This window comes from Ovis canadensis, chromosome 5, assembly GCF_042477335.2.
Source record: "Ovis canadensis isolate MfBH-ARS-UI-01 breed Bighorn chromosome 5, ARS-UI_OviCan_v2, whole genome shotgun sequence".
Classification (NCBI taxonomy): Eukaryota; Metazoa; Chordata; class Mammalia; order Artiodactyla; family Bovidae; genus Ovis; species Ovis canadensis.
In genome coordinates, this window is record NC_091249.1 from 116,865,009 (window position 1) to 116,937,097 (window position 72,089).

Below are 72,089 nucleotides of genomic sequence, written 5' to 3' on the forward strand. Positions count from 1 at the left end.
TTTGGCCATAGTGCATTTGGATGTACCAAAGTAGAATCTGCAGAGCAATGGACAGCTGTCCTTGTTTTCTTCCTGCTTCACTAACGATTTACAATTACTTGTATCTTTGATACATGATAAAGTTATTTACTTTGAGTCTGATTTCAAAATTTAATTATTTGTGTTTTCTCACTTACATATATGGCATCCTTTCCACTTGGCTGTAGTATATGTTATTAAACAAAACGATAGTTTATTATACTATGGTGGAAACATTTATCAGTTTAAATATCTACAATCATATTTATCAGTATTTTTATTTGTCCATCTATATTTACTTTTGTCTATATCTAAACTGCATATATCTATTGAGCCTGGGTCTCCTTCATTGCAGGCAGATTCTTTACCATCTAAGCCAGCAGGCTTAGAGAATATATTCTCTATACTGATAGAGAAATATGTTTTTATGTATATATAATATATACTTGGTCTTCCCTAGTGTCTCAGATGGTAAACAACCTGCCTGCTAATGTAGGAGATGTGGGTTCAATCCCTGGGTTGGGAAGACCCCCTGGAGGAAGGAGTGACAACCCACCCCAGCATTCTTGCCAGGACAATTCCACAGGCAGAGGAGCTTTGCAGACTGCTGACCATGGGGTTGCAAAGAGCTGGACATGACTGAGCGATTAACACTACCACTACTAATACATGCTTACACTTTCTGTCATGAGTATGTGTGTTTTTTCAGTGAAAATAAAACATAATTGATAATGTGTTTTCAGACACAGATAATTCAGAGTTTTGAATGTTTTGCATATTTGCAATCTAATAACAAACTGTGGCAGGGTCATTTTTGGAGTCTAACTAATGGTAAATCACCAGTATTCACCTCTTGCTACTGCTGCTGCTGCTGCTAAGTTGCGTCAGTCTTGTCTGACTCTGTGTTACCCCATAGATGGCAGCCCACCAGGCTCCCCCATCCCTGGCATTCTCCAGGCAAGAACACTGGAGTGGGTTGCCATTTCCTCCTCCAATGCATGAAAGTGAAAAGTGAAAGTGAAGTCGCTCAGTCGTGTCCGACTCTTAGCGACCCCATGGACTGCAGCCCACCAGGCTCCTCCATCCATGGGATTTTCCAGGCAAGAGTTCTGGAGTAGGGTGCCATTGCCTTCTCCCTCACCTTTTGCTAATGGGATGTAATTGAATGGAACTGCAAGAAAGGAAGTACCAGACAAAAAGTATATACTTCATCTTGAAAAGCTACTGGGGTGAACATTTATTTCTTTCAGAGATTAAGGAATAAGATTTCATTAGGATAGGCATTTTAAATAAAAGATGTGTGCTTATCTTGTGTAACTGACAGAATCTAGTGTGCTTCACGTCTATCAATTTCCTGAGATTCTTGCAACCAGCATTAACAAAATAGATGTCCACGAATCCTCATTTCTTCTCAACTATCCTACTTATCTTCATATAAAAGGGAACTCAGACATGGTAAAGTCAGAGACAGTTCTTTTGATGCCCATTGTTTGATGTATTACTTTTAATTAACATAAAGTTAATAACATTAATTGGTTTCTTTCTTAGTCCCTGTCCTCGCTCTTGCTGAAGAGGGAAGATAAAGATTAAGAGACAAATAATAACACCGTTCTATTATGATGCATTTTTACTCTAGTACATGGAATTAGTAAACTCAGATATACTTAGAGTAGTGTCTTGTGTGAATAGCACTGGTGTGAATTTGACAAGCAATAAATTAACACGCAAGCTCATTGTTTTAAATATCCACATAAAAGGGGTATATATCAACTGATTTTGTTGAGGCATTGTAAGGCCATATGAACCTCTCTGTATTGATCACAGAAGAGGGATATTACTTTAAAACGTGATTTCCCTGAAGTTTATACAAATCCTTTAAGAGCTATTGCTCCCTAGAACAGTGCTATACAAAGCGTCCTTCAGGATTGCTCCTGCTGCTGCTGCTGCTAAGTCACTTCAGTCGTGTCCAACTCTGTGCGACACCATAGATGACAGCCCACCATGCACCTCCGTCCCTGGGATTCTCCAGGCAAGAATACTGGAGTGGGTTGCCATTTCCTTCTTCAGGATTGCTCCTAGTGATCATGAATTGTTTGGTTTTGGTCCATAACGACTTAAGTACAGAAATGGAAAGTAAGTATTTAGACACTTATACAGCAATTTGACATTGGTGCAACAACCTAAAATGGGATCAGTGAGCTTGTCTTATTGAACAAGGTATAGACCAGTTAGTGTGCTGTCAAAATCACAAGTGGTGGACGTTATGTGCTCGGATCATTTTACAATACTGAAGCTTTAAGGTAAGTTGGCCATTTATTTAAAAATAAATAAATAAATAACAGAAAGAAACAAAGGAAAGAAAAAATAATAGTGTTAAAATTATTTCATTAAAAGATCATTTAATTTTAATGACTGTGGAAAGATTGAAGATAGTCATGAAAAGTGTAACATCACTGGGTTATTTTTGAACAAAAACTGAAGCAATTATTCTGTTCATTCTTAAATTACCTTAAATATCTCCTTTCAGTTTCCAATGGATTGGAAATTTAAAAAAATAAAATATAAACCAGTCATTCAACACATATTGAGAAGCTCTGGTTTATGGTGTAGCTTCCGGCCACCTAAATCAAAGCACCAAAAGCTCCCTGGGGGTTAGCTTCAATCCTATGCCTAAGAAAATCCCAGCGGCTCAGTGGTAAAGAATCCGCCTGCCAGTACAGGAGACGTAGGTGGGTTTGCTGTCAGGAAGATCTGGTTCAGGAAGATCCCCAGGAGAAGGAAATGGCAACACACTCCGGTATTCTTGACTGGTATATTCATGGACAGAGGAGCCTGGTCGTAAAGTGTTGGATGCAACTGAGGGACTAAGCACCAATTTTAGAAAAATAAGGACCAGGAGTAATGACAAAATGGGTGAAGCAATGATCAGACCACCTGACCTGCCTCTTGAGAAATCTGTATGCAGGTCAGGAAGCAACAGTTAGAAGTGGACATGGAACAACAGACTGGTTCCAAATAGGAAAAGGAGTACGTCAAGGCTGTATATTGTCACCCTGCTTATTTAACTTCTATGCAGAGTACATCATGAGAAACGCTGGACTGGAAGAAACACAAGCTGGAATCAAGATTGCTGGGAGAAATATCAATCACCTCAGATATGCAGATGATCCCACCCTTATGGCAGAAAGTGAAGTGGAGCTAAAAAGCCTCTTGATGAAAGTGAAAGAGGAGAGTGAAAAATTTGGCTTAAAGCTCAACATTCAGAAAACAAAGATCATGGCATCTGGTCCCATCACTTCATGGGAAATAGATGGCGAAACAGTGGAAACAGTGTCAGACTTTATTTTGGGGGGCTCCAAAATCACTGCGGATGGTGAGTGCAGCCATGAAATTAAAAGACACTTACTCCTTGGAAGAAAAGTTATGACCAACCTAGCTAGCATATTCAAAAGCAGAGACATTACTTTGCTGACTAAGGTCCGTCTAGTCAAAGCTATGGTTTTTTCCTGTGGTCACGTATGGATGTGAGAGTTGGACTGTGAAGAAGGCTGAGCGCCGAAGAATTGATGCTTCTGAACTGCGGTGTTGGAGAAGACTCTTGAGCGTCCCTTGGACTGCAAGGAGATCCAACCAGTCCATACTGAAGGAGATCAGCCCTGGGATTTCTTTGGAAGGACTGATGCTGAAGCTGAAACTCCAGTACTTTGGCCACCTCATGCGAAGAGCTGACTCATTGGAAAAGACTCTGATGCTGGGAGGGATTAGGGGCAGGAGGAGAAGAGGATGACCAAGGATGAGATGGCTGGATGGCATCATGGACTCGATGGACGTGAGTCTGAGTGAACCCCGGGAGATGGTGATGGACAGGGAGGCCTGGCGTGCTGTGGTTCATAAGGTCGCAAAGAGTCAGACATGACTGAGTGACTGAACTAAACTGAATGATTAGATCAAAGTTAACTTATCTCCAATATATGTATGATGGGTATTAACCTCTTCATGGCTTATTTTCATAAATAAATCACCTATCACTATTTTAATCCATTACTTCACTAATTAAGAAAATAAGTAATGCTGATCATCAGCAGTACAATTGATGGCTATATGTTCTAAATGCAGGCAGATACTGTAACCTTCAAGAATTTAAATTTTCAGCAGAAAAAATTTAGATATTAAACTTTAGAGGATCTCCTTATCAATAAAATGAAAAACTTTTGAAATATTTCAACAAACTTGTTCAAGAGGAAAATTTTACCTAATTCCCAAAATATGTAAAATAATTGGATGGAAATTACTATCAAGTCTAAGTATTGTTTCTAATATAAAAATACCAAAGTAACCAATGTTATAGACACATTTCTGACTCATCTTTTTCAGTATGCTGGTAATGAAGCTACCAGGGTCACCAAGGACTGTGATCTGTATCAATTCTTTTATATTCACACCAATTTCTAATTTTTGCTTCCTCAGAGACAATCCGTGTTTCTAATTCAGCTGCTTAAGGCATAGAAATAGGATTTATAAATTGGTATACACTTAGAAGATAAATAATCCATCATATTGTGATAGATAACACAAACTTTAATTACTCAGATAAAACCACTTTCATTAAAAAACATGTTATATATTATACAACCAATTCCCTTCATTAAATTCTATTAACAAAATTGATAAGCAATTCACTCAATGTATTGCTCTCTTTATCACTGATTTTCTTTGAATTATTAAATAAACCTCAGAGTACAGGACCCCATATGCATTTCAAATACCACATATTTATTTAAACAATAAATACCGCACATACCTTTTGTAGGAATGTGAAAAATTCCAGTATTTGTTTATCTATTCAGGACAATAGAATCACCTAGATCTAAATTCAACTAATAAGTTGTGCTAAAGAATAGAAGGGGAAATGATAAATTCAGATGTCAACTAAACAATGACCTTCACCTTCTCCGGAGACCCCTGGAGAAAAAGATACTGAAACTTTCTATTTTTCTGTTACAGCATTGCTTTGCTATTTACTAAGCATCCCCAAATCAGGGTCTGCACAAATTAAATTTTATCCTTTGCTCTCTGTAGTTTTGTATTCTTTAAAGATGTGAGCAAAAGAATAGGGTTGTAAGAACAATGCTTTGAAACTGTAGATGAGATCCAACCTTAAGAATTTCTAGTATATTTCATCCCATCCCTTGAGGTTTCCTCATTTAAAATGTCAGTGTCTCTTGTACAAACCAAACCAAACTGTTACAAAATGCCTTGTTATCACACATAGATGGTTTGAGTAGTCCAGAGTAGTTTTCAATATACAGCTTATTTCATCAACTGGTAGTTAGAAGTTCAGAGAAGACAAAAAGTTAATTGTTTTCCAACCAAAAGCATACCGAAATAACTTAAAAGAAGGGAACAAACTAATACTTGCCATATTGGCATTTTCCCCAATTACAAAACAGAGAAAAACAATTTTTTATTAACTTTGGTGCATTGTTTTTTTTTTTAAGTTTTGCCCCATCTTTACTTTTGCCAGGATGAAATAGTTTTTAACAAGATGTTTTATTTTAGTGACACAGTCTTAAAGTTTTTATGACAGAGTTATAAGTTGCATAACACATCATTAAGACCCAATCAAAGAATTAGACAACGCAGTTTTAGCTTTTTAAAAAAATCATTCAAGTCCTATCAATTTCATACTTAAGATTGATTTCAAACTTGAACTTCACATAAAGCTTAAGTCAATCTTATGTTCATGTAAATACACCTGTACCATAGGTATATATAAAGAAAAATGCTATGATTATGTAATAAGGGTATCTTTTAAATTCACAACAAAATATATTCTACAAAATTTAATATTAATTTTAATATAGAAAATTCCTATAAATGCAAATTAAATAATTAACAAAAGTATCAAACTTGAGAACGTGAAAAAGTTCTGAGTTTTTAAGCCACAGGGGAAAGAAACATGAACACAGATTACTAGAATTTGGCTCTGAGATCCTGCTATTTTTCCTACTGAGATCAAAGTTTTGCCATAGACTTTCCCAGATGTAGCTTCATAAACCCCAAAATGCCTTTCTAGAAAGTTTCAATCTCTAGGCTCAAAGAGCAGAGTGAGGAACAAAATTAGGTTGAAATTTCTTCAGAACCTACCATATTTAAGAGAGAACACCTAAAATGATGGAAGGGCTTTAAAACGATCAAGTTCATTAAAAGATAAGAAAATGGAAAGGCCTCTGAAATATATTTTATCAATTTATCTTCGCTTAATTTTTCTACCCCTTGAACAATGGACACTGTGATTAGCTGTCAGTTTTTATTAATTTGATAAAGAAAATTCCTCTAACTTCAAAGTCAAAAAATGAAAGAGGATACCAAGGAACGTTGTACTTTTTTAAAAAGTAAAGGACGAATGAGAGCCATTCTTTTCATTGAGATTGCAAAGTTAATTCTATTGCCGACTCCACGATGAGTTATATGCATTATGTTATATCAATTTTTCAAGTTACATATATAACAGTTTCATGCAAATAAATTCCTACAAATATTTAGTATCAGGAAATAAATGTCTTATATGAACTTGACTTTATTTAAATAAATGCATTTTGCTCTTTGCTTTACTTATCAATAAAACCAAAGTTGAATATAATGTTTAAAGTAAAAACATAAGGAAGTTCTCAAGCACCTTGTATTTATACTGACACACCCACAACGTGTGAAATTATTTTTAAGTGTTTTGTTACATAATGTGTTTTTCCCTACAGTAATAATTACATTTATAACAAAAGGTGTGCATATACAACTCAAGCTATTTTAAGATCTATTTTCTTTCTCTTATTGTTTCCATTTCTGGAATATTTTCTGTGTGTTTCAGGATTAAGATGATCTTCCTCTGTTGAAAGTAGCTGGACTTCAAGGTGAACCCTCAGTGTTAACATGAGCCCCACTATCCTTCACCCTAAGTCCTTAAATATTTTACTACTTCAATTATCTTTCTTCTTAGCATATTCACTTGTAAAGTGTTTGTAACTCCTATTTTGTATAGGAGTCTATTTCGGCATTCATAGTATTTTGGATCACATGCTTATTTTTTATTTGAGAATACAAACTCAGAGAAATCTTATGATTTGCAAAGAGTCCAGGCCAAAAATAAAAATGTCTCACACATGTTTACCATGCCAGAGTTCTGGGTTTCTTTTCTGATATATGAGTGACATCAGGCTTCATAGAAAAAGAGTTCCAAGTAATTGCAGTTTATGGGCCAAAATTTTACTTCTCATAACACTCTACAAAGTTTTGAGAAGAAAATCATAAAGTTAGTAATTTTGTATAAAAGGACTGTGACTCAACCCAAATGAAGGCTTGCAATACAATATTTTTGCAGCTTTCTGAAACACTCTAATATCAATGTGTCAATATTTCAATATGTTTTACCAAAGAGGAATGTTTTTAATAATTATTACTTTTATAACCAAATCAGATTCTCAGTAATAGGCTGAAGACTATTGCTTCTAGCCAAAATTCAGGAAATGGCCCAGGATTCATCTACCCATTGTAAACAACCAAAAAATTAAGACAAAAAAGGAGACTGACCATTGAGATGTGAGAAGGAAATGATACTATGATCTCTCCAGTATATTGCCCTGAATTTCCAGGTAAGGAAACAGGAAACTGTCTCTGAGATGGAAGAGCTGAAGATTCTACTGAAAGGCAAAGAGTTTGCAGAAAAATGTAGAGGAGAATAAAATTCTATGCAGATAGAGAAAGCTAGATAAATATGCAGGACTTCTCTCGATTGTTTGACAGAGTACTAATTGAATTGAGTACATGAGAGAAAATTACCCCCAATAGGTAAATAAATGAGAGGGTTAAAGTTAAGCTTGTCCAGTGCTTACCTAGGCCTGAGAATATAGTCTGTCCCCATTTGATAAGCCAGAAAACCTCATAATCCATGAGCCAGTGAATGAAGTACACAAAAGGAGCCATGAATGGAGAATAATTAGTGCTAGGCTAAACACCATTCTCAGAGAAGGAAATGGCACCTCACTCCAGTACTCCTGCCTGGAAAATCCCATGGACGGAGGAGCCTGGTGGGCTGCCATCTACGGGGTCATACAGAGTCGGACATGATTGAAGTGACTTAGCAGCAGCAGCAGCAGCAACCACCACTCTGGTGCTATATCCCAAACCAAGAATCAAACAAAGTTTTCAGGAAATTTACATCTCAGATCAAAATTCATAAAAATCTATACAGAAAAAAAGCCAGGAAATAAAAGGGTAAATTCACAAAATATATTATAAAAGATTAGGATACAAAGAACAAGATCATGGAGAAGTAGATGAAGGGGAGCACATCTCTCTCCACGGATACATTAGGAATACACCTTCTGACACAGAACTGCATGCAGAGCAGCTGAGAGCAGAAAGGAGTATCTGGCCAGTGAAAAAGAATATATTCAGTTCAGTCACTCAGTTGTGTCCGACTCTTTGCAGCCCCATGAAGTCCAGCGTGCCAAGCCTCCCTGTCCATCACCAGCTTCCAGAGTTCACCCAAACTCTTGTCCATCGAGTCGGTGATGCCATCCAGCCATCTCATCCTCTGTCATCCCCTTCTCCTTCTGCCCCCAATCCCTTCCAGCATCAGTCTTTTCCAATAAGTCAACTCTTTGCATCAGGTGGCCAAAGTATTAGAGTTTCAGCTTTAGCATCAGTCCTTTCAAAGAATACCCAGGGCTGATCTCCTTCAGAATGGACTGGTTGGATCTCCTTGCAGGCCAAGGGACGCTCAAGAGTCTTCTCCAACACCACAGTTCAAAAGCATCAATTCTTTGGCGCTCAGCTTTCTTCACAGTCCAACTCTCACATCCATACGTGACCAGTAGAAAAACCATAGCCTTGACTAGACGGACCTTTGTTGGCAAAGTAATGTCTTTGTTTTTCAATATGCTATCTAGTTTGGTCATAACTTTCCTTCCAAGGAGTAAGTGTCTTTTAATTTCATGGCTGCAATCACCATCCACAGTGATTTTGGAGCCCCCCAAAATAAAGTCTGACACTGTTTCCACTATTTCCCCATCTATTTCCCATGAAGTGATGGGACCAGATGCCATGATCTTCATTTTCTGAATGTTGAGCTTTAAGCCAAATTTTTCACTCTCCTCTTTCACTTTCATCAAGAGGCTTTTTAGTTCTTCTTCACTTTCTGCCATAAGGGTGGTGTCATCTGCATATCTGAGGTTATTGATATTTCTCCTGGCAATCTGGATTCCAGCTTGTGCTCTTCCAGCCCAGCGTTTCTCATGATGTACTCTGTACATAAGTTAAATAAGCAGGGTGACAATATCCAGCCTTGACATACTCCTTTTCCTATCTGGAACCAGTCTGTTGTTCCATGTCCAGTTCTAACTGTTGCTTTCTGACCTGCATATAGGTTTCTCAAGAGGCAGGTCAGGTGGTCTGGTATTCCCATCTCTTTCAGAACCATGCAAAGCTCAGTGAATGAAGGAACTAGGGGGAAAGAGAGGTGTTTCGGTAGGACTGCACTTGCCATTGGCTGGTGTGGGAACTGCAGCCCGGGTTCCATCCCCACATCAGGGCAATTGTCTGAGTCAGAGAAGAAACGCTTAAGGCTCAGAGTGAGACAGCTGCTCTGTGGCAGCCTGAATGGAATGAGAATCAGACAGTCCTTGCCATAGCCATACATACCCCAGACAGGAGTGCAGGTCCCTTAGAAGGCACAGCAGCTGGGAGCCGGAGTATAGGGATTGTGGAGTGATCCCAGGGAGAGGGCTGCTGTTGATTGCAGAGAGACTGATCTAGAGGAGGTGAGGGAGGAGATTGTGGTGGGAAATGCCCCTGGAGGAAAGCCAAGCCGCCATGGAAGCAAGGCGATACTGCTGAGTCAGGTGTAGGGGGTGGAGCCATCACCAGAGCCTCTCTCTCCCTACACCCCAGCATCTGCAGCTGAACAATAGAGAGGCTGGCCCATCAAGCACCTGACGCTCTGAACTACAGAGTAGGGCCGCACCCAGGGTGCCCCTTTAAGTGACTGATGTGCCTATCTACAGAGTAGGACACCAGCTAAGGGCCCCCTTTATGTGCCTGACATGCCGAACAACAGAGAAGGACCCCAGGCAAGGGAATCCTCTAAGTGCCTGAATGGGCAGAGATATGGAGAGAGATTAGCCAAAGAGGACTTCTGGTCACCAGCTACTGTAAGTGTGAAAAGAGACTCTGAAAGAGCCATGACTCCTGCAGCTGAGGCAATCTGTGTCCCTGCACATTTGGAGCCACCAGGGGCCACATGACCCAAGCAGCTGTGCCACTTGCACGCTCAACCCTCATAGGGCAGAGCTGCCACAGGCCAAAAAAAAAAAAAAAAAAAAAAAAAGAAGTCTTGCATCTATACATGTGGGATCGTTTTGGCTTGTCCAACTCTTTGCAACCCTGTGGGTTGTGGCCTGCTAGGCTTCCCTGTCAGGGGGGTTCTCCAGGCAAGAATCCTGGAGTGTATTGGCCAATACTGTATACCCTTTTAGTAGTAGTAAGGTTGTGTTACTCACTGAGTTGTGTCTGAATCTTTGTGACCCCATAAACTGTGGCCTGCCAGGCTCCTCTGTATGTGGGATTCTCCAGGAAAGGATACTGGAGTGAGTTGCCATTCCCTTCTCCAGAGGATCTTCCCAATCCAGGGATCAAACCCACGTCTCCTGCATTGCAGGCAGATTTTTTACTGTGTGAGCTACAGGGAAGATCCAACCGGGAAAATACCCTTCTAGATCACTATATTTGCTGGTGCCCTAGCCGCCAATTCCCCTGAGTACCTGGTGCTGCCAGAACCCCTGCGATCCAAGCAGCTGCACCACCTCCACACCTGGCCATCTCCAGGCAGACCCAAGTCTTCCAGGGCAGCCTCAGGAGCAAACCCCACTGCAGAGGTGTACATAAAACCACAATTGAAACCCAGGGGCAGTGTGGCTAAGGAAGAAGACCCCAAACCTTCCCGCAAGCTGCAGATTAAACACACAGGATCAACTAGGCAGACTCTGTGTTTACGGAATATATAAAAGGACACTGAGAGCCCCCAGAAAAGAAAACAACCTAGTTCTGATAGCTGTGGACATTGGAGGCAAGAACACACAGGATTAGGACTAGATTAGAATCTTAGCTGCCCCCCAGCAGGTTCAGAGACCAGCACAAAATTGGGGGGCATTCTAGGGAGGTGAGGTGGACCGTGACTCACAGGGAGGGAAAGAACTCTGACAGCAGTGACTCAAGAAAAGTATTTATTATTCCTATGTTTTGACTTGTTCTGTATTTTCTTGTGGATTTTCTTTTTTTCCCCTCCTCTGTTGTAGTTGTCAGTTTTATTGGCACTATGAAACCTAATTAAGCTTTGAATTTTTTTTTTCAATCACACATTTTGGTGTTGTTATAAACTGCTGCCTCTGCACTGGGCCTTTGCAGTCTGTGGAGTTTTCCTTTTTTTTTTAATCTTCTCTTTCCTCTTCCTTTTTCTTTCTAGTAATTTTTAATTTTAATTTTTAATTTTTAACTTATTATTCTTGTACATTTATTCCTTTGCTTTCTCTTCCTATTGTTCTTGCAGTTAATTTTTGATGTATATAAATCTTCTTTATCTACCTCTATTGAACTTTGCATATCTATTCTTTCTTTCCTTTCCTCTCACCACACTTGTTAGCTTTTGTTTTCACTGCTTTATTCCCCACTTGGCACCTTGCTTTAGTTTTGTTTTCTAGTTTTTGCTTCATTTAGTTTTGTTCTTAACTGGTAGACATAATTTTTGGTTTCCTTTGTTCGCAGGGTCAATCTGCTGTACGTTATTTTTGTTGGACAGTTTGATTTTGCTTATGGACATATATGTATATGTGTACATTTCATTATTTTAGTTATTATTTGCCTGATTTTATAACTGCCATTTGCCTGTGGCTCATCTTTGGTTTCTTGTTTTGGGGTATGTGATTTAATGTCTCTTAATGCCATAACAAACCACTTCTGGAATCTTTTTTCCTGACCAGAAATCAAGCCCCAAGCCTTTGGAGTGGGAACACTGACAGCAAGATCCTAGACTACCAGAAAACTAGCCCTAGGGAGTATCAAATAGTGAGAACTCACACAAAGGAAACCACCTAAGTACAAGTCCTGGCATCACCCAACCACCAGTAACACCCTGTGCAGGAGGCCTCATCTAAACAACAAACCAAATAAAACCACAAATGCAATCATCAGCAGACAGGATTACGACCTCAGTCAGCCTTGCCCATCAAAAGAAAAGAAAAAAAAAATACAGTATAAATCTCACCCTATATGAAGCTTACACAAACCAGTTCACCAACCTTAGGGGGGCAGAAACCAAAAGCAAAAAAGAATTCAACCTTGAAGCCTGAGAAAAGGAAATCTCAAACACAGTAAGTTTAGAAAAATAAATAATGAAAAGGCAGAGAAATACTGCACAAGTGAAGGACAAACTAGAAACACAGAAGACCAAATAAATTAAAATAAAGTAGGCAAACTACCTGAAAAAGAATTCAGAATAATGATGGTAAAGATGACCAAAAACCTTGAAAACACAATGGAGAAAATGCAAGAATCATTAACAAAGATCTAGAAAAAATAAAGGATAAGCATACAGAGGCAAACAACACAATTACTGAAATAGAAAAATACTCTAAAAGGAATCAATAGCAGAATATCTGGAACAGAATAACAAATCAGTGAGCTGGAAGGTAAAATAGTGGAAGTAACTTCTGAAGGGCAGAATAGTAAAAGGAATGAAAAGAACTGAGGATAGTCCCAGATATCTCTGAAACAATATCAAATGCACCAACGTTTGAACTATAGGGGTCCCAGAAGAAGAAGAGAAAAAGAAAGGGTATGAGAAAATTTTCAAAGAGTTTGTAGTTAACAATTCCCGCAACATGAAAAAGGAAATAATCAGTCAAGTCTAAGAGGTGCAGAGTCCCATACAGGATAAACTGAAAGAGAAACACACCAAGACACATACTAATCACACTAACAAAGATTAAACACAAAGAAAGAATATTAAAAACAACAAGTAATATACAAAGGAAACCCCATCCACTTAACAGCTGATCTTTCAGCAGAAACTCTGCAGGCCAGAAGGGAATGCAGGATATATTTAAAGTGTTGAAAAGGAAAAATCTACAATCAACACTACTCTATCTGGCAAAGATCTCATTTAAAATTGATGGAGAAATAAAAAGATTTTCAGACAAGCAAAAGTTAAGAGATTCAGTGCCACCAAACTAGTTTTACAACAAATGTTAAAGGGACTTACATAATCAAGAAATAAAAAAGAATAAAGAGGTCTACAAAATCAACCCCAAACAATTAAGAAAATGGCAATAGGAACATATATATCCATAATTACTTTAAATGTAAATGGATTAAACCCTCCAACCAAAAGACATAGATTGGCTGAATGGATGCAAAAAGAAGACCCATGTATATTCTTTGCACAAGAAACCCACTTCAGACCTAAAGACATGTATAGACTGAAAGTGAGAGAATGGAAACATATATTCCATGCAAATGGGAAGCAAAAGAAAGCTGGAGTAGCAATCCTCACATCAGACAAAATAGACCTTAAAATAAAGAAGACTGAAAGAGATAGGAAAGGACACTACATAATAATCAAGGGATCAATTCAAGAGGAAGACATAACAATTATAAATATCTATGCACTCAACAGGAGCACCTCAATACACAAGATGAGCACTAACACATAAAAGGAGAAACTGACACTCACACAGTAGGAGACTTTAACACCCCACTCACACCAATGGACACATCACCACAACAGAAAATTAATAAGGAACCACAAGTCTTAAATGACGCATTAGATGAGACGGATCTCACTGATACCTTCAGGACATTGCATCCAAATGCAGAAGAATACACCTTCTTCTCAAGTGCACATGGAACATTCTCCAGGATAGACCACATCTTGCGTCACAAATCAAACCACAGTACATTTAAGAAAATTGAAATTATATCAAACATCTTTACCAACAACAATGCTTTGAGACTAGATATCAATTACAGGAAAAATGAAACTGTAAAAAACACAAACACATGGAGGTTAAACAATATGTTTCCAAATAATGAACAGGTTACTGAAGAAATCAAAAGGGAAATAAAAAAAAATTTCTAGAAACAAATGACGATGAAAACACGATGACTCAAAACATATGGGCTGCAGCAAAAGTAGTTATATGAGGGAAATTTATAGCACTATAATCCAACCTCTGTTCAGTTCAGTTCAGTCACTCAGTCATGTTTGACTCTGTGGCCCCATGGACTATAACAGCATGCCAGGCTTCCCTGTCCATCACCAACTCCCTGAGTTTACTCAAATTGAGTAAATTGATGCCCATTGAGTCGGTGATGACATCTAACCATCTCATCCTCTGTCGTCCCCTTCTCCTCCCACATTCAATATTTCCCAGCAACAGGGACTTTTCCAGTGAGTCAGTTCTTTGCATCAGGTAGCCAAAGTATTGGAGTTTCACCTTTAGCATCAGGCCTTTCAATGAATTTTCAGGACTGATTTCCTTTAGGATGGACTGGCTGGATCTCCTTGCAGTCCAAGGGGCTCTCAAGAGTCTTCTCCAACTCCACAGTTCAAAAGCATCAATTCTTTGGTGCTCAGCTTTCTTTATAGTCCAAGTCTCACATCCATACATGACTACTGGTAAAATCATAGCTCTGACTAGATGGACCTACCTCAAGAAACAAGAAAAACATCAAATAGACAATCTAATTTTACAACTAAAAGAACTGGAAAAAGAACAGAAAACCCCCAAAATTAGCAGAAGGAAATCATAAAATCAGAACAGAAATAAATGAAAATGAAATAAAAGAAACAATAGTGAAGGTTAATAAAGCTAAAAACTGGTTCTTTGAGAAGATAAACAAAATTGACAAACCTTTAGCCAGACTCATCAAGAAAAAAAGATAGAATCAAATCAACAAAATTGGAAATGAAAAAGGAGAGGTTACAACAGAAAATGCAGAGAGACAAAGGAATATAAGAGACTACTATGGACAACTATACAGCAAAAAAAAAAAAAAAAAAAAAAAAAAGATAACCAGGAAGAAACGGGCAGATTCTTAGAAAAGTTTAATCTGAACCAGGAAGAAATAGAAATCACGAACAGCCCAGTTACAAGCACTGAAATTGAAGCTGTGGTCAAAATCTCCCCCTCCCCCCAAAAATAGCCCAGGATACTGAATAATTCTATCAAACATTTAGAGAAGAGCTAATGCCTATCCTCTAAAACTCTTTCAAAAAATTGCAGAAAAGGAACATTTCCAAACTCTTTATAGAAGGCCACCATCTCCCAGATACCAAAACCAGACAAAGACAATACAAAAAAAAAAAAAAGAAGAAGAAGAAAACTATAGGCCAATATCACTGATGAACATAGATGCAAAAATTCTCAACAACATTTTTGCAAACAGAATTCAACAACATATTAAAAAGCTGATACACCATGATCAATTTGGGTTTATTCCAGGGATGCATGGATTCTTCAATATATGCAAATCAATCAATGTGATACATGACATCAACAAATTGAAAGATGAAAACCAAATGACAATCTCAATTGATGCAGAAAAAGCCTTTGACAAAATTCAATACCCACTAATGATTAAAAACACTTCAAAAAATGTGCATAGAAGGAACATACAGCAACACAGTAAAGGCCATATATGATAAGCCTACAGAAACATTATTCACACTGGTGAAAAACTGAAATCATCTCCCCCTAAGATCAGGGATTAGACGAGGGGGTCCATTCTCATCACTATTATTCAACATAATTTTCAAAGTTCTAGCTATAGCAATCAGAGAAGAAAAAGAAATAAAAGGAATCCAGATCGGAAAAGAAGTAAAGGTCTCACTGTTTGCAGATTACATGATACTGTACATAGAAAGCCCTAAAGATACTATCAGAAAATTCCTAGAACTAATCAGTGAATTTAGCAAAGTCACAGGAGGCAGAATCAACACACAGAAATCAGTTGCATTTCTACATACTAACAATGAAAAATCAGAAAGTGAAATTAAGGAATCAATTCCTTTCACCACTACAACAAAAAGAATAAAATATCTAGCAATAAACTTACCTAAGGAGAAAAAAGAACCATACACAGAAAATTATAAGACACTGATGAAAGAAATAAAAAATTACATAACAGATGGAAAGATAGTCCACGTTCCTGGGTAGGAAGGATCAATGTTGTGGAAATAACTATACTACCAAACTCAATCTACAGCTTCAATGCTATCCCCATTAGTTTACCCATGGCTTTTTTCACAGAACTAGAACAATAACTTTCACAATTCATATGGAAACACAAAAGACCCCAAACAGCCAAAGCAGTCTTCAGAAAGAAGAATGGAACTGGAGGAATCAACGTTCCTTACTTCAGATTAGACTACAAAGCTACAGTCGTCAAGACAGTATGGTACTGGCAAAAAAAAACCAAAAAAACAAAAACACACACACACAGAAATATAGACCAATGGAACAAGATAGAAGGCCCAGAAACAATCCAGGTACATATGGGTACCTTATTTTTGACAAAAGAGGCAAGACTATACAATGGGGCTAAGACGGCCTCTTCAATAAATGGTGCTGGAAAAACTGGACAACTACATATAAAAGAAGGAAATTATAACACTTCCTAACACCATGAACAAAGATAAACTCAAAATGGATTAAAGACCTAAATGTAAGACCACAAACTAAAAAACTCTTAGAAGAAAATGTAGGCAGAACACTCAAACCTAAACCAAAGCAAGATCCTCTATGAATCCCTCCTAGAGTAATGGAAATAAAAACAAAAGTAAACAAGTGGCACCTGATTAAACTTAAAAGCTTTTACACAACAAAGGAAACTATAAGCAAGGTGAAAAGACAAAAAGACACTCCTCAGAATGAGAGAAAATAATAACAAATGAAACAACTGACAAAGGATTCATTTCCAAAATATGCAAGCAGCTCATACAACTCAATACCAGAAAAACAAACAACCCAATCAAAAAGTGGGAAAAAGACCTAAACAGACATTTCTCCAAAGAAGATATACAGATGGCTAACAAACACATGGAAAGATGCTTGACATTGCTGATTATTAGAGAAATGCAAGTCAAAACTACAATGAGATATCACAGCACAGCAGTCAGAATGGCCATCATCAAAATGTCTATAAACCATAAATACTGGGACAGGTGTGGAGAAAAGGGAATGCTCTTGCACTGTTGGTGGGATTGTAAATTGATACAGCCATTATGGAACACAGTATGGAGATTCCTTAAAAAAATAGGAATAAAAACACCATATGACCCAGCAATCCCACTCAGGCATAGACCCTGAGGAAACCAAAATTGAAAAGAACACATGTATCCCATTGTGCACTGCAGCACTATTTACAATAGCTAGAACATGGAAGCAACCTAGATGCCCACTGATAGCTGCATGGATAAAGAAGTTGTGGTATGTATTTACAATGGAATATTACTCAGCCATAAAAAGGAATATATTTGAGTCAGTTCTAATGAGGTGGATGAATCTAGAGTCAATTATACAGAGTGAAGTAAGTCAGAAAGAGAAAGTTAAATACTGTATTCTAATGCATATATATATGGAATCTAGAAAAATGGTACTGAAAAATTTATTTTTGAAGGGCAACAAAGGAGAAATAGACATAGATAATAGACTTATGAACATGAGGAGAGGGTGAGATATATGGAAAGAGTAACATGGAAACTTACATTACCATATGTAAGACAGATAGCCAACAGGAATTTGCTGTATGTCTCAGGAAACTCAAACAGGGGCTCTGCATCAACCTAAAGGTGTGGAAAGGGGGATGGGAAATGGGGGGGGGGAGGCTCAAAAGGGAGAGAATATTTATACACCTATTGCTGATTCATGTTGAGATTTGACAGAAAACAACAATATTCTGTAAAGCAATTATCTTTCAATTAAAAATAATTTAATTTTAAAAAAAGATTAGAATGAATAAGCAAAGAATAAAAAAAAAAAATTGACCAGTACTGAGAAGGATAATCAACCACATGAAACTCACCCAGAATTTAACTAGATGTTTAAATTAACAGATAAGGACATTAAAAATGTTATTAAAAGTATATTCTATAAATACAAAGAATTTATATAGAGACATAGAAAATGTGTTAAAAGGTCCAAGTTAAACATCAGAAAAGGAGAGAAATTTAAAATCATTAATAGGCTAAGGGAAAACATTGAATGACATAGAGGCCTAATATACATGTAATTGGTGAGTACAAAGGAGAGAAAGAAAAAATAATAACCTTTGAAAAATAATGGCCAGAATTATTCTCAATTTGATGGAAACTATAAACCTATATATAGTTCAAAGAATTTCAGCAAACTGAGAGGGCAAGCAACATGATGAGAGCTGCAGCAACGGGCATTGTAACCAAAGCACTTAAAACATGACGAATATCACAATGCAAAAGCATCCAGAGGAAGGAAAGCACAGTACATCCCCAAAAATCCAGAGGTGAGGATCCCAGCAGAATCCTTGGAAATGATGCCAGCTGGAGGATTATTGCTAAAGAGCTGGAAACAAGAAAAACAATGTCAGTCATGAACTCTATGCCCAGTGAAATTTTCCAAAAAAAATTCATAAATAAAAACTTTTTCCGGCACAAAAGTTGAAAAATTCATTACCATCAAACTCACACTTTAATAAGTGTTGAACAAAGCATTTCAGGCGGAAAGAAAAATGAGAGCAGATAGAAATGTGGATGAACACAATAGGATGAAGAGGACCAGAACTAGCAAATATGCGAGTACATAAGTGATTTATTATCATTTAGCTATCTTTTAAAAATAAGTTCCTTAAAAGGGTAGTGTTTACTGTGGGGTTTATAACATATGAGTAAGTAAAATCCATGAAAACATTAACATAATGGTTGGAGGAAGGAAATGGAATTATAATACTGTATGAAGCTTGTACTGGAGGTGAAATGGGATAATATGACTTGTAGACAAATAGTGATGTTAAAAATATATATTGTAAATGCTAAACTAGTTATTTACAAAATGATTATAGCTCAATTTGGTCAACAAAGGAGCCAAATCAATCATAAAAATACAAAAGATGGAAGGAATAAAAGAGAACTGATGGACATTTGTTTTAAAAAAAAGCCAAGATAATAAATCTACACCTGACCATATCAATGATCACATTAACTTAAAAGGACTAAACTGGCTAATTTAGAGTCAAATATTGTCAGTTTGGATTAAAAAGCAAGACCTAATTACATGTTTTCCATAAAAAAAAAAAACACCTCAATATAAAGAAGCAAATAGGTTGAAAGTAAAATGTTGAGAAAATACATTTGAATTTAACAGTAGCCTCAAGGAAGTTGGAAAGCTGGAGTGGTTATATTATAGATTAGATAATGTTGACTTCAGAGCAAAGATGGACTATTACTAAGAAATAAAAGGAATCACAGTGGGTCATTTGTAGAGATGTGAATGGACCTAGAGTCTGTTATACAGAGTGAAGTAAGTCAGAAGGAGGAAAAAACAATCTCGCATTTTAACACATCAGTTCAGTTCAGTTCAGTTGCTCAGTTGTGTCCCACTCTCTGCGACCCCATGAATTGCAGCACGCCAGGCCTCCCTGTCCATCACCAACTCCCGGAGTTCACTCAGACTCACGTCCATAGAGTCAGCGATGCCATCCAGCCATCTCATCCTCTGTTGACAAACAATACAGATGAACCCACTCACAGGGCAGGAAAGAGATGTAGACACAGAGCACAGGTGTGTGGACAAGTGTGTGTGGGGGGAGGTGGTGAATTGGGAGGCTGGTATTGGCCTGTGTGCATCGCCAAGTGTAAGACAACTGGTGGAAGCCTGCTGCGCAGTGCAGGGAGCTCAGCTCCGTGCTCTGTGGTGACCTAGATGGGGCATGGGGGTGAGAGAGAAGTTCAAGAGGGAGGGGATATGTGTATACATATAGCTAATTCAGTTTGTTGTACAGCAGAAACGAATGCAACATTCTAATGCAAGTGTACTCCAATTTTTTAAAAAGCTTACTTTATAATGATATAAAGTCAATTCTTCAAGAGGATACATAGGCCCTAAAAGTCCTCATCCGGACTTCCCTAGTGCCTCAGCGGGTAAGGCATCTGCCTACAATGCGGGAAACCTGGGTGGGGAAGATCCCCTGGAGAAGGAAATGGCAACCCACTCCAGTACTCTTGCCTGGAAAAACCCATGGACGGAGTGTGGTAGGCTACAGTCCATGGGGTCATCAAAGAATCGGACACGGCTGAGCAACTTCACTTTCAAAAGTCCTAAAACTGATAACAGATTCAAAATAAAAAACTGATAGAATTTTTAAAAATAGATAAATACACAGTTTTGTCAATGATGTCCATATTCTTCTATCAACAAGTGGTAGGATATATAGATAGAAAATCCGCAAGAATAGAAGAATTGGAAAACACTGCAAAGAAAATTCATATGATCCACATCTTAGAGTACACCACGTACGATAGAGGGTCTTCCCTGGTGGCTCAGATGGTAAGAATCTGCCTGCAGTGCGGGAGACCTGGGTTTGATCCCTGGGTTGGGAAGATCCCCTGGAGGAGGGCATGGCAACACACTCCAGTATTCTGCCCTGGAGAATCCCCTGGATGGAGGAGCCTGGTGGGCTCCAATACATGGGGTCACAAAGTGTCAGACATGCGACTGAGCAACTAAGTACAAACAAACCAGAACAACTACAGGGGACATTCTAAGCGCACTGAAAACCTTTTCTAAGGTAGAATATATTACAGGCATGAGAATACTCAATAGTTACTTAAATGATTCAAAATACTGAAAGATGTTCAATGACTTCAGTGCAATTAAATTAGAAATTCATAACAGAATTATGCAAAAGTCACCAAACATCTAAAATCTATACAACATACTTTTAAATAAACCATGGTTCAAAACAGATAAAGGAAATTACAAAGATTTTCACTGAATGAAAATAAAACATATCAAAGTTTACAGGATGCCACTAAAGCAATATTTAACAGCATGTTTATGGCATTAAAAATGCATTCTAGTAAAGAAGATTTCAACTTAAAACCTTTGCTTCAACCTTGGAAACTAGAAAAGAGAGGGAAAATTAAGCCCAAAATAAGTGAAAGGAAATAAAATTGATAGTACAAGTCATTAAATTAGAAATGGAAAAGAGAATAAGTGAAGCCAATGTCAGTTTCCTTGAAAAGATCAATAAAGTGATATACTTCTAGAGAGACTGATGAGGAAAAAATAGATAAGAGAAACTGTTAATTACATGAATGGAAAGGATGATATCAAAGTACGAAGAAGGTAACATTAATATTAAGACAGTGTTGCATCACTAAAATTGATGATTTACAGGAGAATGACTAATTCCCTCAAAGACATGAATTACAAAATTGCTCTGGGGGGTGGGGAAGCTACAGCAAAGAGTTGAATTTTACCAAAGGAAATACTTTTTATAAACTCTCCTACAAAGAGAACTTTAAGCCCAGTATGCTACATTGGTGAATTATAGCAAACATATATGGAGAACTATTATATCCTAAAATTTGTATTACTACACAATTCTTTAAAGTCATCAGTTACCTCATAATAAGCCAGACAAATATGAAACAATAAAAGTGAAAAACAAAATATGGAGTTTGTCCCAGTAATAAAGGTGGGCTAAACATTGAAAAAATCAATTAAATCCATCATATGAACACACACACGAAAACAAATGATGATCTCAATAGACAGAAAAAACACAGGTGACAAAAACTAACATCTAAGAAAATGAACAAACAAAACTAGAAACAGGAAGGAAATTCTTCAACCTGAGTAAATCCATCTACAAAAAAGCTACAACTAACAACTTAAGAGAAACATTGAATGCTTTAGCCCTAAGTTCAAGAACAACACTACCAAAAGCAATGGATAGTAACTGGTAATACTTCTATTAAACATTGTATGGGAGATTCCAGCCAGTGCCATATGGCTAGACATAAATTAAAGGCATCAAACTACACAGGAAGTATTGATAAAACAGCCTTTGTTCCCAGATGATATCATCATCTATGTAGAAAGCGTAATGGAATATACACATGAAGTACCATCAATAAGTATGTTTACCAAAGTTGTGAGATAACAACCATACAAGTATCTACTACCTTCCTATATACTAAGAATAACCAATTGAGAGTCTAAATTAAAAACTATAGCTTATTATCAAAAATATGAATCTTTTGATAAAAAAATATATAAGATCTTTATACTAAAACCCACAAAATGCTGCTGAGATAAATTAGAAGTTGATAGAAACAAATGGAGTCATTGGCCTTGTTAAGAAGTTGGAAGTTTTAATAAAGTTGTAAATTTTCTCCTGATAAGTTTATGAATCCAATATAAATACAGCAAAAAAGAAAAAAAAAAACCCAGCTAACTGTTTATAGTAACTGTTAAGCTGATTTTGAAAGTAGTCTATAAATGAAAAGGAAATACAAGACTCACAACTTAAAAACTGTCGGAAGGCTCAAATTACCTGAATTTTACATATACATATGTATATGTACACATGCATATATATAAGTGCATTACTCAAGTCAGTGTGTTATGGGCATCAAGATAGATCAATGAAATAGGACAGAGTTCAAAGACAGACACACACATATATGGACAACTAATTTTTGGAAAATATACAGGTAATTAAATGGATAAAAAATTGTTTAATAAATCTGTACTGAAACACCTGGAAATCCATATGGATAACAATGGACTTTGATTCACACTTCACACTATACATGTACATCACAAAATATGCCATAGATCTCAACCTAATTATAGCATTTCGAGAAGAAAAGATAAGAGATCTTGGGAATTTAGGTTAGGGAAAACTTGGATATGATACCAAATGCAGAATCCTTTAAAAAGCCTATCAGATGTAATAAAGATTAAAACCTTCTGCTATTAGAAACACACTATTAGAGAATGAAAAGACTTGTTATATAGTGGGATAAAATATGTATGCTGCATATATCTCGTTAAAGGAATATCTGAAATGTGTAAAGAAATCAAAACTTCATAGTAAGAAAACAACCCAATTAAAGTGGGCCAGATATGTGAACCAACACGTCATCAAAATAAATACACAGATGGCATATAAGCCTAGGAAATAAAACTCAGCTTCATCAGTTGTGTCCGACTCTTTTGCAACCACATGCACTAAGACCCTCCCAGCTGCTCTGTCCATGGGATTTCCCAGGAAAGAATACGGTAGTGGGTTGTAGTTTCCTCCTTCAGAGGATCTTTCCAACCTAGGGTTCAAACTCCGGCAGGCAGATTCTTTACTACTAAGGCACCAGGGAAGACCAGATCATCTATCACCTCAAATAGAATATACAGCTCTTTTGGATTTTTATCTGGTAGGCCCCAACAATCTTGACTGATTAAAGCCCACGGAGTGCAGACTACTACAATATACCCAAAAATCATAGAGCTAAAAGTAAAATCTTTTAATTACTTGAACAGTATGATTTAGTAGTAATATCAAATGCAGATAAAAATACTAAAGAATTAGACTTCCATCTCTTAAAATAATTGTAGACTATTATTATAAAATTTAGCAATCCCATGGACTGCAGCCTACCATGCTCCTCTGCCCATGGGATTTTCCAGGCAAAAGTACTGGAGTGGGGTGCCATTGCCTTCTCCGTATAAAACACATACTTCAAATCAAATCTTCTGATACAGAAACTGAGGAAGTTGAGGCTAAAGAGGAAAAATCATCCCTGGGAGTTAAGGGAAAACATCTGGTTCTGCACTTCCCCTCTGCCACTAACCAGCCCTCATGCCTCAGTTTCCTCAGCACTCACACAAATGGTTTGGATAAAACAAGATGCAAATCAAAGTTCTTAATGGTGCCAACTAAAACAGTCCACCCTTCAGTCTAATTGTAGGCTTACCTGGCACCTTTCTGGACATAATTTGTTTGATAAATAGCTTTGCTTTTCAACAGGAGAAAAAGTGTCATCATTCTAAAAGCTCCTTGGAGCTATATTGATTACAAGTCAATGAACTGATATGAAAGATCATAAAAAAAAATAAAGTCAGTGATTTTAAATAGTGGAAGGAAACTGGTCTAAGTGACAGTGAAAACAGAGTGCAGTTCCCTAATTCAGAGCCCACTGATGCTCTATGTATCAGCGCCCGTCCACACCGAATCATCCATCAAGGAAGGGAAGGCCATTTGCAAACCTTTCCTGGCCAGGGCCCACATCATAGTCCTTTAAACCATTCCTCCTACAGGGAAAATATGCTAACATACTCCGAAGATGTCCACAAATAATTATAGTTTATTTTAATGCAAATAACAATTATATCTACTTGGAGAAAATGATAGCATTTGAAAGTCTGGGAACACGCAGAGGCTTTAAGAGTTTGAAAGAAACAAAAGGGGAAGCATCTGACCGATCACGCTACCTTTTAAGAAAACAGTACCTTTAATGTACTTTTAGGGCAAAACTTTCCCGGTGTTTTCTTTACTAGCTCCTTCTCTTCCTGCAGACATGCATCTGTCATGCAGGCTGTCTGTTTTCCTCTTGAATGTAGTACCCATCAAAACAGGGACTGGATCAGTTTGGTTTCTGTATCCCCATACCTAAGAATAGCACCTGGCATGCAGAAGGCACACAATGTTTGTTCAATGGAAAAATAAACTAGGAATACAGAGTGAGTTATAATAACCTCAGATATGCAGATGACAACCACTCATGGCAGAAAGTGAAGAGGAAGTAAAGCATCTCTTGGTAAAAGTGAAAGAGGAGAGTGAAAAAGCTGGATTAAAACTCAACATTCAGAAAATGAAGATCATGGCATCCAGTCATATCACTTCATAGCAAATAGATGGGAAACCATGGAAACAGTGAAAGGCTTTATTTTCTTGAGCTCCAAAAATCACTGCAGATGGAGAATGCCGCCATGAAATTAAAAGATGTTTACTCCATGAAAGAAAAGCTAAGACAAACCTACACAGCATGTTAATAAGCAGAGATATTACTTTGCCAACAAAGGTCCATCTAGTCAAAGCTATGGTTTTTCCAGTAGTCAAGTATGGATGTGAGAGTTGGACGATAAAGAAAGATGAGCACCAAAAAACTGATGCTTTTGAATTGTTCTGTTGGAGAAGACTCTTGAGAGTCCCTTGGACTGCAAGGAGGTCAAACTAGTCTATCTTGAAGGAAATCAGTCCTGAATATTCATTGGATGGACTGATGTTGAAGCTGAAGTTCCAATACTTTGGCCACCTGATGCAAAGAACTGACTCATTGGAAAAGCCCCTGATGCTGGGAAAGATTGAAGGTGGGAGAAGGGGACAACCAAGGATGAGATGGTTGGATGGCATCACCAACTCGATGGATATGAGTTTGAGCAAGCTCTGGGAGTTAGTGATGGACAGGGAAGCCTGGCGTGCTACAGTCCATGGGGTGGCAAAGAGTTGGACACAACTGAGTGATCAAACTGATCTGAGTGTTACAGTAAAAACAACCCAGCTAAATTTTTTTTTATATGTGTCCTTTACAAAAATATTTAAGTGGTCAATCCAACACATTCTTCACACTATGAAGAAAACTGCCGCCTGGTCCAACATGTAAATATGAAGTCTGTGGATGCCCTATGTCACGTATTGATGAGGTGCTGGCCATACTGTGATGGGTTTCACTCTGTGCCTGCCTTCAAAGATCGCACAATCTCCCAGGGAGGATAAAGTAAGTTTTCTGAATACAGATGAGGAAGGAACAATTAACCTGGCAGCTGAGAGGTACCCGGCAAGGAGCTAGAAGTCACTCCAAGTGTGCCACGTATCCTGTGAAGTCCGCACACCCACAGGAGAGAGGGATAAACCACTATTCCCATTCTCACCTTGCAAGGAACCACAGGACTCCATTGCTCTTCTAATTGCTGGTGTTTTCCAAGTTGGCATTCTTCCTTTGACGACTGTTTCCATATTTCTCACAAATCCAACTGGAGTCATTAAATGACATGCCTGCACACACGCTGAGGCTTTGTGAAACTTTCTGTTAGTGGTATGCAAATTAAAAGTAAAATAAAACACTATGACACAATGATAAACAAAAAATAGCCAAAATTTAAAATCTGATTGTATCACTGCAATTGGGAATGTAAAATGCCACAGTTTGAAAAAGACTGACAATTTATCTAAAAAGTTAAACTTTCGCCTATTATATGATCAGCCACTTGACTTGTAGGTATTTTCCAAAAGCACAGAAAGAAAACTTCCATGAAAAGACATGCACACAAATTTTTAAAATAGCTTTATTAATACTGACTCTAAGCTGGAAACAATCCAATCTCATCAACAGATGAACATATAGGTAGCACGTTCTGGCATATCCATACAGTGGCAAACTATTTGGGGAGACTAATAAACACAGCACGTGGATGAATCTTCAACTTATTCTATTTGAATGAAAGAAGCCAGATAAGAAGAATGTGTACCGTATTATTGCATTTATATAAAAACTAGGAACTGCAAACTATCTTAAAGAACAGAAAGCATATCAGCAGATGCTTACAGCTGAGGTATAAAATAGCAGGGCAGGAAGGATTACAAAGAGCATGAGGAAACTTCAGGTGTAAAAAGTTCATTGTCTTGATTGTGGTGATGACTTCACATTTGTAAACCTATCCGGACACGACTGAAGTGACTTAGCAGCACTAAAACCTACCAAGTTATATAGTTAAATATTTGCAATGTATGGTACATAAAGTATACTTCAACAGAACTGTTAAAAATTAATAATACGTTGAAAAATTACTGGCCATCTGCATGGCAGCAAAGAGCTGGATAATCGCAAACAAAACCAGTAGGGTGAGGCTATATTTCATTATCTGTGTGAATTAGATTCAATTTTCTAAGCAACTACCTCTAAGTAGCTGCTAGAAAAACTAGACCTTAGTCAATGCATTTGAAGAGAACCTTCTCTAGTGAGTCAATTTACCTTTATGAACACAAATCTATAATAACATGCTCACCAAAGGACACATCTAACCCTAGCATTGGAATTCCAGTTGAGTGTACCCTACAAGCTTAAACTTAAAATAGAGATAGCAGACCAAATCATTCAGATAGTGGAATTAGAAGGCATGAAGGAATTTTGCACTTAAAGAATTGTCAGATGAGAGGTAACAACACATAAATTTACTGATGAAACTTTCTAACCAAGTAAAGAAAGGGACTATTAATAGCTTTAACTATGTACCTGCACTGATTTAAATATCAGCATATGGAAGTTAGTAGAACATCGTGATTAAACAACGTTGAAGTCAGCATGAAACTACTCAGCTAAATTCATGATTTTGAGCAAGTTAACCTCTTTGAGACTTGGTTCTGTTATGAAATTACTTATAAATATGATAAATATGTTATGAGGAACAAGCGATACATATCTATAGTACTTTTAATACATAGCCTGGCACTTAGTTAACATTTAATAAAAGGTAGGTATAAATAATCGTTACTATTTTCCTGATAGTGGTTATTTTAAAGATATGTAGAAGTGACAAAGTTCTACTTCCAAAATGAGTTGTCAAAAAAAAAAGTAAAAGAATCTGAAAAAGAGTATAAATATATGTGCATAAATTTGAATCACTTTGCTGTATACCTGAAACTAACAATATTTTAAATCTACTGTGCATGCATGCCAAGTCACTTATTCATGTCCAGCTCTTTGTGACCCCATGGACTGTAGCTGGCCAGACTCCTCTGTCTGTGGGGATTCTCCAGGCAAGAATACTGGAGTGAGTTGCCATGCCTTCCTCCATAGGATCTTCCCCACCCAGGGATGGAACCCACATCTTTTATTTAATTGAAAAAGATATATGATTGTTCTAACCCTGGAGAAGGAAATGGCAATCCACTCCAGTACTATTGCCTGGAAAATCCCGTGGACAGAGGAGCCTGGTAGGCTACAGTCCATGGGGTCTCAAAGAGTCGGACACGACTGAGCGACTTCACTTCACTACACTTCATTTCACTTCATGATTGTTCTATTTTTATAGAAAGATTATAAAATATAAATCTTATTTATATGATTTTTAAATATTTAAAAATCTTCTTTTATTATTATTCCTCTAGAAACTCATGAATTTGGTTTGTTTTGGGTTAATAGGCTTTCAAAATACATGGGTTATTTTATAAAGTACATATATCCTCTTCATCTATTATCATTATTCATTTAAATACTTATTATGTATTAAGCTTGAGGTGAAAATTGTAAGGACAAGAGCTCAGTGAAAAGTAAAAACTGAAATAAAAAAGATACTGCTATGACTAGAACAGTTTGCAAGTTGGGTATTTTCTTTTTAATATTCTAATGTCCACATTTGCCTCTTGAAGTCAAAATCACCTTTATCTGTTTAAAAAAAGAACTTCCTGTAGTTATTTTGTAGACTTAGAAATATTTGTTTAAAACTCATTTTAAAAATTCTATCATTTTTTTTCTTTTTACTTTATTTTACTTTACAATACTGTATTGGTTTTGCCATACATTGACATGAATCCACCACAGGTGTACATGCGTTCCCAAACATGAACCCTCCTCCCACCTCCCTCCCACACCATCTCTCTGGGTCATCCCCATGCACCAGCCCCAAGCATCCTGTATCTTGGATCAAACATAGACTGGCGATTCGTTTCTTACCTGATAGTATACATGTTTCAATGCCATTCTCCCAAATCATCCCACCCTCTCCCTCTCCCTCTGAGTCCAAAAGTCCACTCTACACATCTGTGTCTCTTCTGCTGTCTCGCATACAGGGTCATCATTGCCATCTTTCTAAATTCCATGTATATGTGTTAGTATACTGTATTGGTGTCTTTCTTTCTGGCTTACTTCACTCTGTATAATAGGCTCCAGTTTCATCCATCTCATTAGAACTGATTCAAATGTATTCTTTTTAATGGCTGAGTAATACTCCATTGTGTATATGTACCACAGCTTTCTTATCCATTCATCTGCTGATGGACATCTAGGTTGCTTCCATGTCCTGGCTATTATAAACAGTGCTGCGATGAACATTGGGGTACATGTGTCTCTTTCTATTCTGGTTTCCTCGGTGTGTATGCCCAGCAGTGGGATTGGTGGGTCATAAGGCAGTTCAATTTGCAATTTTTTAAGGAATCTCCACACTGTTCTCCATAGTGGCTGAACTAGTTTGCATTCCCACCAACAGTGTCCGAGGGTTCCCTTTTCTCCACACCCTCTCCAGCATTTATTGCTTGCAGACTTTTGGATCACAGCCATTCTGACTGGTGTGAAGTGGTACCTCATTGTGGTCTTGATTTGCATTTCCCTGTGCTTTAAAATTTTATACTTGTTTCAGGGATTGGAATATATAATGTAGATCATTGTCAAGAAGTGTATTTTAAATATGTAAGCATGTATTTTATTTTTTACATAAGTTAAAACATGCATGGAAAATGGAACAAATAATTTTCAGTATATTTAAGAGTCAAGTCATTCTTTATGTCAGTTTTTCTTTACCAGAAATATCTTGTTATCAACTGATTTTGAAGCATATTTTTACCATATTCCTCTCAGACACATAGGCTTACAATATTTCTGAAAGGAAGCTCTGATTCTTTAATGTTATATTTACCTATTCACAATGATAGGCAAATTCTTTTGATCAATACCCTAGTCAATATTAAGAAAGTAAGAATAAAGTTGATATGATTATAGTCAAGAATACATGATTTGAAGGGAATTCCTAAATTTACATTTAGTGTGGTTAGCAGATGACAGCCTAGCTTTAACTTTAAAAATTTTGATAGGATTTTCTTGATGGCCCAGCAATTAAGAATTCACCTGCAATGCAGTGGAGATGGGTTCAATCCCTGGTACAGGAAGACTCCATATGCCAGGAAGCAACTAAGCCCATGGGCCACGACTGCTGAGCAGTAACTCCTGAACCCTCACACCACACTTACTGAGCCGGCACATCACAGCTACCCAGCCCGCACGCCACAACTGCTGAAGCCCGCGCACCATAGCGCCTGTGCTCTGCACCGAGAAGCCACCACAATGAGAAGCCGTTGCATCGCAACTAGAGAAACCCCACGTGCAGCAATGAAGACCCAGGGCAGCCAACGATAAATTAAAAATAAACAAAAAGTTTTGATAAACGTTGTGTTTATTACTTATACAGGGGATTTCAAAGTAATTATTAAAAGCTTAAACAAGCTTCTTGGAGCGTCAGTCACTACTAATATTATTTCCGTTTTATTTTGCATTCTAAAAACATAAAACCCTAACAGAGATAATTCTATACACACCGGCTTTCAGCTTCCTTATTGATTTCATAAAATAGCATAAAGGTAAGTTTACAGAAGTTGACTGTACTATTTTAGACAGCAGAAAGGGATAGGGCTCCCTTTACAAAGAAAGTGAATAATTTCATATATGTGCAGAGACACAGTGTTTCACTTCCATTGTCACGTCTCTGAACTTAAAAATACCCCTCATTCTTTACGCAGCCCAGTTTGTTGTCCAATGCCATTAAAATGCTTTATATTCTCTTCCAAGGAAAGAAGATAATGGTAGTTAAGTGTAATTTGAAATAGTAGTCACTTTCAACAGTAAAAGGAAAAAAAATAGAAATACATTTAAATGTAAATCCTCAATTCAACAGATTGTGCCAACAGTATAAATACGTGGTAATAATAAACTTCATTACCAATATCAATATTGTACTTTCCCTCTGTGTTATCCAGAAAAGGAAAAGGGATCATCTCCACTCCATTCCAGTCTCAATAATGCCTCGTCTGCTCAATACAGATGACTCAGCACCCTAGAATCTAAGGTCTGTGGAAGGCTTATGCAGCATCAAATTACCTCACAATATAGAATCCTCTGGAATAGCACTTCCTGAATAAGTCTTCCTGGCTTAACTCCAGAAGAATTTATACTCATTTTCCTCTTATTTAGACTTGAATTCTATATTATCAGGTTATTTCACTCAACATCATCATGTCAAGTTTCTTAAACACATTTTCATTGACTGGTATTTGGGACAATGGAACTATTTAATAAAAATTGTCCAATATTAGTAACTAACAATAGAAAGCTCCTTAATTCTTCATTTTATTTTTCTCCCATAGTTTACAGGTATTTCCTATTGTGAAATGATCAGCTCTTATCAATAGTAGTGGTCATCAAAATCTGATTTCACATAAAATCAACATCAGAATCTATTAAAAATGTCATTTTTTCAAGTTCTCACACCAAAGTAAATGAGTCAAAAACCTCTAAGATTAGAATATAAAAATGTGTATTTTTTTAACAGAAACTATCCTAAAACTTAATATCCCTTTAGAGGAAAATTGTTTTTATATATATCTAACTTTACACTATACTATTACACATTACTTTTATCAGACATTTTTAACCACGGACCTAGTCATGCAAAAACATACTAATTATATATGGGCAAGATTACAAAATGTGTATTTTTGAGTTCATATTGGTTATTAGAAGCTTATGCCATTTAATCTTAACAATCCTAATGTTATCATCTCTATTTAGCAGAAGAGGTAACTTAGTTTTAAAAGTATTGAAACTTCGCAAAGTCAAGGAGCTTGTCATTTGAGCAACGAGAACTCAAATTTGGGGCTCTCATATTCTGAATTCTATGCTCTTTCTGTACTGATATCTACCTTCTTCTTATAAAAGTGTTAACCACCTTTGGAATTTCCATTGAAACCTGGTACAAAATATGGACACTTTTGTGTATCTTGAAATGCTGACTAAATTAATCATTTTTCATTATTTCCTGGAGGCTGGGATAAGGGACATTTTCTTTTTCAGCCAGAATTCATTTCATGAATTACTTTTGCTTTACTCTATAAAAGTAATAAAGAACATGCCTCTCAATAGAATAAATTGTCAACTGACTTAGGACTAATTATATTATATAATAAAATTTTATAATTTCTCTTTCTATAAGTGAAAAGTGACAGATTCACACACACATATACTTAAGAACTTAATTAAAAATAGAACTTCTATGATACACATTTAATCATTTTTCAACATCATGTATATATATATATATATATACACACACACAAAGGTTTCTCACATTTAACATTTTAGATAATAAAACTCTTGGAGAAAACTGCAATAATTTGAAATTATTTGTTTCTCTTAAAGGCAGAAAGTAAACTAGTGCATTTGAAAGATTTTCAAGTGCATGGATTAAAAAAAATAAGTACATATTTTAAGAACACTGAGGCTATATTAAAAATTCGGGACTGAATAGTTTGCAGTTCACAATTAACTGGGCTAATTGTAGGGCTAATATATGTGTGTGCTATGTATATATTTAACATAATTCAAATTCATTGACATTTTGAACTGTTGGACTGAGAAAAATTACAATTCATATAAAGATGGGGTTATTCTCATTGTTTTTAAAAAAATGCCAAGGGACTTTGTATCGATATTCTCCAAGGACCATAGAATAAGACCTTGGTTTTACTTTCCTTGCAAAATGTGGCCCTTCCACAGGAAGTCATTTCTCTTAGCTATGTGTGTCAGCAAGTGACAACTCCAAATTTGGGACTGGAATATGTGAACTGAAGCACCAAAGAAAAATATGCAACCATACACATAATTTTATACAGCATTAGGGTCCTTAGAAGCTTACTTGTTTAGGGTAGCAAGATAACTCAGTTTTTCTAATTAATGATAGCAAAATTGAACATGTTTTTTCTTACAGTAAACAGTTGATCCCTGAGGAATGCAAGAATTAAAATAAATATTAAAATGTTCATTCATATCTTATAAAAATGTACTCTTAAAGAAGCTAAAGTGTTAACAACCAAAGCTAACAAAAATTCTAAGTAAATTCTTATATATTTTCAGTTCAGTTCAGTTCAATTCAGTCACTCAGTCATGTCCGACTCTTTGCAACACCATGAATTGCAGCACGCCAGGCCTCCCTGTCCATCACCAACTTCTGGAGTCCACCCAAACCCAAGTCCATTGAGTCAATCATGACATCCAAACCATCTCATCCTCTGTTGTCCCCTTCTCCTCCTGCCTTCAATCTTTCCCAGCATCAAAGTCTTTTCCAATGAGTCAGCTCTTTGCATCAGGTGGCCAAGTATTGGAGTTTCAGCTTCAACATCAATCCTTCCAATGAACACCCAGGGCTCATCTCCTTTAGAATGGACTGGTTGGATCTCCTCACAGACCAAGGGACTCTCAAGAGTCTTCTCCAACACCACAGTTCAAAAACATCAATTCTTCGGCATTCAGCTTTCTTCACAGTCCAATTCTCACACCCATACATATCTGCTGGAAAAACCATAGCCTTGACTAGATGGACCTTTGTTGGCAAAGTAATGTTTCTGCTTTTTAATATGCTGTCTAGGTTGGTCACAACTTTCCTTCCAAGGAGTAAGCGTCTTTTAATTTCATGGCTGCAATCACCATCTGCAGTGATTTTGGAGCCCAGAAAAATAAAGTCAGCCACTGTTTCCACTGTTTCCCCATCTATCTGCCATGAAGTGATGGAACCAGATGCCATGATCTTTGTTTTCTAAATGTTGAGCTTTAAGCCAACTTTTTCACTCTCCACTTTCACTTTCATCAAGAGGCTTTTTAGTTCTTTTTCACTTTCTGCCATAAGGGTGGTGTCATCCGCAAATCTAAGGTTATTGATATTTCTCCTGGCAATCTTGATTCCAGCTTGTGCTTTTTCCAGCCCAGCGTTTCTCGTGATGTACTTTGCTTATAAGTTAAATAAGCAGGGTGACAATATACAGCCTTGACGTACTCCTTTTCCTATTTGAAGCCAGTCTGTTGTTCCATGTCCAGTTCTAACTGTTGCTTCCTGACCTGCATACAGTTTTACTTTTACATTTATTATTTTATAGCATGCATAAGCATGCACACAAACTAATATATAATAAATGCATGTATCAACATTAAGTTTACCGTATATGAACCTAGGGAATTATAGTTTTCTTTCAAATTGCTAGTGCAAACCTTTTGCTATTATTTGCATTTTTTTCTATAGCTATGCAGAAGTGGAAAACTATCATCTTTGAAATTCTTTCCTCATCAAATGAATTACATTTATGCCTGCTGTATATGACAAATAATGTTTCCTCTGGTTATTCATCCAAAACATACTGAAGACTTAATGCATGTCATAAAAAACATAAAAAAACAACAACAATAATAATAACAACAATAAAAACTCTATTCTACTCCACTCAGTTCTGCATATAGAGTGAGAGTAGTGGAGAAACAGCAGTAATAACAAAGATGATGATTAGCTGAGTCTTGGAGGCTCACTTATTATGGTGATTCCTTAAAGTCACACATTTGGTAATACAGGTGAAAGTATAACAAGGAGTCAAATTGATAAACAGGCAGAAGCATAAAGTGACACTATCTGCTACCCAAGCCATATGTGATTGGAGAAGTGGTGAACTGATGAAAACAGAAAGGCAGCAATGAATGGGTAAGTGAGATTACTCAGGAAATTTGAAAATGAGACATCAAAATTACAATCAGTTTATGGAGCTTTCATTGGTCAATCATGGTAGACTGGGAGCCGGGAGAGTCATATCTGAACCGTATGCCTGTTGGTCAGAGAAATCAAGTCTTCATAAGTAGGAACAGAGATGGCAGAGAAAATAAGCAACAAAAATGAGAGGGGGAGAGAAAAATCATCATACATATTTTAAGTGCGTAAAACAGGATTGAGGCCCAGAGAGATGGCAACAGGATCAGATTTCAGCATTGCTGTTGGCTCTGAAGACGGAAAAATGGAGCGATGAACCAGACTGAGCACCTAGTGCAGGAGCTTGCAAAAACTGGTGCTGAGCAGGAAAAGTGGCCACGACGACGAGAAGACTCCGCTCACCTTCTCTCACGCGCACAACAAAATTACTATTTCTAAGCAACTATTGATGAGAAAGACCTGAGGACAAGCAGAAAAGCTAGGGCAAGCAAAAAAGCTTTTGTACAGCTAAAGAAACAATCACTACAAGGAAAAGGCCACCTCATGAACTGAAGGAGATATTTGCAAAGAATACATCCAACAAGGGGTTAATAGCTAAAATACACAAAAGAACTCATACAACTCTATATCAAAACAAACAACCCAATTAAAAAATGGGCAGATGACCCAACTAGATATTTTTTTCCAAAAGAAGACACACTAATGGCCAATAGGCATATGGAAAGATGCCCAACATCACTCATTATCAGGGAAATACAACTCAAAGCCACAATGAGATATGACATTACATCTGTCAGAATGTCTATTATCAGAAATGCAAATAATAATTATTGGCAAGGTTGTGGAGAAAAGAGAATCATCATGACTATTGGTGGGAATGTAAGTTGGCATAGTCACTAAGGAAAACATTTAGTGATGGCTCAAAAAATTAAAAATTCAACTACAAAACAATCCAGCAATTCCCATTCTGGGCATTCATTTGAAGAAAATAAAAACATTAACTGGAAAAGATATATGCATCCCTAGGTTAACTGCAGCATTATTTACAATAGCCAAGATATGGAAGCAACTTAAGTGCCCACTGATTCGATAAATGGATAAAGATGTAGCGTAAATGCACAATGAGATAATCGCCATATAAAGGAGGAAACCTAGCCATTTGCAGTAATAACATAGATGCATCTAGAGGTATTATGCCAATTGAAATAAGTCAAATAGAGAAAGACCACGACTATATAATTTTATTCATATATCAAATATAAAAACAAAGCAGATGACGTAACTAAACAAAGACAGAGACATAGAGAGAACAAACAGGCAGATGCCAGAGAGAGTGGACTGGAAGGAGGAGAGGGGTACATGAGTGAAGTTAGATGTGGAGTTACAAAATAATATCACAGGCATAAAAGGTGCAATATATGGCATATAGTTCATAGGCATATAATGTTTTCATATGGTGACAGATAACCACTAGACCTGTCATGGTGATGAGTTTGAAATGTATAGGAATCACTGTCTTGTGTACCAGGAGTTAATACAGTCTTATAGATCAATTACACTTCAAACACAGACCCAGGAAGAGAGTCAAAGAAAAAGAGATGATATTTGTGGCTACCAGAAGTTGGAGAAGGGTCAATTGGATGAAGGCCGTCAAAAAGTACAAAATTTCTGGTACGAGGTGAATAGGAAAAAATGACAGTACTTCTTATTTAAGGTTTTTACAGCTTTACTGTAGAGCAGAGATTGGCATAACCATAGTTCAAAAAAAAATTTTTTTTTGGAGTATTTCAGAGGAGTGGTGAAAAGAAGAGAAAACCAGAGATAGACATAGACAAAAAGGAAATGCAACGCACAACAAGAAATAAAGACAGAAGAACACGGCAATATATAGATAAACATGCGCTTGAGCTGTACAAGCAATTATAAAACATTATGAGCAAAAGAGAACTGTTATCTTTGACTCTAAAAATCATTGAAGCAGACAATAAATTAAAAGCAAGCTAACTATATAGAAAGTAATATAAATGAACAATTAAATATATTTACACTGTTTAAAACTTTATGATTTTTTAATATTTAAAAGTTTTATTAGTGAATTGGCTTTGGTGGTAACTAAAATAATCCAAGAGACCCCTATGTGCTAGTGTTTATAATCAACATATAATCAACATTAGTTCAGTTCAGCTCAGTCACTCAGTCGTGTCTGACTCCTTGCAACCCCATGGACTACAGCACGCCAGGCCTCCGTGTCCATCACCAACTCCTGGAGTTCACTCAAACTCATGTCCATTGAGTTGGTGATGCCATCCAGCCATCTCATCCTCGGTCGTCCCTTCTCCTCCTGCCTTCAATCTTTCCCAGCACTGGGGTCTTTTCAAACGAGTCAGCTCTTCACATCAGGTGGCCAAAGTGTTGGAGTTTCAGCTTCAATATCACTCATTCCATCGTTATAACCTCAATTATATAGTTGAGATTATCTAATAATCAATTATATAATTATATTATCTCCATTATAATCTCAATCTCATCTCCCTTTCCTCAAACGTCTTCTCTACGGCTTGATAAAGTAGCTCCAAATGCTAAGGAACATATACGAAATGTAGTCATAACTGTAAAATCAGCCTGAGTCTCCTTTGTTCTATTTGCTAAACAGTAACATAAATACTAGCCTCTAAGTGTTACTATAAGAATCAAATGGGCACTATGTAACTGTCTACCATATTTTAGTAATCCAACTAACATCATCTCCTTTTTCTCCTTCATGTTTTGCCCTCTGACAATATTGTTTTCAGGTAATTTCTAAGTACATATGATCATTAATCTTTCATATAAGTGAAAGTTATTTCAAAGCATTTCCTGGGATTGATTTTTAGATATTCTATGCAAATTTATAGGACTCAATTGAGATGGGAAGACAGGTGTCTTGGAGATTCCCTGCAGAAGTACAATTTATTTCTCACATTATTTTAGGAACAATCTATATCCAGTTTCACTAGACAAGATTCACTGAAGCCCTAGATGCAAGGTTTATCTTCACTTTGCATTGTTATAATTATGCAATCTTACCTAGGACTTTATGTAATAAAATTAGTATTTGGTACACCATCACTTGAGAGTCTGATACTCAAATAGAACACCATAATTATTATTACTGAATCGTGGTTACCTATGCACTTACCTAATGCAAATGAAATCTCATAGACTAGCTAAGGCCAGATACATGTCAAGATAATACAATTCTATATTTTGGACCACTTAATTCTTACATTGAAATATACATCTCCCAGGCTTCCCAGGTGGCACTAGTGGTAAAGAATCTACCTGCCAATGCAGGAGACACAAAACTTGTGGGTTTGATCCCTGGGTTGGGAAGATCCCCTGGAGAAGGAAATGACAATCTGCTTCAGTGTCTTTGCCTGTAAAATTCCAAGGACAGAGGAGCCTGGCAGGCTACAGTCCATGGATGCGCAGAGAGTCGGACACAACTGAGCACGCATTTAGTAGTATCTATCTCCCAGTATCATTGAAAACTCTTCAAAGTAAAAGAAGGAACTCACTGTGGTGGTGTTGTTTTAGTCTCTAAGTTGGGTCGGACTCTTTTGTGACTCCATGGGTGGCAGCCCGCAGGCTGCTCTGTCCATGGGATCTTTCAGGCAAAAGTACTGGAGTGGGTTGCTATTTCCTTCTCCAGGGGATCTTCCAAGCCAGATATCAAGACCGTATCTCCTGCATTGGCAGGTGGACTTTTTATCACTGAGCCATCGGAGAAACATATTTTTCCAATCACTGTGTTTAAAAAACAGGGTTTGGTGCAAATAATTATCCAAACTAGGTTTTTGCATAAACAGAGCGAATGTCTATTATCAAGGGTTTTTTTTTCTTTTATCTAGCATTACTTCAGTTCAGTCCAGTTGCTCAGTCGTGCCCAGCTCTTTGTGACCCCATGAATCACAGCATGATAGGCCTCCTGGTCCATCAGCAACTCCTGGAGTCCACCCAAGCTCATGTGCAACAAGTCCATAATGCCATCCAGCCATCTCATCCTCGGTCGTCCCCTTCTCTTCCTGCCCCCAGTCCCTCCCAGCATCAGGGTCTTTTCCAATGAGTCAACTCTTCACATGAGATGGCCAAAGTATTGGAGTTCCAGCTACAGCATCAGTCCTTCCAATGAACACAGGACTGGTCTCCTTTAGAATGGACTGGTTGGATCTCCTTGCAGTCCAAGGGACTCTCAAGAGTCTTCTCCAACACCACAGTTCAAAAGCATCAATTGTTCAGCACTCAGCTTTCTTCACAGTCCAAATCTCATGTCCATACATAACCACAGGAAAAACCATAGCCTTGGCTAGATGAACCTTTTTTGGCAAAATAATACCTCTGCTTTTGAAAATGCTATCTAGATTGGTCATAACTTTCCTTCCGAGGAGTAAGCATCTTTTAATTTCATGGCTGCAATCACTATCTGCAGTAATTTTGGAGCCCCCCAAAATAAAGTCTGACACTGTTTCCACTGTTTCCCATCTAATTCCCATGAAGTGATGGGACCAGATGCCATGATCTTCATTTTCTGAATGTTCAGGTTTAAGCCAACTTTTTCACTCTCCTCTTTCACTTTCATCAAGAGACATTTTAGTTCCTCTTCATCTTCTGCCATAAGGGTGGTGTCACCTGCATATCTGAGGTTATTGATATTTCTCCTGGCAAGCTTGATTCCAGCTGGTGCTTCTTCCAGCCCAGCATTTCTCATGATGTACTCTGCATAGAAGTTAAATAAGCAGGGTGACAATATACAGCCTTGACGGACTCCTTTTCCTATTTGGAACCAGTCTGTTGTTCCATGTCCAGTTCTAACTGTTGCTTCCTGACCTGCATATAGGTTTCTAAAGAGACAGGTCAGGTGGTCTGTTACTCTCATCTCTTTCAGAATTTTCCACAGTTTATTGTGATCCACAAAGTCAAATGCTTTAGCATAGTCAATTAAGCAGAAATATATGTTTTTTTCTGGAACTCTCTTGCTTTTTCAATGATCCAGTGGATGTTGGCAATTTGATCTCTGGTTCCACTGCCTTTTCTAAAACCAGCTTCAACATCTGGAAGTTCACGGTTCACGTATTGCTGAAGTCTGGCTTGGAGAATTTTGAGCCTTACTTTACTAGTGTGTGAGATGAATGCAATTGTGCAATAGTTTGAACATTCTTTGGCATTGCCTTTCTTTGGGATTGAAATGAAAACAGATCTCTTCCAGTCCTGTGGCCACTGTTGAGTTTTCCAAATTTGCTGGCATATTGAGTGCAGCACTTTCACAGCATCATCTTTCAGGATTTGAAATAGCTCAGCTAGAATTTCATCACCTCCACTAGCTTTGTTCATAGTGATGCTTTCTAAGGCCCACTTGACTTCCCATGCGAGGATGTCTGGCTCTAGGTGAGAGATCACACCATCATGATTATCTGGGTCATGAAGATCTTTTTTGTACAGTTCTTCTGTATATTCTTGCCATCTCTTCTTAACATTGTCTGCTTATGTTAGGTCCATACCATTTCTGTCCTTTATCAAGCTCATCTTTGCATGAAATGTTCCCTTGGTATCTAATTTTCTTGAAAAGATCTCTATTCATTCCTATTCTGTTGTTTTCCTCTATTTTTTTGCATTGATCACTCAGGAAGGCTTCTTACCTCACCTTGTTATTCTTTGGAACTCTGCATTCAAATGGTAATATCCTTCCTTTTCTCCTTTGCTTTTTACTCCTTTTTTCACAGCTATTTGTAAGGCTTCCTCAGACAGCCATTGTGCTTTTTTGCATTTCTTTTCTGTGTGGATGGTCTTGATCCCTGTCTCCTGTACATTGTCCCAAACCTCCATCCATAGTTCTTCAGACACTCTATCAGATCTAGTCCCTTCAATCTATTTCTCACTTCCACTGTATAATCATAAGGGATTTGATTTAGGTCATACCTGAGTGGTATTGTGGTTTTCCCCACTTTCTTCAATTTAAGTCAGAATTTGGCAATAAGGAGTTCATGATCTGAGCCACAGTCAGCTCCCGGTCTTGGGTCTTGTTTTTGCTGACTGTATAGAGCTTCTCTATCTTTGGCTGTGAAGAATATAGTCAATCTGATTTTGGTGTTGACCATCTAGTGATGTCCATGTGTAGAGTCTTCTCTTGTGTTGTTGGAAGAGTGTTTGTTATGACCAGTGTGTTCTCTTAGCAAAACTCTATTAGCCTTTGCCCTGCTTCATTCTGTACTCCAAGGCCAAATTTGCCTGTTACTCCAGGTGTTTCTTGACTTCCTACTTTTGCATTCCAGTCCCCTATAATGAAAAGGACATCTTTTTTGTGTGTTAGTTCTAAAAGGTCTTGTAGGTCTTCATAGAACCATTCAACTTCAGCTTCTTCAGTGTTGCTGGTTGGGGCATAGGCTTGGATCACCATGATATTGAATGGTTTGCCTTGGAGACGAACAGAGATCATTCTATCATTTTTGAGATTGCATCCAAGTACTGCATTCTGGACTCTCTTGTTGACCATGATGGCTATTCCATTTCTTCTAAGGGATTCCTGCCTTCAGTAGTAGATATAATGGTCATCTGAGTTAAATTCACCCATTCCAGTCCATTTTTGTTCGCTGATTCCTAGAATGTCAACATTCACTCTTGCCATCTCCTGTTTAATCACTTCCAATTTGCCTTGATTCATGGACGTAACATTCCAGGTTCCTATGCAATATTGCTCTTTACAGCATCAGACCTTGCTTCTATCACCAGTCACATCCACTGCTGGGTATTGTTTTTGCTTTGGCTCCATCCCTTCATTCTTTCTGGAGTTATTTCTCCACTGATATCCTGTAGCATGTTGGGCACCTACTGACAGGGTGTTCCTCTTTCAGTATCCTATGATTTTGCCTTTTCATGCTGTTCATGGGGGTCTCAAGGCAAGAATACTGAAGTGGTTTGCCATTCCCTTCTCCAGTGGACCACATTCTGTCAGACCTCTCCACCATGACCCTTCCATCTTGGATGGCCCCACACGGCATGGCTTAGTTTCACCAAGTTAGACAAGGCTGTGGTCCATGTTAGGAGTTAAAGATTCAAGGGAAAAAATTCCCTCATTTATATAAAATGCTCTCATTCAGTGAAAAACTTTAAATTTAAAAGGATAATAATGAAAAGTCAAGCTTTGTGCTTATTTTTGAAGGCAGCTTATAAAAATTAATATTTTATCAAGAAGAAAAATAATACTTAGAAAATAACAATATTATACTTGGTCAAAATTTCTATGTCACTTAAAATTTAAGATGTTATAAAACGTCCAGTAAGGGAACACATACTAATGTTTTTATCTTATTTCTGTGCTGTCAACTGGTCTTACAATTTTTACTCTTAGTATTTAAAGAAACACATTCCATGATTACTCTATATGACTTTTTTTAAAAAAAGTCATACTACTGTATTGGAAAATAGTCAACATGCACTCCAATTAACTGGAGAAAAACACTAAAAGAAAACACATGTATGGAGAAAAAATGAAAAACAAGTAAATAGAAAACAAAGTCTCAGAGTAAAAAGTTATATTCAAAAAAAAAAAGACAATATGCTTGTTTTGAGAAACAAAATAGTACTTGTTTTAAGACCATAAGACTGCAGGGCTTTACTGTAAAGGTTTGAAATTTATCTCAGTTTCTTCTTAAATGTATAGCCTTTGATATATTACTATGTTACAATTTTTTCATATGTAAAAAATAAACCATAAAATACACCTTGACTTGCTTTGTAAATGATTGCATATGTTTTGTGAAGGTTAAAGCTCTTAAATTAGTGCTTCTTTTTATTATTAGCACTTATCCTTGTACATAAAAGAAACAAATTAAGCACATCTATTAAAAAGAAAATTCTTTTTAGAGTCAAAATATGATTTTAAAAGATTTTTTAAAGATTATATAGTTGATAGACTATATACAATGATAGACTAAGCAAAAACCAGAATATGAGGGTTTCAGAAAACAGGGAACCAACACAAGAGGACTGTGAAGGCAATTAATAAGTTAACACAATTTTACAGTTAATCAAGAGACCTATTAATCTATTGTGATGAAGACAGAGGAATCTAGTAGGGATATCTCTAGGGAAAAATATCTATTAATTTTCTTTCCATTTTACTCTGAGGAAATATGTAACTGCATGCTATGGAAGGTATGGAGAGACTGAGTCAAATATAAAGAAAGAAAAGAAGAGAAGGAAGAGGAGGAGGAACTTAACTAATAAAGCAGTAAAGTGAAAGTGAAGCTGCTCAGTCGTGTCTGACTCTTTGCAACCCCATGGACTGCAGCCTGCCAGGCTCCTCCATCAGTGGGATTTTCCAGGCAAGAATACTGGAGTGGGTTGCCATTTCTTCCTCCAGGGGATCTTCCTGACCCAGGGATTGCACTCTGGTCTCCCACATTGCAGGCAGATGCTTTACCAACTGAGCCACCAGGGAAGCAGGATATTATTAATTCCAAGGGTAAATGAGAGCTCCTTGCTCCTTGGAAGAAAAGTCATGACCAACCTAGATAGCGAATTAAAAACCAGAGACATTACTTTCCCAACAAAGGTCCATCTAGTCAAAGCTATGCTTTTTTCAGTAGTCATGTATGGATGTGAGAGTTGGACTATAAAGAAAGCTGAGCACCGAAGAATTGATGCTTTTGAACTGTGGTGTTGGAAAAGACTCTTGAGAGTCCCTTGGACTGCAAGCAGATTGAAGCAATCCATCCTAAAGGAGATCAGTCATGAATATTCATTGGGAGGGCTAATGCTGAAGCTGAAGCTTCAATACTTTGGCCACCTGATGGGAAGAACTGACTCACTAGAAGAGACCCAAATGCTGGGAAGGTGGGGGAGAAGGGGATAACAGAGGATGAGAGGGTTGGATGGCATCATCAACTCAATGGACGAGTTTTTGAGTAAGCTCCAGGACTTGGCAATAGACAGGGAAGCCTCGCATGCTGCAGTCCATGGGGTTGCAGAGTCGGACACAACTGAGCTACTGAACTGAAATGAGAGCTGTGAAAAAAAAAAAAAAAGAGAGAGAGAATGTAATAATCATAGTACTGAATAGTACTTGACTAAACAGTAAATTGTATTATGTAACTGTGTGAGCTAAAATATTCACCAAATACAATAAAGTATAAGCAAACATATCTTCAGTATATGAAATGAGAGAACAGTGTATTCATTTTAATCAGAAATTACTAATAACAGAACAGATACCTTCAAGATTTGCTTCTTCTTACCATAGAACTGACACTAAGAAGAGCAGGAGTGTTAACTGAGTCTTTAGTAACAGGGTCATCAAGTGGCCAAATATTCCCCATGGTGTCTATTGATAAACTGTTCTGACCAGGTGGACCCTGCATGCATAGTGCATCAAAGTCAAAGCTTCAGAACACTCAGCTTATGATACCTCCTTCCCCTTTTAAAGGACTGTTGCAAACCTGACCATTATTACCTCTCAAGAAAGACATTATGTTTCTTAGACCAAAACTGTCTTACACAAAAATGCAAATCTTTTGCGAGGAGGAGAAGGATAGACCTTTACCCTGGAATGTCTCTACTGAGACCTTTTCTATTTTTATTATCCTTTAACATAAACAAATCTTTTACAGGAAGACTTTTAATGACTGAACATGAATTAACATGATTGAGAAATTTCTCCCAAAAGTTGCTGCTACCCTCCTCCTAGAATGAAAGTGAAAGTGAAAGTGAAATTTGCTCCATAGTATCTGACCTTTTGTGACTCCATGGACTGTAGCCTGCCATGCTCCTCTCTCCATGGAATTCTCCAGGCAAGAATCCTAGAGTGGGTAGCCTATCCCTTCACCAGTGGAACTTCCTGACCCAGGGATCGAACTGAGGTCTCCTGCATTGCAGCTGGATTCTTTACCAGCTCAGCTACCAGGGAAGTCTTTCCATTATCATGCATACTGTTAAAATATTGTTACCTTCCTTCTGGAAATTTAAAGTGATATAATAATGCCATCTTCTATTTCCATTTCTATTCAACATTCTGAAGTTACCAGACAGCATAATATAATAACACAAAAATGAACATTAATAAGAAGGTAATATAAGTAGTATCATAATTTTTGATGAAATAATTGTCTAGGAAGATTATCCTAAATAATCTAAGTTGAGGCTTTAGAATTAACTAAGTTATTCAACAAAGATGTTAAATGAAACTTCAATACACAAAAATCAACTGAATTTTTACATATTAAAAATGAATAGTTAAAAGCTTAGAACAATTCTATTTAAAATTGACTCAAAACCAAAATGCAATTAGGAATAAATCTTGTGAAAGATAAAAATGGGGTAATGTGCCATATTTGTAGTTTGAAAATCAATATTTTAAATATGACAATTCTACCAAAAAATTGTATTTTCAACCTTATCTCATCCAAAATATAAGCACTTTTCCCTATAAAATGTTTTAAGTTGATTTTACAAAATAAATGGAAGTTCATGGAGTCAAAATTAGCCAAAGCAAGCCTGATGAAGAACAATTTTAGAAGAATTACACATCAGACACAGGAGATCAAACCAATCAATCCTAAAGGAAATCAACCCTCAATATTCACTGGAAGGATTGGTGCTGAAGCCGAAGCTCCAATACTTTGGCCACCTGATGTGAGGAGCTGATTCATTGGAAAAGATTCCAATGCTGAGAAAGATTCAGGGCAAGAAAGGAAGGGGGCAACAGAGGATGAGCTGGTTGGATGGCATCACCAACTCAATGGACATGGGTTAGAGGAAACTCTAGGAGATAGTGAAAGGCAGGGAAGTTTGGAATGCTGCAGTTCATCAAGTCACAAAGAGTCAGACACATCTTAGCAACTGAACTGCAACAACACAAATACACGGCACTATTTTTGGGGGCTACAAAATCACTGCAGGTGGTGACTGCAGCCATGAAATTAAAAGACACTTACTCCTTGGAAGAAAAGTTATGATCAACCTAGATAATATATTCAAAAGCAGAGGCATTACTTTGCCGGCTAAGGTCCGTCTAGTCAAGGCTATGGTTTTTCCAGTGGTCATGTATGGATGTGAGAGTTGGACTGTAAAGAAGGCTGAGCACCGAAGAATTGATGCTTTTGAACTGTGGTGTTGGAGAAGACTCTTGAGAGTCCCTTGGACCGCAAGGAGACCCAACCAGTCCATTCTGAAGGAGATCAACCCTGGGATTTCTTTGGAAGGAATGATGCTAAAGCTGAAGCTTCAGTACTTTGGCCACCTCATGTGAAGAGTTGACTCATTGGAAAAGACTTTGATGCTGGGAAGGATTGGGGGCAGGAGGAGAACGGGATGACCGAAGATGAGATGGCTGGATGGCATCACGGACTCGATGGACGTGAGTCTGAGTGAACTCCGGGAGATGGTGATGGACAGGGAGGCCTGGCGTGCTGCGATTCATGGGGTCGCAAAGAGTTGGACACGACTGAGCGACTGAACTGAACTGAACTGAGACCTAATGGACAGGTTACAGAAAATAAAGGGAGGAATCAATGCAGTTTGATATGAAACAGAATGAGAAAGAACAGAAAGGCATGAAAGAGGATAGAAATAGCTGGCTGTCATACACATATATGTGTACATGTCTGTCTACCTTCTTACCTATACCGATACAGTCGAATCTATCACTAAGGTAGCTACCACCCAAACTGCAGCATCCAGAGACACTATAGAAAGGAAAAGAATCTTTGACCTCATAACAGCAGCTCTGTGATGTACTAAGTACTTTTTGGAAACAAAGATATCAGACACTATCATAAAATATTGCTTTATTTACCTAAATAAGTCATTCATTCAATAAATTATGAAGCATATATCATTTACTAGGCAAACAAAACAGGGAAACTTATTGCTTTCATACTATATACATCATATTTAGTGAGGCAAATAATACCCAAACAAACAGTTGTTTAAAAAATAAAAATTGCCATAAATTCAAATCAATTATGGTCTGGGTATAGAATATTGAGAGTTCCCTTCCAGATAAAACAGTTGAACAAGAAGAGCTGATATTTGAACAGAGGGCCTAGTCAAAGGAAAGAGTGAGTTATGATATATCTGTTGAAGAATATTTTAGACAGAGAATACAACAGCAAAGACTGGAGGAGGGGAAAGTGTAAGGGCAGTATTAACAAGACTAAAACAGGGGATGCCACCAAGCAGTTAAGGATCAGATTTCGTAGAGCAAGCTAGATAACATCTTTGAAATTTTTCCTCACAATCGAGAAGATGCCATCAGATGAAGGTGGCGCTAGTGGTAAAGCTCCTGACTGCTAAGGCAGGAGACGCAAGAGATGCAGGTTCCACCCCCAGGTTGGGAAGACGCCTGGAAGGAGGGAATGGTAACTCACTCCAGTATTCTTGCTTGGAGCATCCCATGGACAGAGGAGTCTGGCGGTCACAGTCCATGGGGTCACAGAGTCGGACGCAACTGAAACGACTTATCATGCGCACACACATCAGATAAAGCTGGTTAGGAGACAAACTCCGACTTACAGATCAAAGGAGCCAACAGGACTGTTGCAGAAAAAGAGTGAAAGCAGAAACGAAATTAGGAAGCTTTTTCATCCTAACTGACAAAATGTGATGGTGACTTGGACCACTCTGGTAGCAGCAGGAGTGCTAGAAATTTCTTGTTTGGCAAATATGCCAGAGTTGGAGATGGCCAGCACTTCTGATATACTGGATATGTGATGTAATACCAAAGGAGGAATATAAAACCTTTTGCTTAAAAAAAAAAAACAACTGGGAAAATAGAGGACTAATTTATTTCAATGAGAAATAGTAAAGGAAAAAACTGATTTTAAATGATGCTTATATTAAATATTATCTTTACAGAGATGTTAATGCTGTCAATTGTTTACAAAGGGGTGGGAAATACATGTTCATATGGTGGAGGGCTTGCTGTTGTTGTCCTTCAGTCACTCAAGTGTGTCCAACATTTTGCAGCCCCATGGAAAGCATCATGCCAGGCTTCCCTGTCATTTGCCATCTCCTGGAGTTTGCTCAAACTCATGTCCATTGCCTCGGTGATGGCATCTCACTCTCTGTCGTCCCCTTCTCCTCCTGCCTTCAATCTTTCCCAGCATCAGGGTCTTTCCAATGGGTCAGTTCTTCTCCTCAGGTGGCCAAATATTGGAGCTTCAGCTTCAGCATCAGTCCTTCCAGTGAATATTCAGGACTGATCTCCTTTAAGATGGACTGGTTGGATCTCCTTGCAGTCCAAGGGACTCTCAAGAGTCTTCTCCAACACCACAGTTCAAAAACATCAATTCTTCAGCACTTAGCCTTCTTTATGGTCCAATATTCACATCCATACATGACTACTGGAAGAACCACAGCATTGGCTATATGTACTTTTGCTGTCAAAGTAATGCCTCTGCTTTTTAATATGCTGTTAGTTTTATCAGGGCTTTCCCCCCCACCCCCGCCCCCCAAGGAGCAAGCATCTTTTAATTTCATGGCTGCAGTCACCATCTGTAGTGATTTTGGAGCCTAAGAAAATAAGGCCTGTCACTCTTCCAACTGTTTCCCCATCTATTTGCCATGAAGTGATGGGACCGGATGCCATGATCTTTGTGTTTTGAATGTTGAGTTTTAATCCAGTGTTTTCACTCTCCTCTTTCACTTTCATCAAGAGGCTCCAGTTCCTCTTCACTTTCTGCCATGAGGTTGGTGTCATCTGTGTATCTGAGGTTATTGATATTCCTCCTGGAAATTTTGATTCCAGCTTGTGCTTCATCCAGCCCAAGATTTTACGTGATGTACACTGCCTATAAGTTAAATAAGCAGAGTGACAATATACAGCCTTGATGTACTTCTTTTCCAATTTGGAACCATTCTGTTGTTCCATGTCCAGTTCTAACTGTTTCATCTTGACCTGCATACAGGTTTCTCAGGATAAGGTCATGTGGTCCATCTCTTTAAGAACTTTCCACAGTTTCTTGTGGTCTACACAGTGAAAGGCTTTAGCATAGTCAATGAAGGAGATTTTTTTTTGAATCCTCTTTATTTTTTTGATGATCTGATAGATGCTGGCAATTTGATCTCTGGTTCCTCAGCCTTTTCTAAATCCAACTTGTCTATCTGGAATTTCTCAATTTATGTACTGTTGAAGCCTAGTTTGTAAGATTTTGTGCATTACCTTGCTATCATGTGACATCATTGCAATTGTGCGGTAGTTTGAGCATTCTTTGGCATTGCCTTTCTTTGGGATTGGAATAAAAACTGACCTTTTCCAGTCCTATAGCAAAGGTAGAAGTTTAGTGTCATGCTTATTAATACTGTCCATAAATTATATACAGATTCTTAACAATTTTGGAAATAGGCATGGCCAAGTGACATTCTTGGGCTAATAAAATGTGAAAAAGGAGCTCTTTATTTACCGATACCTCAGTAGCTAACAATGTTCCAGATGGTGGATGCATTATACCTTTGCATATCTGGTTTGGAGAGACACGAAACAGTAATCCATGATTACCCAATGGTAGATATGTAGTCTAAATAAAAAATATACCGGTGAAATGCTGGAGTTCTGTATTATGGTAGTTTAAACTATCACTTCCTGACTGATAATTTATAACTACTGAAAGATTAGTTAGCAATTTGGAGACATGAACCTTTGCCAGATGGACAAAGATCTGTCTCCAAAGCTATGGTTTTTCCAGTGGTCATGTATGGATGTGATAGTTGGACTATAAAGAAAGCTGAGTGCTGAAGAACTGATGTTTTTAAACTGTGATGTTGGAGAAGACTCTTGAGAGTCCCTTGGACTGCAGGAAGATCAAACCTGTCAATCCTAAAGGAAATCAGTCTTGAATATTCATTGGCTGATGCTGAAGCTGAAATGCCAATACTTTGGCCATCTGATGTGAAGAACTGACTCATTGGAAAAGACCCTCATGCTGGGAAAGATTGAAGGTGGGAGGAGAAAGGGATGACAGAGGATGAGATGGCTGGATGGCATCACCGACTTGATGGACATGAGTTTGAGCAAGTTCCGGGATATGGTGCTGGATTGGTAAGCCTGGAGTGCTGCAGTCCATGGGGTCACAAAGTGTTGGACATGACTGAGCGACTGAACTGCACTGAAGTTGGTGAAACGGATTGTTTCTTCCTTTCTTCTTGCGTTCAGATCTTTAACCTGGGTCTTCCATTAAAAGAATGCAATGGGAAAGCCAGCTGGTAAAGCAGATAGGAAATGTAATTTATATTTTCTAACTTGAAGTTAAAATGAATTGTGGAAGGGTGGGTTTGGCTGTAAGAGACAAGAGACTATTTGGCACTGTCCACTATGTCGGTTTTTCAGTGGAAGAGAATAACCAAGTTTCTTCCTAATAGGACGGAGCTATCCTTCTTCCAGAGGAAGATAATTTACTCTTCCAAACAAGGAAGACCAAAGCCTTCAGTCACTTCATCGACCTCTGAGTAATGTCAATTTATCTTCTGGTCTATTTCCCACTAATAAGGATATCATCACTTTTTTCAGCCTCAGTTATGTTAGCTAACTTATCCCCAAAGACCTGTTTCCTCAGAGCGCTTCTGGCTCCAATATTTCTATCAGTCAGTCTTCAATCATGCAAACCAATTACTCAAGCAATATAAATGAAGGTAGTCCAGATTATTTGTGTTTCAAAACTGTGACTGAAGGGCTGAAGAAACCACAGGGGATCAGTAAGTTTAGTAAATAATGAACAACTACTGGAAGACATGGTTACTCAGAACTGGGGCAGCAAAGGTAGAAAGATGTTGCTTCACACCTGGGATTGCTTTTCCCAGCTGAAGTTTGTGCTGGCTATGTTTGATCTGGCTAAGCAGGACGCCAAGGGCTCACCCCCATTCCCTTTGCATACAGCTGCTGTTGCCGCCTTAAGTATTGCTACCACACTCCTGTTGCTCTCTCCTGCTTCTCCCACTTCTCTTATTTTTCTCACAAATGCCATTTCCACAAGCACAGCTGGGACAACCATTGTTAGAGACACTCAGAAGCCTTAAAAGCATCTTGTAATTCTTGCCATCTTCCAATCTCCTGCCAGAGTCTCACTTTAGCAGTGCCTAACAGGAAGGCATCTGGCAAGAGATTCTGTGAAACATAATTTGTATCATCCCAGGAAGAAATGGCACCTGAGTTGAACAGATTCCTAGGATACTAACAGATATCAGATAATAGACTACAGAAGAGCAGAATAAAAGAAAAAAAAAAAACAGCTTGATGCAGGCCACATTTGATACACTGGGTAGAGATAAATATCTAAAATTCAAGAGAAAGGTCTGGGATGGAAATAATTATTTCTCTATAGATGATGATCACTCAAAGAATACCTGTAAAAGGAGAAGAAAATTTGTGACAGGGCACAATCTGAGGTTACTCTTCAAAACATACATTAACAAGTAGCGAGCCATCAAAAGAGATTAAGGACAGAGGAAAAAGCCAAGGTGCTGCTATTGCAAAATTTAATAAAAGTGATGCTTCAAAAATAAGAAAGAATCATGTCAAACGCCACTGTTCTTGAGAAAAAATGAGGGCTGAGAACTAACCCAGAGTTTTGACGTTATGGTGGAATTAGTAACCTGGATGGTAGCTGCTGCAGGTGAACACGGGGAACAATTAGATGAGATTTAAGGAGACTAGGATAAGAAATCATGATTCTGAACATGTATAGTATTTAAGCAATCTCATTTGAAGTGAGGAAAGCATATTAAACAGCTATAAAACTTGGAGGAGAATGAAGATCAAGAGAAAGCTGTTCTTTTATCTTCACTTTTAAGGTGGGGGATAATGTGAATTATTTGTATGCTTATAGGAGTGATACAGTGTAGAGGAAATGTTTTAGAACACAGAATAGACTAATTTTTTTTTTCCAAAATAGATATACAGATGGTCAACAGACATGTGAAATTATGCTCAACAAATGGAAATGAAAACCACAGTGAGATATTGCTTCATATCTGCAGAATAGCTATCATCAAAAAGACAAGAATGAACAACTGTCAGGAAGAACATGGAGAAAAGGGAACCCTTCTCCACAGTTGGGAATATTATAAAATGGCAACCATTATAGAAAAACAAACAAACAACCATGAAGTTTCCTCAGAAAATTTAAAAAAAATACCATACATTTCAGCAATTCCACACCTAGTATTTATCTTAAGAAGATGGAAACACTTGTTTTCAAAAATATATGCACCCCTTTGCTTGTTACAATGTTAGTTATGAAAGCCAAGATAAAGAAGCAACCTAAGTGTCCATGGATAGATGGATGGTTAAAAAATACGTGTAAATATATACATTAGAAAACTCAGCTGAATAGAAAAGAAGGAAATCCTGCCATTTGTGACAACATGGGTGGACTTTGAGGCTATTAGTCTAAGTGAATAAGTTAGACAGAGAAAGATAATTACTGTGTTATTTCAGTTAGATGCAGAATCCAACAATCAAACAAACAAGTAAAAGTAAGCTAGAAGATACAGAGAACAGATTGGTAACTACCAGAGGGAAGGGGGTTGGGAGGTGGGAAACTGGGTTAAGGAGGTGGGAGGTAAACTTCCAGCTATTAAAAAAAAAAGAAAAAAAATACGGAGATGTACATCATGGTGGCATCTAACAAGGCGCCAAGAACACTGCATGGCATTTTTGAAAGAGTGAATCTTAAAACTTTTCATCATAAAAAAAAAAGTTTCTGTAGTTTTGACATATTTATTATGGAGACCAGTTTGTAGTACATACAGATATCAAATCAAAACAGTGTGCACCTGAAACAAGTATACTATTACATCAATCATACTTCAAAAAAAAAAAGATTTTTTAAATAGAAGAGAGAAAAGAAAACTGTAGGAGGAAATTTCTTGACTGAGTGATACTTGGTAGAACTCAACACATAGGGAGAAAGGCTTGCATTGTAAATGAATAATGTTATTTTATATATGTAGCAGAAACTAGCTGAACATGTATTTATTTCAATATTGTATATCTATATTTGGTACTGGAAGATGTAGAAGTTCTCTTCTGACTAACATGTTGTTCTTATTTAATGGAGAAATGAGAAAGAGTCCCCTGATATGCAGAATCAACTAATAATAACAGCAAGTGTTCAGTGTTATTAGGAGCTGACCTGACACTCACAGTTACGTCAAGATGTGCTCTTATTGAACATAAGCAATGTCACAGAAATAATATTAGAAAAGATCATACTGGTGATGGGCATTTTCTATATCTTGACTGTGGTGGAAGTTTTACAACTGTATTCAATTATCAGAGTTCACACTTTACACTTAAGAAATTAGATTTTATTGTACACAAATTATACCTTAATACATACTGAAAAGAAGTCAGTGAAGTTAGAAAGGAATTGAGTCTTTATGTGTATTTCTGAGAGAACAAACCAAGGTAACTAACATTGGGAGTAGCATTAGGTCAGCACTTCAAAACCAAATTAATTCTCACTTCAGAGTATTTTCTCACCCCCATTCCACTTCAGTATACAGTACTAGGTTTTTTCAGTTGAGCAACTCTAATCTCAGAACTTAGACAGAATTCTGTCTATGTAGTAAGGTCCAATTCTACTTAGCAAACAAGGTCCAATTAATGTCAAAAGTATAATTCCTTGAAAAAATAAAAATGCACATTACATGGGCATTTAAAAATGTGATTACTAAAAATATGTGGATGCTAGCTCAAAATTGGATAACCTTTAACTTGTGATTTTACCAAGTGAATGCCACCCCTGGTAGCCATATTGTCCATTTTTTCTAATGCCTAGTTTTTAGAGTAAATTTATCTCATAGGCACAGTTATTTATAACTATTCTAAGCTAATAAAGGGCATGTGTGGGTGGGATTATCACTCTAGAACCATGGTGAAGTGAGACTGAAATACATAAAACAAACATTGCCTCATAATCTTGTTTAAGCACAGACACATTTTGATCTCTCTATAAATTATGAAAATACCAAATATCCCTAGTGATTGCTGGCTTCAGGGCAATGACAGCGGAAGATTACTGGTTGAGAAGAAGGTGGATTTTGGAAGCTTAAGGAGATAAAAAAATAACCTAGGTGAAATATTCACCTAGGAGAATAGGATTATTAATTAACTTCGGTTCTAGAAAGAATAAGTTTTAAATATTGCAGGTAGTGCTCCAAGGATAGGATAATTGAAATGGAGATTTGGAATCCGTTGCATTTATTATAATGACAAGTTTTGGGTCATCATATTAGGAGTAGAAGATGGAGGGAAAAAAAATCAATAAAAGTAAAGATGAGGAACCAAATGGACAGGATGTTGGATGGATTATTCAAATGTAATGCAATTTGAAAACCGTTGACCGGGACAGTGATAGAGTAGATGTCAGTAAAGCAGATACTAAAATTATCCACGAACAAGGAGAACTGACCAGAAAGATGGCACACAGAGTGATGATAGGGGTGTGCATGGTCTTCTGCGAATTTCAGCGGAGCTGAGACAGTGCAGCTATGCGTATCTATGAGGGACACAAAAGACTAAACATAGGCATTAAGTGTAAGAAGAATCACCTATTGGAAGTGGAAAGATTAGCCATCTGCAAGGGTGTAGTGGAACTAGTAAACCAAGACAGCCTAGATCATATTACAGGAATAAGTTCAAGTGTGGTTCAGAGAACATTTTGAGGATCTGTGACATACCTTGATGACATTTCAGCAGTTCCAGAGGTACTCTGAGAGGACTTGCGGACTGGGAATGACATGGGATATAAATCAGATTTGGGAATATGTGACGTAATCGGAGGATGAGAATCTAGTTATTTGAGACTAAAAAAGACAGAATTCTATTTCTGGTGATGCTAGAAATATCAGTCATGATTAAACAAGACCAGATGACCCCTACAGGGAAGTGGATGACCAGGTCTCAAATAAAAAATCATTTAATGGCAACTGGTTTTCTCAGAACTTTGGAAATTGTGGTAAAAATGTATGAGAAAGAAAGAAAACAAAATTTTGATGTAATAAGGAGCATGCTTAAATCCTTTTTAGAAGATAACAATGCACATGAACAAAATATTCAGATTATTTGGCAAAAATGCTAGGAAACTCTTTCCTGCATCAGGAAATTGATAAAGCAAGTGAAATCTGAAAAGATTCAGGGTACAGACACTCTGATAAGTGGAGCCAAGAAAGGTTGTAATTTGTTTTTTCTATAAAATACACACCTTATAGAAAAATGTGTTAATACTAATAAATCCATTTAATACAAATATAAAACCAGGAAGTGAAAACACTAAGAAACTATATTGTATAAAACTTCTAAAATTAAATGCCTTATACTCTATGCAAAAACTGCTTAAACAGGTTTTACTTCGACTTCCATTAGATCAGCTTTGAAACTTGAAACAGTAAGTATGATAAAGTCATCAACTCAGCACTTGACTTTCCCAAATTCATTTTAAGATTTTCTTCTTTTTTTTCCTTTCCTTTCTATTTTTTTAATAAGTTGCAGATAACTTCTAAAGCATTGCCTCTACCAAAAGCATTTTTGAGGAAACCTGAGCTAGATGCTTATAGACTATGTTAATTAAAATACTCCAAGCAGTTTCTACATTTTAGAACAGAACACTTATAAAGCAATTTTTCAACAAGTCTCACAAAGTTATTCCCTCTGTGTAGGCGTGCGTGTATACATGTTCATGGGCATGTGTGAACACACGCATGTGCATGAATGTGAGCAGCATATGGAGATGAGGTTTATTAAAGCCTTAAAGCATAGTTTCTAGGTGTCAGAACAGCAATTCATATTTCTGTGACACTGTATCTAAGGTACATTTCTTAGAAGGTAAGTGCTTCATAGTAGCTGATATACCTTAATAATACTGACACAGTGCAGGGAGGTTACATTGAGGAAGAGATAGATTAAGTGACATGCTTTTAATATTTGAAAGGATCACTGTTATCTAGTACTACATGCCTCTTTTACTCCTCTTTTGTAGTAATTTTCCTTCATTTCTTATATAATAGGGTACCATGAAATGACTTCCAGGAACATGTCACAGATTAAATCAAGGGGGAAGGACAGAGCACCACCATTCCCAGGAGGGCTGGAGCACTTCCGGAAATGATTAAAAAGCAGGGCATTCCCTACTGACTGCTGAGGTGAGATGTATACTGTGGAGAGGACAGTTCCATTGAGCAGGTGTCAATTATAAAAGTGTTTGAAAATAGCAACCTTTCTTTTTCTGAGGATATTTCAACTACATGGCTGTTATATCTGATATGCTTGTAGCACAGGTCTGTAATTTCCTCCATAAACTTCAAATGAAAAGCTGCGAGGCAGCATCAGGCCAAGCTGACATATTTACTATCTGATATGTCTAATGGTTTTTTAATCAAAATGTTTTTTGATTTAAGGAAATTAATTTTGTACTGTTAACAATACCAAATTTCAGATGAGCAAAGCTAAAAGATTCATTAGCTGCTTATAGACTATGTTAATTCACTTTAACAAATTCGTGTCCATCAAGTTGGTGATGCCATCCAACTGTCTCATCCTCTGTCATCCTGCCTTCAATCTTTCCCAGCATCAGGGTCTTTTTCAGTGAGTCAGTTCCTCGCATCAGGTGGCCAAAGTGTTAGAGTTTCAGCTTCAGTATCAGTCCTTGTGACGAATATTCAGGACTGATTTCCTTTAGGATTAACTGATTTGACTCCTTGCTGTCCAAGGGACTCTCAAGAGTCTTCTCCAACACCACAATTCAAAAGCATCAGTTCTTCAGTGCTCAGCTTTCTTCTTTATTGTCCACCTCTCACATCCACACATGACTACTGCAAAAACCATACCTTTGATTATGTGGACTTTTGTCGGTAAAGTAAGGTCTTTGCTTTTTAATATGCTGTCTAGGTTTGTGCTACCTCTTCGTCCAAGGGGCAAGTATCTTTGAATTTCATGGCTGTTACACTTATTTTTAAAAATACTGGCAATACACCCAGAATAAAACTATTAGGTTGTTTTATATGTGAAACCTTTTCTTTGGTTTCTTTCAATCTTAAAGAAAAGCAAATAAACAACAAAAAATCTCAATTGCACCTTGGTGTTCATAAGCAAATTTCGTAAAGCTTTAATTCTTGCTGTCTGAGTAGCTTGGTGGGGACAGTTTTGATAGAAAAAGACAATTTCGTCTCAATGGGACATGTGGCTTGCATCCACTTCGTAAGAGCACTGGATGTGCATTTCAATTTCATAAGTGAAATATGCAACCAAGTTCCAAAAGTTGATTACTCACTCTTCAGGCATGATGTAAATCTGTACTTTCAGCTGAAACTATTCAACCAATTCCAAAAGATGTCAGTCAAACACAGAGATTCAAGGGGTAGGGAATAATCTGTGATTGCATTTTACTCAGCAAGTGTAAAATACATATAGGGATTATAACTGGATAGCTAATACTGAAGTTGATTGCTTTCTTTTGCTTATGCTTTATTTTAGAATAGTCTCACTCTCCAATAAACAGGGAAATACTATGCAAGAGATTAATAAAGAAATATATATTATAATCATTGTATGTATCTAGAGTAAGTGTTAAAAACCAACCAAACAAAAAACAAACAAAAAAAACATATTTCCCAGTGGCATCTGGTAAATTTCCTTTCTATTCTAACAGAAATTTATTCCCAACAATCCCTGAACCCATGTGTGTGTTCCCAGTCCTGTGCTGACTCACTAGGCCTAAGTTCCTGCAGAAGTCAATGTCAAGAGAGACAGGGTAGCCAGTACAACAATTAATTCCACACTTTTATTTCAGGGTTGCCAACCTTCCACTAGTATTTGGGCTTATGATTGGAAGGGATGAATGCCAGATAATGTATTCCAAAGCAATCATTTACTTTTTAAAATGAATAAACTGAAATCAAGGAAATCCAAGGGCAATTAGTCTGATGAGTCTGAAGTGAGTTAAGTTATGAAAAATACCTTGGTACAAGCCAAGAGTGTCACATACCTCCTCATCTCAGAATCACTGCTACAAAACTCTGTAACCAGTCCCCATTTGGAGGGTATGATTCAGTGTTTCCTCAGTCTTGTGGAAGGCAAGATATCCCCCGCAAAGTTATACTAACATGCCTTAGATCTTAAAAACTTTTCATTTTTAAAGCAAGTTATTAAAAATTAATAATATATTGTTATGCATATAAGGTTTAAATGTGGGGGACAAGTCAAGGGCAAGACAAAGCTGAATGCAGTTTATCTCTGGCCTTTTTCGTTTCTCTTCGGTGCTGGTTTTCTCCCTCCTTTTCCTTCCGCACAGATTAGATTCTGTTCACCCAGGATCCTACGCACGTGGGCTCAGTTGTGACCCCATGGGCTGCAGCCTGCCAGGCTCCTCTCCCCCTGGAATTCACCAGGCAAGCATACTGGAGTAGGTTGTCATCTACTCCGCAGTATCCTATAGACTTGCTATCAATTATTTTTTTTTCCAATCTTAGATTTTAGCAGGTTAAACTAACCTCACACAAAATTCTAATAACTGCATAAAATGTCTAACTGAAGAAAAGGTCTATAAAATCATTTCATGATATACATGCATTAAAGACAGTTGGAGTGGAAGATACAATATTTTCTAATCTAAATTATACATAAACAAAAACTGTCATAAGATCTAAGCATCTAAGACTGTATTTGGCAAAGTTACAACATTTGTAACAGAAAACAAGCAAAGAGTGAGGGAGTAGTTTTTGTTTTAAGTATATGGAGTAAGTTTAAAGCTGGAAATGGCATAGAATGATGATGAATTACTATTGGATATGATTCAAAATGTAGTTAATAAAAGGCACGTTTTAGTTCACCTGTCTAGAAAAATAACTGAGCTTTGAAACAAAATGAAGACATTAATGGGATATTGTAATTAGTGATATTATTATGTGTACTTAGGATAAACTGTTTGGAGAGGGCACTGGCTTAATTATCCACTGGAGGATTGAGTAGTAGATGATAAAACTATACATTATCATTGCCAGGAACACATTTGCATATTTGCCAAATTCAGCACTTTCTTCAGTGTTTCAGAGACTAACCTACATTTCAGGTTTTGATTCATGCTCTCTTTTCTTTTTTGTACACAGAGATTTTTAACTATTCAAAGTTTCAAATAAAGATCCCTGGAAATTAAATGTATAAAACTTGAAAATTATCATATATTTCCAAACCCAAAATATATAGCTGATCTCATTTTATATCTTTTCTTCCAAGAAAAACTTCTCACTCTGTGTAGGCCGAATCCTGAACTGCATTCTCTACCACCATGCTTATCTTTTTATAAACTCTCATCACACTTCTTTTCCAAATAGTAGGATAAAACTCATTTTAATGTACGATAATTTTAACAAAATGCTGGTTTTGTAAAATTAAAATGCTGGCAAGGAAGATGTAAATTATGTTTATGAGCTGTTTTATGTCAATTATTAAAAGGGTTTTGTGCATTCTAATTCATTAATAAATGGGAGAAGAGGGAAGTCATGTTTTATTGCCTACCATTACTCTAATAAAATGAGATTTTTTTCGATGACAATATTAAGTGAAATTGCCAATTTCCATTTTTTTCCAGAAAATCCATTTCTACAAACTGATCTTGGTTGTAACCTACTCCGAAAGAAAGAAATTTTACTGTGGGTTTTAATACCCATCTTTTTTATGTTTTCCTTATTCAACTCGAGTAGCAGTTGTGAGTTTTGGCAGAGCTCCTTTTGCACATGTCAAATATTCTGAAAATATGATCTGTTATTGTTTGAATACATCATCATACACCATCTCTTCAAAGTACTTAACTGTCAATACAATCATTTTGGACCTTATAATATTCTATTTTATCTGCATAGATCAACAAATATTTAATTGTCTGGTGCCAGGCACTGTCTGGAATCAAGGTGGAATCAAGATTGCTGCGAGATATATCAATAACCTCAGATACACAGATGACACCACCCTTATGGCAGAAAGTGAAGAAGAACTAAGAGTCTCTTGTTGAAAGTGAAAGAAGAGAATGAAAAAAATTGGCTTAAAATTCAATATTCAAAAAACTAAGATCATGGCATCCGGTCCCATCACTTCATGGCAAATAGATGGGGAAACAATAGAAACAGTGACAGAATTGATTTTTTTTTTTTTGGGGGGGGGGGTGATTGCAGATGGTGACTGCAGGCATTAAATTAAAAGATGCTTGCACCTTGGAAGAAAAGCTATAACCAACCTAGACAGCATATTAAAAAGCAGAGACATTACTTTGGCGACAAAGTTTCGTCTAGTCAAAGCTATTTTCCAGTAGTCATGTATGGATGTGAGAGTTGGGCTATAAAGAGAGCTGGGCACCAAAGAATTGATGCTTTTCATCTGTGGTGTTAGAGAAGACTCTTGAGAGTCCCTTGAACTGCAAGGAGATCAGATCAGTCAATCCTAAAGGAAATCGGTCTTGAATATTCACTGGAAGGACTGATGCTGAAGCTGAAACTCCAATATTTTGGTCCCCTGATGAGAAGAACCGACTCATTGAAAAAGACTCTGATGCTGGGAAAGATTGAAGGTGGGAGGAGAAGGGGATGACAGAGGATGAGATGGTTGGATGGTATCACTGGCTCGATGGACATGAATTTGAGCAAGCTCTGGGAGTTGGTGATGGACAGGGAGGCCTGGCGTGCTGCAGTCCATGGGGTCACAAAGAGTCGGACATGACTGAGTGACTGAACTGACCTGAACTGAGGCACTGTCTAGGCACTCACTGGCATCTTAAAAAGCTCCATTCCGTTTGAACACACTGCCTTAATCTGTATCACTAAGGTTTTGAACTCCCCCCTCCTCTCTTCTGCACTCACCATTAATCTGAACTCTCTTTGAAGTCACACCTTAAACTTCTGCTGCTGCTGTTGTTGTATAGCTGCTAAGTCCTATCTGACTCTTTTGTGATCCCATGGACTAGCTGGCCAAATCCCTCTATCCATGGGATTTCCCAAGCAGCAATACGAGAGTGGGTTGCCATTTCCTTCTTCACTCAACATCTGTACCCTACCCAATTTTCTCATATTATGTTCCATTAAGTCTTCTCATCTGAATTTCTTTATTCATTTCAACTAACCTAGGAACAATAGAGTATTTTTCAGACAGCCCATGTGTCAGTGGTTATTAAACTGAGGAAATAAGCCCACAAACCTTGACTCAGCTAATCCATAAAAAATGAAATGGAAGATGATTTTCAAAATATATTCTATTTAATTGCTATGCCTTTATAGTCTGGAGTTATGCATTTAGCTGATAGATACTGAAAACTTATGAGGGAAGCAAAAATAAAATTATATGAGAAAAAAGAGAAGGAAAGAAGACAAAAGAATATTGAAAAAAAAAACTATGCAAAGAGGGTAAGTTGCAAACTTTTGGCTAGTGAAAGCACATGGTCAAATGATATATTACAAACAAACTCTGGATACCTATTCCAGATCTAAATGTATCTCTCCACAACACATTTGCCAGAGCAGTATAGCAATATGAGACAATAATGGACTTTTTAATTCTGGAAAACCTTGATCTAAATGCTAGTTTCAACTCCAACTCTATCTCCATAAACTACTGTTAATTTACTTAACTTTTCCTAATTCTTGTTATCTGTAAACTGATGAAAATGGTATTCATCTGGACTAAAACTAGAAAATAACCAAACGATACATGTTCATTATATAAATATTTAGCTTTCTTTCATAGCACCCTTCTACCTTGATTTGTCATGCTCTCATAAACTTTTGGGACTTCCCTAGTGACTTAGTAGAGAATCTGCCTGTAATGCAGAAGACCCAGGTTCCATCCCTTGGTCAGGAAGATCCCTTGGAGAAGGGAGTATTGGAATGATATAGTTTCATTATACTATCTATAGTAGTTTGAATGGTAGCCCCCTAAAAGAAATGTCCACATCCTCGTGCCTAAAACCTCTTAATGTTACCTTATTTATAAACAGAGGTCTTTTCTGATAAAATTTAGCTAAGGATCTTGAGATGAACTCTTCTTGGATGAGCCCTACACTAAGTTGAAGGAACCCTTTTAAGAAATGGAAGATGAAAAAAGACTCAGATGGAAGGAAAGTAAACATGAAGATCGAGGAAGAGATTAGGTTGATGCATCCACAAACCAATTACTGTGGCAGCCACCAAAATCCTAAGGAGACAAGGAATGAGATTTCCCCTTGAACTTTGAGAAGTAGCATAGCCCTGATGACACCTTGATTTCTGGCCTCAAAACTGGGAGGAAAAATGTCTTCATTTTAAGCTGTTCAGTTTTTGATAAATTATTATAACAGCCATAAGAAATTAAAACAATATCTTTAATTTTTTATTATGATGAAAGGAATTTTTCTAAAATTTAAATAAATATATTTAGAATTGAATACATCAAAGTACTGTGAGTTCTGATGTCTATTATTTTAATTAATATAGTTATGTTTCATGAACCCTTTTCAAAAGAAGCTACATTTTTCCTCCCTCTTTCCCTTGATTTAATTCTGAAAGGTTTAAATAACTGGCAGTTTCTTGGAGAAACTTTACTCTAAAAAATTCAGTTTATCTAGTCAGAATTAATAAAATAGAAGTGTCAGGACAAGAGAAAGATAACATCTATTGCAACACTGGTCCCCAATAAAAGTTGCTGAACCATAATTTGTGTGTATTTTCACTGTGACAGCGAGTTTTTATAGCACTGTCTAGAGGATTAAATAAGTCCATGATTCACTTGTTCACTAAAGCATTGTTTATATGCCAAAAAAAGATGAGGAGTAGCCGAAACAGATGGTAGCTATAATAGATTCTCTGCTCAGAATAGAGCATGTACAGGAAAAGAGCACTTAATTGTGTATCCCTGCAATTCAGACCAACAGGCTAGGCACATTTGGAAAGCACTTTTGGTGAGGTTATTTAAGTGTTGAATAGAAAATATTATGATGTCTTGGAGAGCTGAGAGAGGTTTATATTGACTCAGTTACATAGCAGGGATTCCAAATTATTGCTCATTAACCCTGTGTTGCAGTAACTATGAATTATGAAGAAAAGCTTTTTATCTTTAAAATAAATAAGGAGATACTATTATGATCAAGGATCACTGTACATCAAATAATGCCTTTCAGTATGCATCTGAACTTCATATAAGTAAACATTCTTTGTAAATTCTTTGCTAAGTTACTACCTAAGGTTCTGAATTCCTTCTTTGTCTTTGAGTAACAACATTTTTGCCCCAATTTTTCTTCAAAGAATTAGACACAATTGAAGTGATTTTGCACAAGGAAAATATGCCAGTGATAAATTAAACTGTTCTGTGCCATTGGCTATACAAGAAAAAAAATTGCTTATTAAAGAATTAATTAAATAATTAGGAAGTTGGGAAGGACCTGTCGGAACATTTAAGGGTCTCCATAAACCAGCAGTTCACTCTCAACTGCCCTCTGGGTAACTGGATAACAGGGCGTTTCCTCCTTTTATGATTCAAATTTAATATTTTGCTTTACAATTTCTTTCTTGGCAATTGGCCTATGAATAGTCAATCTAAGTAATCAAGAGGATAAGTGCTCTTAAGTTGGTATATTTAGTTTCCTCATATGGAGTTACAATACCATACTTCATGATGGCAATAGCAGTAATAATTGCTTCATTCTGGAAGGATTATATTGAGTTAGAAATGTTTTATGTATCAAAAAAATACATGCTTCCTAGAGGATAGAGAAAAAGTATGTCATCCTTTGCTTGCATGTTCTGTTATGAAAAAATCTTAACTGTCCAAGATAAGTACAATAGTTTAGTATTGCTAACATATTTTACAAGGAAAATAAAATGAGTTTTTCTGTGCAACACAAATGCACATTTAATGCCATTAGTTATTGAAGATTTTTAAAAGTACTTCAGCAAAGCCTTAAAGCTATACACGAAGCATGTTAAAAAGTATGGATTATAAAGTAAGGCACAAAACAAGTGTGAAATAGTGTTTTTACTCTTTTTGTCTTACAGTTATTTTTATGGAACCAAAATGGACTATCTACTATAGGATGCTTTTTCAACCAAATATTAAGATAGATATGATAGTAAGATAGGCATAAGAGTTCGTTAATGGTGTGGTGAGTTTCTGAAAGAATTAGAATTCTGTCAGACACCAAAGTAATGTGAATAATAATCAACAATAAAAGGACACATGGCAAATCTTTTATAGTTATTATTTTAGTCGAAGATATTCTTAGGATTAAATTTATATTTAACTAATTGGGGTGCACTGCTGCTGCTGCTAAGTCGCTTCAGTAGTGTCCGACTCTGTGCGGCCCCATAGATGGCAGCTCACCAGGCTCCCCTGTCCCTGGGATTCTCCAGGCAAGAACGCTGGAGTGGGTGGCCATTTCCTTCTCCAATGCATGAAAGTGAAAAGTGAAAGTGAAGTCACTGAGTCATGTTCAACTCTCAGCAACCCCATGGACTGCAGCCTACCAGGCTCCTCCGTCCATGGGATTTTCCAGGCAAGAGTACTGGAGTGGGTGGACAGAATTTTTTAAAGGACACTGAGATAATTCAGAGTTTAGATACCTGAAGAGAATTTGATAGAATGGGATCTTTATGTTAAAGGGATTATGTCATGCACCTATGGTCACCTAATCTATGACAAAGGAGGCAAGAATATACAGAGAAAATATAGTCTCTTCTTTAAGCGGTGCTGGGAAAACTAGATAGCTACCTATAAAAGAATGAAATGAAGACTCTCATGAACATCACATAAACACACACACACACACAATGGATTAAAAACCTATATATAAGATGGATACTATAAAACCCTTAGAGGAAACAGGGAGACTGCTCTCAGAAAAATTGTAGCAAGATCATTTTTGATCCACCTCTTAGAATAGTAAAAATTAAAACAAAAATAAACAAATGGGACCTAACTAAATTTAAAAGTTTTTGTGTAGCAAAGCAAACTGTAAATAAAAAGAAAGTACAACACACAAAATGGGAGAAAATATTTGCAAACAAAGTAAAAATCAAAGGATTATTTTCCAAAATATACAAAGAGTTCATACAACATCAAAAAGACAAACAACCCAATCAGAAAATGAGCAGAAGATCTAAATAGACATTTCTTCAAAGAAGACAAACAGATGGCCAAGAGGCATATGAAAATATGCTCAACATCAGTAACTATCAGAAATTCAAATCAAATTACAATTAAGTATCAACTCACACCAGTCAAAATGGCCATCATCAAAAAAATCTACAAATAAATGCTGGAGAGGGTGAGGAGAAAAGGAAACGTTTAACACTGTTGTCGCAAATGTAAATTGGTACAGATGCTATGAAGAACATCATAAAGATTCCTTATACTAAAAATAAAGCTCCCACATGATCCAGCAATTCCACTCCTGGGCATATACTCAGAGAATACCATAATTTGAAAAGATGCATGTCACCCAATTTCATTGCAGCGCTATTTACAATAGCTAGGACATGGAAGCAACCTGCATGTTCACCCACAGAGGAACAGATAAAGAAGATGAAGTGAGAGAGAGAGGGAGTGTGTGTGTGTGTGTGTGTGTGTGTGTGCATCACACAATGGAATATTACTCAGTCATAAAATGAATGAAATAACCCCATGTGCAGCAACATGGGTGGATCTACAGATTGTCATACTGAGTGAAATCAGTCCGAGAAAAACAAATATCTGATATCGTTTATATGTGAAATCTAAAAAAAAAGAATAGTACAAATGGATTTATTTACAAAACAGAAATAGAGTCACAGATGTAGAAAATATACAGTTACTGGGGGCAAGGGTGCAGAGGAATATATTGGGGGGACATTGAGATTGACATAGACATACTGCTATGGGGTCACAAAGAGTCCAGCATAACTTAGCAACTGAACAATAGTAAGGACCTGCTGTATAGCATCGAACCCTACTCAGTACTCTGTAATGACCTATATGGGAAAGGAATCCAAAAAAAGAGTAGATATATGTATAGCTGATTGACTTTGCTGTGTAGCAGAAAGTAACACAACACTATAAATCAGTTAAACTCCAGTAAAAAGGTATCTAAAAAATAGATGTGATGGGTCATGATTTTGAGTGCCACATTTAATTCTTTGAAGGAGATTCATCCTCTTCTAGGTTCTTAAGAATGGAAGATTTCTTTTTTTTCCTACAAAGTAACATTAATTGTTACTCTCCTTTTTCTTAGATAGATATCCATGTTGCCCAAATCCACTTATTGGTTTTATAACACTAGTCACGTACTGAAATGTGTTAGAAGATTGGCAAGCAAAACTTCTAAATTGAATTTACCAAGGAAAATGTGATGGTAAGGAATTATAGGTTTTTTAATAGGATTTTTTAATTCTAAAAAAATAATTTGCAACTCTGTCTATGTATTAAGCTTAATTTATAATCTTACAAGATCTTGATTTTAAAAAATGAAGATATTTTATGTGTGTATTTTAAAATACAGATAATAAAAGTCTGTTTTTAAGATTTGTAAAGTTATATATTAACTCCTTTGCAATATTTTTGAGTCACATTTCACATCTAAATTTCATATATTAATTCAGTTGTAGCTTATTTTGATTCTTGAATCATAATTTTTTGTGTAAATATATTACAGCATAATCATCCATTGTCTGTCAAATAGAGTTTTTGATTGATTTCAGCTCCAGTGTTTTATTAAAAGTTATGTTTCTGAGTGCAATTTTGTCCATGTGCCTGGTACATATAATTGACAGCTTGTGCATGTTCAACCAGATATAAGAATGTATATTCAAAGAGGCTGTTTTTCAATTTAACTTCCTTCAGTAACTGTTCCTGGTGCTCTAATTTCTCAATAACACTCAAAATGATCAAACTTTTTATCTGTTTTTGAAATTCCGGTGGGTGTAATACAGTAATTCTTTAGAGTCTTACTTTTCATTCCCAGATAAATTAGGAAAGTACACTTCTTTCCATATGCTTAGATCCATTCGTATGAGAGTGTATGTTTTGTTAACATGCCTTACAGACATTATATTGTTTATAAACTAATAATGATGGTAGGAAATTTGTGTCTTGTTTTTCCTAATTACTGTTATAATTTATACAATTAAATGTATTCACTATTATAATTTGACAAGTTTGACTATATGTATACATTTGTGCAACTACCAGTATAAAAATATATAAAACATTTTAATAAGCTGAAGAAAGCTCCCTGTGACACTGTCTATTAAATCCTGGCCCATCACAGATTACAAACACCAGCATAGACTATATTCTCTGCCTAATACAAAATTCAATTATGCAGAGTCCTAACCATAGGAAACGAAATTGGAAATAAAAAGATATCTAACAAATACAAAAATATTTGAAAATTGAATAACAACTCTAACATCCTATGTATGGGCAAATAACCTATTAGCAAAAATAAAATTCTTTGAAGTATATCCCCTTGAAAAGATGTGTATCCTATTTTGTTGTTGTTGGGGACATTGATCTACAAATATCAAAACGGAAAATTTGGTCACTAATGTTGTAATCTTTCTAATCTGTCATGATTTTCTGCATATTGTTTAATTTCTAGGAGAAAAGTGTTGTCTGTTTCATCTTGTCAGATTTTTCATCATGTGTTATAAAACTATTGGTGGATTCACAGATACTTAGAATAGTTATGTCTTCCTGATATATCAAATCTAATGGTCATAAATTTTCCCCAGTAACATTCTTTGTTCTGAAGTCTGGTTTGCATGATATTATAGTTATTTAAACTTTCTTATGCTTAATGTTTGTGTGGCACATAGATATATTTCCTTCTGTATTAAACTATTTATGTATTTTACTTAATTTTTTTCCTCTTCTGAGGTATATCCAATTAACAATATTGTGATAGTTTCAGGTGAAGAGCAGAGGGAGTCAGCCATACATGTCCATGCACCCTTTCTTCCCCAAACCTCCCATCCAGGCTGCCATGCAACATTAGGTAGAGTTCCACGTGCTATACAATAAATCCTTCCGTTTATCCATTTCACACATAGCAGTGTGTACATCACCATCTCGACCCCCTAATTATCCCTGCCCCTTTGCAACCATAAGTTTGTTTTACACATCTTCAGTCTTTTCCTGTTTTGCTTTGCTTTTTATTTTGAGGACCGTAAACAGTCCGGGTTTCCTTTTTACGCAATATAACAACCATTGTCTTTTACTTAGAGGGTTAATGATTAATTGGATCATTTGGCGTTAATACACTTTTAGATTTGATAGAATTTAAGCCTGTTATTGGGGTTCCTGGGTAGTTTTAGTGGTAAAGAATCCTCTTGCCAATGCAGGAGGTACAGGAGACATGGGTTAGATCTCTAGGCTGTGAAGATACCCTGGAGGAGGGCATAGCAACCCACTCAAGTATTATTGCCTGGAGAATCCCATGAACAGAGGAGCCCTGTGGGCTACAGTCAATAGGGTCACAAAGACTCAGACATGAAGTGACTTAGCATGCACTCAAGCTTTTTATATTTCTATCTGCTTTCTATTTTAATTTTGTCTTTTCTTCCTCAAGTTTCTAATAAGTAAATTGTTATTGTTACTTATATTTTATAATCAGTTTTATTAATGCACTTTATTTTATTTTTAATATAAATTTATTCATTTTAATTGGAGGCTAATCACTTTACTATATTGTACTGATTGTTGCCATACATTGACATGGATCAGCCACAGGTGTACTGTGTTCCCCATTTTGAACACCCCTCCCACCTCCCTCCCGATTCCATCCCTCTGGGTCAACCCAGTGCACCAGCCCTGAACACCATCTCATGCATAGAACCTGGACTGGTGATCGGTTTCACATATGATGATGTACATGTTTCAATGCCATTCTCCCAAATCATCCCACCCTCATCCTCTCCCACAGAGTCCAAAAGACTGTTCTATACATCTGTGTCTCTTTTGCTGTCTTGCATATGGGGTTATCATTACCACCTTTCTAGATTCCATATATATGCGTTAGTATACTGTATTGGTGTTTTTCTCTCTGGCTTACTCCACTCTGTATAATAGGCTCCAGTTCCATCTACCTCATTAGAACTGATTCAAATGTATTATTTTTAATGGCTGAGTAATATTCCATTATGTATATGTACCACAGCTTTCTTATCCATTCATCTGCTGATGGACATCTAGGTTGCTTCCATGTTCTGGCTATTATAAACAGTGCTGTGATGAACATTGGGGTACACGTGTCTCTTTCAATTCTGGCTTCCTTGGTGTGTATGCCCAGTAGTGGGATTACTGGGTCATAAGGCAGTTCTATTTCCAGTTTTTAAAGGAATCTCCACACTGTTCTCCATAGTGGCTGTACTAGTTTGCATTCCCACCAACAGTCTAAGAGGGTTCCCTTTTCTCCATACCCTCTCCAGTATTTATTGCTTGTAGACTTTTGGATAGCAGCCATTCTGACTGGCATGAAATAGTACCTCATTGTGGTTTTGATTTGCATTCCTCTGTTAATGAGTGATGTTGAGAATCTTTTCACATGTTTGTTAGCTATCTGTATGTCTTCTTTGGAGAAATGTCTATTTAGTTCTTTGGCCCCATTTTTTAATTGGGTCATTTATTTTTCTGGAATTCAGCTGCAGGAGTTGCTTGTATATTTTGGGGATTAATTCTTTGTCAGTTGCTTAGTTTGCTATTATTTTCTCCCATTCTGAAGGCTTTCCTTTCACCTTGCTTATAGTTTCCTTCATTGTGCAAAAGCTTTTAAGTTTAATTAGGTTGCATTTGTTTATTTTTGCTTTTATTTCCAATACTCTGGAAGTGGGTCATAGAGGATCCTGCTGTGATTTATGTCAGAGAGTGTTTTGCCTATGTTTTCCTCTAGAAGTTTTATAGTTTCTGGTCTTACATTTAGATTTTTAATCCATTTTGAGTTTATTTTTGGGTATGGTGTTAGAAAGTGTTCTAGTTTCATTCTTTTACAAGCGGTTGACCAGTTTTCCCAGCACCACTTTTAAAGAGATTGTCTTTTCTCCTTTGCATATTCTTGCCTCCTTTGTTGAAGATAAGGTGTTCATAGGTGCATGGATTTATCTCTGGGCACCATACTATCTTGATGACTGTACCTTTGTAGTAGAGCCTGACGTCAGGCAGGTTGATTCCTTCAGTTCCATTCTTCTTTCTCAAGATTGCTTTGGCTATTTGAGGCTTTTTTTGTATGTCCATACAAATTGTGAAATTATTTGTTCTAGTTCTATGAAAAATACCATTGGTAGCTTGATAGGGATTGCATTGAATTTATAGGTTGCTTTGGGTAGTATACTCATGTTCACTATATTGATTCCTCCAATCCATGAACATGGTATATTTCTCCATCTGTTTGTGTCCTCTTTGATTTTTTTCACCCGTGTTTTATAGTTTTCTATATATAGGTCTTTTGTTTCTTTAGGTAGATATATTCCTAAGTATTTTATTATTTTCATTGAAATAGTGAGTGGAATTGCTTCCTTAATTTCTCTTCCTATTTTCTCATTTGTTAGTCAACAGGAATGCAAGGGATTTCTGTATGTTAATTTTATATCCTGTAACTTTACTGTATTCATTGATTAGCTCTAGTAATTTTCTGGTGGATTCTGTAGGGTTTTCTATGTAGAGGATCATGTCATCTGCAAACAGTGAGAGTTTTACTTCTTTTCCTATCTGGATTCCTTTTATTTCTTTTTCTGCTCTGATTTCTGTGGCCTAAACGTCCAAAACTATGTTGAATAGCGGTGGTGAGAGTGGCACCCTTGTCTTGTTCCTGACTTTAGGGAAAATGCTTTCATCATTGAGATAATGTTTGCTGTGTATTTTTTACATATAGCTTTTATTATGTTGAGGTATGTTCCTTCTATTCTGGCTTTCTGGAGGATTTTTTTCATAAATGGATGTTGAATTTTGTCAAAGGCTTTCTCTGCATCTATTCAGATAATCATATGTTTTTTATCTTTTAATTTGTTAATGTGGTGTGTTATCTGTATTGATTGATTTGCAGATATCGAATAATCCTTGCATTCCTAGGATAAAGCCCACTTGGTCATGATGTATGATCTTTTTAATATGTTGTTGGATTCTGTTCACTAGAATTTTGTTAAGGATTTTTTCATCTATGTTCTTCAGTGATATAAGCCTGCAGTTTTCTCTTTTTGTGGCATCTTTATCAGGTTATGGTATTAGGGTGATGGTGGCCTCATAGAATGAATTTGGAAGGTTTACTTTCCTCTGCAATTTTCTGGAAGAGTTTGAGTAGGATAGGTGTTAACTCTTCTCTGGAGAAGGCAATGGCACCCCACTCCAGTACTCTTGCCTGGAAAATCCCATGGACGGAGGAGCCCGGTAGGCTGCAGTCCATGGGGTGGCTGAGTCGGACACGACTGAGTGTCACTTTCACTTTTCATTTTCATGCATTGGAGAAGGAAATGGCAACCCATTCCAGCGTTCTTGCCTGCAGAATCCCAGGGACAGGGGAGCCTGGTGGACTGCCATCTATGTGGTCGCACAGAGTTGAACTCGACTGAAGTGACTTAGCAGCAGCAGCTCTTCTCTAAATTTTTGGTAGAATTCAGCTGTGAAGCCATCTGGTCCTGGGCTTTTGTTTGCTGGAAGATTTCTGATTACAGTTTCAATTTCCATGCTTGTGATGGGTCTATTAAGGTTTTCTATTTCTTTCTGGTTCAGTTTTAGAAAGTTGTACTTTTCTCTAAGAATTGTCCATTTCTTCCAAGTTGTCCATTTTATTGGCATATAGCTGCTGATAGTAGTCTCTTATGATCCTTTGTATTTCTGTGTTGTCTGTTGTGATCTCTCCATTTTCATTTCTAATTTTGTTGATTTGATTCTTCTCCCTTTGTTTCTTGATGTTTGGCTAATGGTTTGTCAATTTTATTTATCTTCTCAATGAACCAGCTTTTGGCTTTGTTGATTTTTGCTATGGTCTCTTTTGTTTCTTTTGCATTTATTTCTGCCCTAATTTTTAAGATTTCTTTCCTTCTACTAACCCTGGGGTTCTTCATTTCTTCCTTTTCTAGTTGCCTTAGGTGTGGAGTTAGGTTATTTATTTGACTTTTTTCTTGTTTCTTGAGGTAAGCCTGTATTGCCATGAACCTTCCCCTTAGCACTGCTTTTACAGTGTCCCATAGGTTTTGGGTTGTTGTGTTTTCATTTTCATTCATTTCTATAGATATTTTGATTTCTTCTGTGATTTGTTGGTTATTCAGCAGCGTGTTGTTCAACCTCCATATATTGGAATTTTTAATAGTTTTTCTCCTGTAATTGACATCTAATCTTACTGCACTGGGATCAGAAAAGATGCTTGGAATGATTTCAATTTTTTTGAATTTCACAAGGCTAGATTT